The sequence below is a fragment of the Caretta caretta genome, chromosome 1, assembly GCF_965140235.1.
Source record: "Caretta caretta isolate rCarCar2 chromosome 1, rCarCar1.hap1, whole genome shotgun sequence".
Taxonomy (NCBI): domain Eukaryota; kingdom Metazoa; phylum Chordata; order Testudines; family Cheloniidae; genus Caretta; species Caretta caretta.
Genome location: NC_134206.1, coordinates 34,020,116 through 34,092,204, shown reverse-complemented (window position 1 = coordinate 34,092,204; position 72,089 = coordinate 34,020,116). Strand labels below are relative to the sequence as shown.

The window sequence follows — 72,089 nt, the reverse complement described above, 5'->3', positions numbered from 1 at the left end:
CATCTGCTTCCTGTTCGGTCTGGAACTGTTCCCTTGATGCTGGAGACATCAGTTCCTCATTGGATTGTGGACCTAGGCTTGGTCCCTCTGGAAGCGATATAGGGGATGGAGCTGTTTCTGTTGACTGTGAACCGCTCTCCGCTGGTGCACTATGTTGGGATTCAGGCTCCGGCTGAGCCTCTTGTGTAGGGTTATCGGCTGCTGCCAGTTCAGGTTCGGTGGGGCCCTCTGGTGTTGAGGTTGCAAGTACTGGATTCAGTGCTGACACGGGGTCTGGTGTTGGTTGTTCGGCTGGTTCCGGTTCTAGGACTGGTTCCGTCTGGGTCTCTGGGACTGGATCCACTACTGCTGTTGCCGACATTGGCCTGGGGTCCTGGTCCATCACCTCTGACTGGGTCCTGATAGAAGTTTCCGGAACAGAGCTATGCCTCACGGCTTGTTTAGCCTGGCTGCGGGTGATCATTCCCACCCTCTTGGCCTGCTTCACATGATTGGCCAAGTCTTCCCCCAACAGCATGGGGATGGGATAATCATCATAGACTGCAAAAGTCCACATTCCTGACCAGCCCTTGTACTGGACAGGCAACTTGGCTGTAGGCAAATTGAAAGAGTTGGACTTGAAGGGTTGAATCGTCACTTGGATCTCTGGGTTGATTAAATTGGGGTCCACTAAGGAAGCATGGATAGCTGACACTTGTGCTCCGGTGTCCCTCCACGTGGTGACCTTCTTCCCGCCCACACTCACAGTTTCCCTCCGCTCCAAGGGTATCTGGGAGGTATCTGGGCCTGTGGACCTCTGGTGTGATTCTGGTGCAATGAACTGTAATCTGTTGGTGTTCTTGGGGCAGTTGGCCTTTACATGCCCCAGCTCGTTACACTTAAAACATCGTCCAGCTGACGGGTCACTGGGGCGAGGAGGGTTGCTGGAGAACGGGGTGGTGGGACGATAAGGGGTCTGGAGGGTTCTTTGGGAGGTAGGTGGGGCTTTGGGCGGCCCCCGGTAATAGGGTGTGGTCTGGGGTGGTCCCTTCTGGTCTCCGCTCCAACTGCGACCAGTTTTCTTCTTCTCTGCCACCTCCACCCATCTGGCTCCAATCTCTCCTGCCTCAATTACAGTTTTGGGTTTCCCATGTAGGATGTATCTTTCTATTTCCTCAGGAACACCCTCTAAGAATTGTTCCATTTGCATTAGGAAGGGCAAATTTACTGGAGAGTCAACACTTGCTCCTGATATCCAGGCATCCCAATGTTTCACAATGTGGTAGGCATGTCGGGTAAATGACATGTCTGGTTTCCACCTTAGGGCTCTGAAACTCCGACGAGACTGCTCGGGTGTTATCCCCATTCTGACTCTCGCCTTGGATTTAAACAGTTCATACTTGTTCATGTGTTCTTTAGGCATTTCAGCTGCCACCTCAGCTAAGGGTCCACTGAGCTGCGGCCTCAGCTCTACCATGTATTGGTCAGTAGAGATGTTGTACCCAAGGCAGGCCCTTTCGAAGTTTTCTAAGAAGGCCTCAGTATCATCGCCTGCCTTGTAGGTGGGGAACTTTCTGGGATGGGAAGTGGTACTTGGAGAAGGATTACTAGGGTTTGTTGGGATATTCTGCTGAGCCTTTATCTTCTCCATCTCCTCCACATACTTCCTCTCTTTTTCCTTCTCCTCCAGTTCTTTGTCCCTTGCTTCCATAGCTCTCCTGTGAGCAGCCGCTTGGTGTTGTTCTGCTTCTCTCGCTGTCTCCCTTTCTTGTTCCTTCTTCAGCCGCATGAGTTCTATCTGTCTTTCATGTTCCCTTTGTCTTTCCTCAGCCTGAAATTTGGCTAATTCCAGCTGTAGTCGAGCTGAGGATTTGGTCATTCTAACCTCTCTGTTTTTAACTAACTTTACACCCGAGGTTTAGAAATAAACAAACAAAACTTGGCTGTAAAATTTTGCTGTGCTGCAATAGAATACCTATTCTCTGATAGTGATTGTCAGCCTACAGAAAAAGACAATTCCCTTGTCTCTGCTCTGGGCCCAAATTAAAGCAAAAAACCTCCAACTACTTGGAAACCTGCTTACCCAGCCCAAAGAAAAAGCAAATGGGTAGAACACACACCCCCTATTTACTTTTAGGAAGAAAAGAAAAAAAAAAACCTCTGGGTTGGAAGACTGTGAATTTCCCTGCAGGAGTTAAGTACCCTGCCTCCAGGCAAAGAAAACCTGCAATTCACAAGATAATCCCCTTTTGTCTCTGCTTGGCCACAAAGCAGAGAGAAACCAAGCTGCTTTCAGTTTCAAAGCTGCTTTCTGGACTTCCTAAAAATTCCTTTTTAAAATCTGTATTTCTAGTTCAAAAAATCTCAACTGGATCTCAAAATGATTTCAGGTTAATCCCACCACTATGCCACCATGTCAAGGTTCCTCCCCCACTCTGAACTCTAGGGTACAGATGTGGGGACCTGCATGAAAAAACCTCCTAAGCTTATCTTTACCAGCTTAGGTCAAAACTTCCCCAAGGTACAAAATATTCCCCCCCGTTGTCCTTGGACTGGCCGCTACCACCACCAAACTAATACTGGTTACTGGGTAAGAGCTGTTTGGACGCGTCTTTCCCCCCAAAATACTTCCCAAAACCTTGCACCCCACTTCCTGGACAAGGTTTGGTAAAAAGCCTCACCAATTTGCCTAGGTGACTACAGACCCAGACCCTTGGATCTTAAGAACAATGAACAATCCTCCCAACACTTGCACCCCCCCTTTCCTAGGAAATGTTGGATAAAAAGCCTCACCAATTTGCATAGGTGACCACAGACCCAAACCCTTGGATCTGAGAACAATGAAAAAGCATTCAGTTTTTTACAAGAAGACTTTTAATAAAAAATTGAAGTAAATAGAAATAAAGAAATCCCCCCTGTAAAATCAGGATGGTAGATATCTTACAGGGTAATTAGATTCAAAAACATAGAGAACCCCTCTAGGCAAAACCTTAAGTTACAAAAAAGATACACAGACAGAAATAGTTATTCTATTCAGCACAATTCTTTTCTCAGCCATTTAAAGAAATCATAATCTAACACATGCCTAGCTAGATTACTTACTAAAAGTTCTAAGATTCCATTCCTGGTCTATCCCTGGCAGAAACCAGCATACAGACAGACACAGACCCTTTGTTTCTCTCCCTCCTCCCAGCTTTTGAAAGTATCTTGTCTCCTCATTGGTCATTTTGGTCAGGTGCCAGCGAGGTTACCTTTAGCTTCTTAACCCTTTACAGGTGAGAGGAGCTTTCCCCTGGCCAGGAGGGATTTCAAAGGGGTTTACCCTTCCCTTTATATTTATGACACCACCCCGCCCTCAGCATTCCACATAGCATCAGGGGGCCGCATGCACCAACCACTCCACCTCAGGGGACAGTAAGGACAAGCACAGCTTCACATACACTGATTTGTGGAAGCCATGGTCAGTGCATGTGTAGCCTAAATGGACATGAATGTTCTTTCCCCTTCTAAAGTTCTGTTCCATAGATGTATTAAGTTGTTGCTGTTAACTTGCACAGAATTTCTGAAGTATTTTCATTACTCAGTAAAATTCTATCGTTTGGAAAATAAATCATCTTCATTAGATCCCCAAATATGTTGCAGAATGCCAAGTGGTAGTGAAAACACCTGCTTACCTGTTATTGTACAGTGTGACACAACTCATAGGATCAGTGACAAACAGAATAATAATCATAAAATATACAGCAAGCAATACAAAATTAATAGGTACACCAAACACCACACAATTCCTAACAGCCCTCAGACTGCAGGGCCAGGTAGAGCACAGTATATCACAATGCATAACTGTGGCTCACTGTAAAAGTGCTCTTTCAATGCCTCCCTGGTCCACATTGCTCCACCTTGAGCTTTTCTAATAGCCCTTAAATAATAACCCCAACCCTAAGCTGAGCTTTTATGAGCATGCGTTGAATGCCAGACATCCGACAAAGTTAAGGATTTCAATACCGGGGATCTTGTCTATTTGACCCTGAAAAACAGACTGAAGACAGCGCATATGGAACTGCTTAAGTCTCACAACCATATAGAAGCATTGTAAGCATGACTGCCCAATAGCCATTTAGTTTACTGCATATTTTGATGCCCCTATCGCTCCATAGGCAGTGTAATAGCATTTCAAAGAATTTGGAATCAGAGAATTTCACCCAATAACTCCTGCTGTAGAGAGTACTGTTTCTTTCTCCAGCAGTACTTGTTAGCAGTACTTAATATTAGTTATAATAATTTGAGATTCAATGTTGAAAGTGCATTGAATATTTTTTCAGTAAACACACTTACATATTGTACCTGGTAACATTGTAAAAATCAGGTCCTGTGAAGGCAACTAAGGCAGAAAAGTATAATTAGAGCCCAGCTTGAAAACGGTAAAGTAGTACTTGATGACACAACGTTTTAAAATTCAAAAGACAATGATATATACCCAGCTGTGACCACTAGAGGTCTCCTTGTACCTCAAAATATTAAAGTTTATGTAGCCTACTTCACCATACAGAGAAATCTGCATTAGACTGCAATATATATTAAGCAACAGTTTAATTCTCCCATTGCCCGGTGATGGCCTCAATGGTAAATTAAATAATTTTATCTTGCCACTAAGTTTTGAATGATTTTTTCTTTTTCATTATGCCCTAATCAGAAAACAAGCAAAGATGCAGAATAGGCATAGGTAGCTGCACCTATCTATCCCTATCTGGGTTTCTTTGGACAGTTTTTTCAACACAAGAACAAAACGAGTGAAATCTAAACATGTAAACATTTATGAAAGATGCACGTAACATTTTTAAAAGCATGGCAGTTACTTAGATGGTTAAGTCTCATTTTCAAAACTGACATGCCTAAATCCTCAAAGATATTTAGGCACCTAGCTCCCTCTGAAATAAAGGACTAGACCATCAAAGCTATGTAGGTGCCTAAAGATGCAGACAGGCGCCTACTGGGATTTTCAAAATCCATGGTAGTTAAGCACCTAGGCACTTCTGAAAACCCCACTAGGGGCTAGATGCACAAAGTACTCAGGCAACTACCTCCCTCTATAGATGCCTACATCCAACAACATTCAGATGCTATTAATATTCTCCAAGCTACCACTCAGCTGCCACCTAAATTTCCTAGGTTTCCACTGGTAGGCATGCACAAAGCCACCTAAATCCTGACCATACCCCACAGCTGACAAGCTGTTCAGGCCCCTAGCTTACTGAAGCCCCAGCAGGACTCTTAAACTAGACCTTTCCCCATCTACCTCATCTGTGGGGCAGGTTTTCTCACAGCACGCCACAGGATTGGGCTTCATCTCAAAAGACAGCTGGGTTGGTGGGGGTTTTTGCAAAGCCATGAAATTAAAAAATGGAATGTTTAGACTTAATCTCAAGAAAAATCCACCTGATAGGTAGGTAACTGGGTTGTGGATATTCTCCCAGAGGAAGTGGTAAAAAGCTTAGGACATTTAAACTAGACTTGAAAAAACTCTAGTTAGTGTACATTAGGCAATAATCCTGCATTGGCAGAGCAGTGGACTAGATGACTTATGGTAATAGGTCTTTCCATCTCTTATTTTTATTATCCTATGACTCCAAGGCTATTTCCTTATTGGTAGATATGTGAGTTGACTCTAGCAAAAAAATGCTGTATCAAAGTTTGATTTTCTAGATACACTTTTGAACAGACAAAGTGGCAAAAGGAAAGTGATTTTAGTGGGAGTTAAAGCCACTCTTCTCCCTGGAGGCAGCAGGAGTGGGCTCTGATTTGCAAATGTGCAGTCTCTATCCCAATCCAATATTTACTATTAGCACTTAACCAATTGACCTTCCCTTTATTACAATAAATGTATCTAATCTTTCTTTCTGCCCTTACAGCCAGTCATAATCTGGGATATAGCGAACAGCAGAACCACATTTTAGGACTAGTGTAGATCAGATCACTTCGCCTGTCATATTTCTGTATTAAATACCAGACAGTTGTAGGCACTCCACATTAAAAGAGTCCCTGCTTTGTATTTTATAACTGAGCATGAAGTAGGGTAGCCACACGTCCAGTTTTAGACCGGCTGGCATTTCCTGCCCCTAGGCACTGGGGCGATCAGGGAAGCTCCCCGTGCTGCTCCTGTCCCAGATCCGGCTACGCAGATGTGAGGGCGGTGCCTGTAGGCAGCGCACAGAGCTGCCTGGCCATGACTCCGCCTAGGGTCGCAGGGACATGCTGGCCACTTCTGGGAGAAGCGCGGAGCCAGGGCAGGCAGGAAGCCTGCCTTAGCGTCGCTGCGCTGCTGACTGGGAGCCGCCTCAGGTAAGCGTTGCCTGGCCGCAGCCGGCACCCCAACCCCCTGCCCTAGGTCGGAACCCCCTCCCACACCCTAACTCCCTCCCGGAGCCCGTGTCCCACACTCCCTCCTGTACCCCAACCCCCGCCCCAGCCCTGAGCCTGCTCCTGCACTCCAAACTCCTTGGCCCCAGCCTGAGCCCTCTCCCACACTCTAACCCCCTCATCTTTGGCCCCACCCCAGAGCCCACACCTTCAGCTGGAGCCCTCACCCTCACCCCAACCCTCTGCCCCATCCCAGTGAAAGTGAGGGAGGGTGGGGGAGAACGAGGAACGGAGGGAGGGGGGCTGGAGTGAGTGGGGACAGGGCCTCAGAGAAGGGGCAGGGCAAAGGTGTTTGGTTTTGTGCAATTAGAAAGTTGGCAACCCTAGCATGAAGCCACTTGATGTGCTGCCAGTTCCAGTGTCAACTCAGGTATGGCTGGAAATTTCAGAAAGATTGTGACACTGCCTAATAGCTGGCTTGCCTTTACATATTTAATTGGAGAAATATTCAGCTTCTGAATTCAATATAGCAGCAAATGACACTTCTGTATTTACAGATAATCAGGCAGAATGTCTGATTTACTGCTCTATTTTTGTTTTGTGCAGGAGGATTCATTGTTTATATTATTAGTGACCCCCCAATATTTATTGAACATCCAGTATAAAAAAAATACTATCAAAGCCATTTATCACCTTGACTACTTGAATTGTATATTGTCCCCCTACTCTTTGACCTATTATCTTTCTAGGCCCCGATCTTACAAATGTATCTGCACAACAACCTACCCATATACTATCAATTGCAGGATTGGCATCTGAGATTATAAACTCTTCATTGCAGGGAGTACACCTTACTTCATGTTTATACAGCTCCTAGCATACTGTGGTTGCTACTAGAATCTAATAATAAAAACATAGAAATAATATTTATTATTTGTGGAGTGCCAACTTTCTGCTTGACATGGAACAGCATATAGGTAACACACAGCACCTGAATTTGCTCTCAGTTACATCAGTGTAAAACCAGAACAACTCCATAGACTTACTCTAGATTTACATTGATGTAAATGAGATCAGAATTTGGTCCTTTGTTACTATCCAAAGATATTACCATCTAAGAGACTGATCCTGCAAACAGAACCGTACATATGGATTCCTGTGGAATTCATTGATGATCTCACATGGTAGGGCACAGTATTAATACTAGCCCACTAAGCAATCCTACAAACACATTTTAATATTTTTCAGTGTTATTCTTATGTCAAAATTTGGTGAATGGTTGTTCTCTAATGCAATCTTGAACTTGCTCAGAAAGTAAATATTCGAATGTGAGATGGAGGAGTACTCCAGAGAAGGGACAGAACAAAAAAAAGCTCTCACACAATACACACTAGAGCCAAAGTAAAATCTGCTTGCATCACCTAGTGCTGAAAATATAGGGCTCAATGTGATTCTTTCTTACTTGCATACCACCACAGAATCCTTTTCAGAGAAAAAAATAACTGTCCATTGTTGCTTTACCCTATGTTTCAGCTATTTCAAATTCAGATGCTTATAAAATGTGTTTATCACTGAAGATTTTATATATAGTGCATTCCAAACAAATGTGCCATCTTCATAACTAGTCATCATAAGATACAACACAAATATATTAAGGAAAACCTCCACATGACATTGTTCCTTTTGGGAATCCCTCACCTGACTAATAGGGTCTATTTGGTTGGTTGGTTAGTGAGAATGTCTTATTTACAATGAATAGGAATCAAGAGCTGTTGAAGTACGTGGCAATAAATTTGAAGTTCTAAAAAGAATGAGTCCACACTGATTATTATAAACTAAACCAATATGTATTTTAATTGGCTCAGATTGTTAATATGATTTTAATTTATTAATGTAAGTAATTTAATCAATCTTATATGCAACCTTAGCCAATAAGGAAAGTGAAGGCAATTTTACATTATGGAATTATTTTGCTAAATTCTGACCTGCATGGTGGAAGTCACAATGTGATATGAAAGATAAATAAAGCATGCTGCAATGAGAGAATGCTGAGACCATCATGTAACAGAGCTGCCTGCAAGTGCAAGAAAATGGAAGCCAAGGAGTGCTTCTACAAACATGGCAAAAAACCTTCAGTTCATTGATATGTGGAGTTTGAGAGCAATCATTTCATGTGGTCTTTGGTTTATATTGGCAAGATATGTAAGGGCATATTTCTGAACATAATTGATGACTTGTGATGTTGTAAGGGGTGAGTAGTGGCTGGTATTTGTAAAGACTTATAAAAAATCCAATAAACCAAACTGCATCTGTGCATGATTTCATCAGAACTTCTCCAGATGCCTTACTGAATTTTTACAAATTGCAAAACTAAGGATTTTCCATCATTCTGTAATATACTGAAGAAGGTGGTAAAATGGTTGTTTAGTTAGTTAGGGGGAAATCATCTTGGTAAGGAGATCCACAGGTAGAGCTGTCCATTGCCTGTGAGCTCTGCAGGGTGACCAGACAGCAAGTGTGAAAAATCAGGACAGAGGGTGGGGGGGTAATAGGAGCCTATATAAGAAAAAGCCTCAAATATCAGGACTGTCCCTATAAAATTGGGACATCTGGTCACCCTAGCTCTGCCAGTACAGTAAAACCCAGTTTATCCAGCTCTCTGTATTAACCAAACAACCAGTGCACTCAGGTTTCCAGACCCACTCTCCTGCACACGGTCAGTGTTCCACAATAGCTTGCTCTATGTCTGAGGATAGATTTAAATATATGTAATTGGCTCAAGGTCCCTTTTTCAGACCAAGTTTGTTTATTCTACCTCACCTGACTGTACACAAAACATAACTCTGACTGGGACTAACATTATCCCAACACATAGACCAGGGTTGCAGTCAGTGATGAGCTGCCAAAATCTTAACAACAAGTTCCCTCCTCACCCCACAAGGGGGTCGTGGCCCACCCCCGCCCCCTGGGACTCCTGCTCCATCCAACCCCCCGTGTTCCTTGATGCCCCCCCAGACCCTTGCCCATCCATCCCTCTCCCCTGTCCCCTGACTGCCCCCAGAACCGGGCAGGAGGGTCTTGTGGGTCACCGTAATGGGTGCCCACCCTGCCCCTAAGAGCCAGAGAGACCTGCTGGGGGGTGAGGTGGGGAGTCCTGGTGTTGCTTACCTGGGGTGGCTCCCAGGAAGCATCCAGCAGGTCCCTCTGGCTCCTAGGGGTGGGGGAGCGTAGCTAGGGGGGGAGCGGCCGCTCCCCCCACTGATCACATCAAAAGTGGTGCCTTAGGCACCAACTCCGTGGGTGCTCCAGGGCTGGAGTACCCATGGGGAAAATTTGGTAGGTGCAGAGCCCACACCAGCAGTTCTCTGTCCCGCCCCACGCCCGGCCCCAGCTCACCTCTGCTTCACCTCCGCCTCCTCCCCTGAACGCACCGCCCTGCTCTGCTTCTCTGCCCCCCCCCGCTTCCTGCGAATCAGCTGTTCACAAGGGAAGCCGGGGGGGGAGGGGGGCTGAAAAGCGAGCGGCGGCTTCTCCCTCAGGCCCAGGAAGGCAGAGGCGAGCTGGGGTGGGGAGCGGTTCCCCTGAGCCCCCCAGGTTACCTGCTGCGGCGCGTGCAGCCCTCCTCAGGCCTCCCTGCCCCAGCTCACCTCCGCTCCACTTCCCTGGGCCTGAGCGCGAAGCCACCACTTGCTTCTCAGCCCCCCCAGGCTTCCCGCATGAACAGCTGATTTGCGGGAAGCCGGGGTGTGTGTGTGTGTGTGTGTGTGTGTGTGTGTGTGTGGAGAAGCAGAGCGGAGTGGTGCGTTCAGGGGAGGAGACGGAGCGGAGGTGAACTGGGGCCAGGCGTGGGGCAGGGAGCTGCTGGTGGGTGCTCTGCACCCACCAAATTTTCCCCGTGGGTGCTCCAGCCCCAGAGCACCCACAGAGTCGGGACCTAAGGTGCCACTTTTGGCTGGTTGTTAAATTTCTAAAAGGGCTTCTAAATTTAACAACTGGTTCTAGTGAACCAGCTCCAGCTCACCACTGGCTGCAGTGGTAAAAACCCAAAATTTATTTAAATTTATTTGTCACTTATAAGGAAGGCTACATTTTAGTCATGGGTATTTTTAGTAAAAGTCACAGACAGGTCATGGGCAGTAAACAAAAATTCACAGCCCGTTACCAGTCCACGACTTTTACTATATACCCCTGACTAAAACCTGGGAAGAGGGCTTGGGGGACAGCCTGGGGTTGCTGCGGGTGCTCGGGTGCAGGGAGGGTTGGTGGGACTGGGGCAGGCTCCCTACCCAGTTCCTGAGCTTCATGTGCTGCCTCCTCTCTGCCCCAAGCCACAGTTCTGCAGCTCCCATTGGCTGGGAAACACGGGCTGGTGCAGCTAGGAGTTGAGGGAGGGGAGCCACCCCCTCCAGGTAAGTACCGCCCACACCCCAATCCCCAGCCCTGAGCCCCTCCACACCCAAACTCCTGATGCTGGGAGGCAGGGGGTCCATCAGCAGCTGGTGCACCTGGCCCGGGGGCTGCCCGAGCTGCTCAGGCAGCCCCATGGTCAGCCAAACCAGCCGCCAGAAGTCCTGGAGGTCATGGAAAGTCATGGAATCTGTGACTTCCATGACTGCTGTGACAAAGACGGAGCCTTACTTATAAGCCAAAGACCATGTAGCTCTTGTGCTAGACCTTCTAAGAATTCAAGAATACTGTTGTCAAGAAGTTAGGCTCAAAAGAACCAGAAGGGACTCTAGACTTCTATGGCATGCTGACAAGAATATGTCATATGTAATTAACACTGGGGGAATTCTGCTCTACTGCACATGTGCATAATTAATGAGCCGTGCATATTTTTAATTTTGTGTGCAGAGAAAATCTTCCGTGGAAACGTTGCTGCAGTTCTGCCTTTTTCCCACCAGAGGGTGCTGTGGCAATAGAACACAACAGCTCCCAGCCAGCAAGGGAAGAGAGAGAGCCTGCAGAGGGGCTCATCAGGGCTAGTTGGGGAGGACAGACAGGGCAGGGGCTGAATGGGAGTGGAGGCACAGGGCCCCAGGGGGGAGGGAGGTACAGGGCCACGTGAGGGTGGGGGAGGGGGTACAGAGCCACATGGGGACAGGGTGCAGGGCCATATGGGGGTGGAGGGACATGTGAACAGGGGGTGCAAGTGTAATGCTGACAGACCCTGGTTGTCGGCGGGCAGGATGGAACCTGGGACCTCTACCGCATGAGCTAAAAGCCAACTGGCTGTTAGCTAAGGCTGTAGAGCAAACTCATTAATCTCTCTCTCTCTCTCTAAGTGCTCTTGGTGCCACTAGATGGGACAGAACACCACACCCAGAAGGTGTGTGGGTTACACAAGGACACATGGGGGTGCAGGAACACATGTGAACAGGGGCAAATGTGCCTGACTGAATGGGAGAGGCTAGGGGTCAGCCAGGATCTGCATGCGGGAAGCTCCCTAACAATCCCTCCCGGCCCAGCAAAAAAACCTGTTCCATACTTTTCCCACCCATACCCAACAACCCTCCAAGTTCACACTCAGGCTCCTTCCCAGCAATTTACTTCCCTCTTTCTCATCTCCTCCATTACCCCTGACTCCCCCAAGCCTTTGCACTGCTTCTGAGGATTGCAGGAAATATGGTTCTATATTTTAGTTTAAATGAATTATTACTCAGAGTTCTGTATTAATATGCCTAGTAAGGAATCTATTTGTCAAAAAAAAAAAAAATCTGAATCTTTTTGGATATCTGTGTTGTTACAGACATACTTGCTAACAGGTATTTTGAAATAAATGACCAAAAATAATTGAAACTGGTGTGATTATATTGTGTTATTTTGACAAATAAAATATGCATACTTTTGCAGAATTTTAAAATATTGTGGCAGAATTTTTAATTTTTGGTGCAGAATTCCCCCAGGAGTATGTAATGTCTACTCTCAACATGCAAGCTGTTCAGTGCTACAGATTATCAATGACAGAGACAGCAGTTAGGCTCTAATTATGTATTTGGACCAGATGCATTGGGAACTCCAGAACCTCCAAAGCTTTTATTATTTTGGTGAAAACTTCCTGGATTCAATTGGCCAGTTGGTATCCTTTTACAATTTTCTGGCCCAAAAATCTCTGCCAAAGATTGATAATTTGGGAGTTGCTTGGAATAGAGATTTGGATACAAAACTCTCTCTGACCCAATGGAATACAATTGTATCTAATGTTAAAAAAGCAACTATAGACCTGAGATTACTGTTTATTCACTAAAAGATACTTTTTCAAATATAGTGGTCACCACATAGGTGAATGGTAATGGGTAAGGCCCTACCAAATTCACGGCCATGAAAAACACATCATGGACTGTGAAATCTAGTCTCCCCCATGAAATCTTGCTATTGTAGGGGAGACCACATTTCACAGAGCTGGGTGGCTGGAGAGGGGCGGCTGCTGGCTGTGAGCCAAGCTTTGAAGGCAGCACCACCACCAGCAGCAGTGCAGAAGTGAGGGTGGTCATTACTGGGGAGGGCACGGCAGGGCTGGCCTTACAGATGGGTGACTGTAGCATGTTGCTAACTCACCGGCATGGCACCTCCTGCTGATCATCCAGGAATTAGTTCTTCCCATCCCCAGAGCACCTCCTGCTGTCCGGTTTCTCCCTACCAGCACCTGCTTCCTCTTCTCCACCACCTCTGGGCCGTGTCCCTCCTGGACCCCGGTGCCCCTTACCGTGGGATGCTGCCCCACAGCAATGCCCCCACACTCTGGGTCTCCCCTCCAAGGGGAACTCCCTCCCCCTATGCTCACCTTGCCTCAGTGGCTACTGCCAGTTGTCATCTAGCCCCGTTTCTCTGGGGCAAACTGCAGTCTGTAATGGCCACTCATCATTGGCAAGGGGGTTGGACCTGCTGCCTTTCTAGCCCAGTTTAGCTTGCCATTTGGCCAATAGCCCTCCTGATGGTACTGAGTTTAGGCCAAATCTTGACATTTAATATTTACTCTGTTTGTACTCAGGTGAAATTCAAGTCAATGGACTTGCTTCTCCTCTCACACCAAGAAAAATCAGGAATCAATTAAAATCAGTTAAGTTACACTACTGTAAAACTGATGTGAGATCAGAATCAGGCCCATTGATTTCAATGGGAGCTTTGCCTCATAGAAGCTAAGTGAAGTCATCAGGATTGGGTCTATTATGTGTAAAGTGCTCAGCGTCACAGTGACACTCAGGCCGCTGAAAACTCTGTTAGCAGACAATCCAGTTAAGAGACAACAAAATAAATAGAAAAGACAACTAAAATATTAAAAAGACAAATAAAATGTCACCAGCTGAAGAAAGGAGATCCCAAGCAGGGACCTACAGTATTTAGCACTAAAACATCTTTGCAAAGGGAGAATTTTTTGATTTTTCTTAAAGAAGGATGAGCTGAGGGGAACATCATGGGCAGTATTTTTCTAACCCAAAGGGATGCCACAGTACAAGTTTTATCACCCCAGCACCTAAGGCAAGATTACGGGAACCACCAACAACAGAGGTTACAAAAAGTACTGCTTCTATTTTTTCATGTTATAATAAGAAGGTAAGATGGGAGACAACCAATCAAAAAAGAAACACGACTGTTAATCCATCTTTCATCTCAGACCTAGAGCTCACAGCACTGTAATACCCCCAAATCAGCCAGGACATGTCATTTATATAGGTCAGAGAACAGAAAGTTGTGGCAAAACAAAATGGAGTGTCTCAGTTGTTAGGTGATGATCCACACTGATAATAGGATGCCTGAGTAATTTATCCAGCTTTTTTTCAGATGCAAAGTATTTTATTACTATTTTATTTTTAAATAGTCTCTTTTCTTTCAGTGATTCATAACTGGATGTAACTGCTCATTATAACTGATTTCACTCAACAGTAATAATCACTGTATTTTACCTTTATCCCAAAAGATCTCAAAAACATATATTCCATTATAGAAAAGACTTATAGGACTAAGTAGAGATGGAATCAGGAGGGTTCTATAGAAATTCATTCAGTTTATATAGATATTACTCTAAAAACCTATGCAAAGTAGTAGAGAATGAAATCCTTTCTACAGGATTCTTTAACCAACTAATAGATTATAATACAGAATTAGATTCCTGCTATAGAATTCTAGAGGCTGGTTTAAAAATTCTATAGGGACAAAGTATACACACAGAGAACCTGTGAAACAGTCACTTCTAAGTGCAGGGCAGCAGCCAAGAGAACAATTTGAGATGAGCACACTGCACAATAAGGGCAGAGGGAGAAATTTTGTCCAAGGGCACTAAGGAAAATCCTTATTCTTATAAAAATTGCCATGGGAGATTTTAATATTCAGGTAGCATCCCAGTGTTCAAGTTCTTAACTAAAAGAAAAAAACCCTGTCTGGAACGCAACTAGTACATCTTGTAAAGATGAAGGGCTAAACTGGACCTAGCAGGATTTGAACCTGTTGCTCAGACAGTGTGGTATAGGTATTCCATACATAGGGTTCCCTCCTGCAAGCTTTTGAGCATGTTTACCCTAATCCCATTGTCTTCAATTGGCCTACTTGTATTCCTGATTGTCTTCCTGGATCAGGGCTAGAGTGCTCAAGAAACTTGCAGGATTGAGCTCCTGATCATACATTATTTATACAAAGCCATCCTCTTCCTGTGTGTTTTACATAGGAAGGAAGGTAAAAAGAGATTTTAAAAGATCTTGGGGAAAATATGCTGGCACTCCTACCTTTTGTTTCTAATTTCAGAGTTCAGTGTTATTATCTTTAATATTTTCTTGTACATATCCACACATTGCCTTCATTTTGATCAAAAGTTGCAAATATTTTTCAGGGGAAGCATGCTTTCCCATTTCCCTGGAATTTTAATCTGTTGTTTAGAGCTGTGTAACCTAAGAAGCATAAATACAAATTGGTTTTACTACAGGTACCAGTTGTGTAAGGGGTGTTTGTTTTAGAGGCAAGACTTGACCTGTAACAAAAAAACAAAAAAAGAACAATAACAAAAAGCAGCAGCAGCTCCAAAATGTGTTCCGTGGCACTATGCAACCCTTACGGGCAGCAACAAAACCACTGTTACTGTTATATTTCCTGTCATGTTGTTCTGCTATGCTAGGTCAGAGAGCATGTCACCTCTTAGCCAGCAGAGCCTTAGGCCTCCTGTTTCTTTTCCACACTCTAACAAGGAAGGGACTTCTTGTCTGTCCCAACAGCATTCATAATCTAAATGGCAATTTTTGTGGTTACCATTCCTGGCAAAAATCAGTGCTTTTGGGAATAAGCTGCCAGGGCCAACCCCAGATTAGTTTATTTTACAGCATTGGTGCTGTATGGAGCTGAAATTAGTAAGAACCAAGTGCTGCCATTTAAAAAAAAAAAAACCCTACTGAACCTGATTAGTTGTACAATTTTCTAGAATGATAAACAGGAAATAAAGAGTTAGAGGGCCTGATCTTGGCCTCCGTGCCAGCCCATTTCTGCCTTGTCAGCAATGCAAAGGAAATGAAAAGCTGCCCTAATGGAGTGGCTAGGGACTCCCCCCCATATGAAACATCCTGCACTCTGGAAATCCCAAGCCAGTGTAACAGCTCTTAGGCAGCTGTTGCAAGCAGGTGCTACTTAAAGGAGTCCTGAAACTGCTTTTTTGGGGGGAAAAGGGGTTTTAAAAACAATGGGTCAATGTTCCTAGTACAAATCTGGAGTAAATGTTCTGATATCACTAGTGTAATTGACAGCAGAATTTGGACCAATGCCTATAAAAGTGCTAGAATTGAGATAGGAAAAAGAATGTGAAGTGGGATTCTAGGGTTATCTTTCTTGTGTAGACATGGTTAAATGAAGGAGCCTGATCTCAAGAGGCACTAAGAGTGTTCCTCCTTCCCTTAATAACTTCAGTGCCAAATGATGGTGCTCACCCCCTCTTTGGAGGCAGCCTGCTCTTTGCAGGATCAGGCCCCACCAATGCATTTTGTGTTCTAGTATTGACCCCGAACTTCAGCCATAGTAGTAACTGTGATTTTGGAAAGGGGAGGGGCCAGGAAGGAGGAAGAACCTTCTAAGGGAATTTTGACAAATAGTACCATTAATTCAAATGTCTGGTAAAATGCATAGTCAGAAAATATCTCCAGTTGGGAATTCCACGTTCAGCTGAGTTTCCACACTCTCTCTAAACTCAGGCAGAACTCTGCCAGTGAATAGGTCACAGCTGATCAGACTCCATCTGCCTGGTTCCAGCTGAACTTCAAAATTATGTCATTGCTTTTACTTACACAGAAGAGTAAATAGTGACTCGTAACCACGAAGCTGAGGAAGAGGGAGAGCAGAGCTACACTGCCCTATGACAAGATTGTGGCAAGTTGCTGAACAGTGCATGGCTTTGTTATGCACCACTTTTAGAGGGGAAGTAAAGAAGAACATACAAAGACAACTTCAGGGGGAATTTATGCCAGATCACTGAGGGTTAGTACCTCATCTGTTACTCTTTAAAAGCCAGGACCTCAGTTTTATGTCTTATCTGAAAGATGGACACTTATAGCGTGAACCTCAGTTTATTGTGTATGACTACGTTAAGGAATGAGGGTTCACTTTTGTTACGTTATATGTTCACGTAGTAACCCGCCCCCATAGACCACCAGGGATTTTTGAACTGGGGACCTTTAGCATTGCAACACAGACAGATAGACAGACCTCTGCTGCTTGAGCTAAAGGACTGTATCCATTAACAGGGAGCAGTAGCTACCATTGTATGGATTAGCCAGAGTAGGGACATGACACACACACTGAGCTAGGTAGGGTGACCAACGGTTCCGATATTAGGGGCTTTGTCTTACACAGGCAACCTATTACTCTCCCAACCCAATTTTTTACACTTGCTATCTGGTCACCCTAGCTGTGGGTTACATTTCAGTTAAAGAGTTAGCTAGAACTGGAGCAAATGACATTCAGCATTAATTACACTGTTCAGAGCAAACAGCTCTTTCTGTTTTGCTTCTCTCCTTGTGAAGAGACTCAGTGCAACAAAAATAACACTATACTTACCAGACTGCAGAAATGCTGCTTTATTCAACTGCACCACAACCTGAGCTGGTGAGAAGGGAGACTACCATGAACAAACAGGAAGTAGGAAGGGGTGGAGCCTGCCAACATGCCTTAGTACTCTGGGTAGACTAGATTACCTCTTTACTACACCTTCCTTAACATACTGTTCCTATAACCAGGCTATTTCAATCTGGCAGACATTTATGTTTAACTCTGGATATTTCATCCTTGGTAAGCTTCTTCTATGCCAACTAAACTAATGTCAAAATCAAAGACATAGTCATTATGTGCATGTAACCCTTCTGCCTGTCAGAGTTGGCAGCAACAAGGGCCAGGTTCAGTATCTAGGGGTTCCATTCCAATAACACAATGCAAAACCGGCTCGAGCCCCCACCTAGTGACCTGGGACAAATATATACCACCACCGCTGGGCGCCTCCAAGAGGCAATATTTCCCCTCTCGCAAGCACATAGTCTGAGTGTAGCAAAAAGCCTTTTAATAACAGAGAGAAACAATGTGGCATTATGTTGGGGAAACACCACCAACAGGATTAATAACACAACCCATGAGCAAAAAACCCACCCCAAGCAAACTGGGGCGTGTCCTTTCCCTTTGGTTCTTGAGTCCAGCAACCCAAAATCACCCAAGTCCCACAAGTCCAATGACCCAAAAGTCTGTGTCCCTGGTCAGGGCAGCCCCAGAGTTCGAAAGTTTATCTGCAGAGTTTTACCTCCCAACCTGGGTGGAGATGGGGCGGGAGGGGGGTTAAGGGGCACCTTACATGGTCCAAAGCCGATGGCCCCACCTCTCCATAGGGCTCTGCTTTGCCAGCCACCCCATGAGCTGCTCTAGGAATCCGACAAACTGCTCCACCCTATATCTTCAGGCTCCCCCACTACCTAATACAACACTCAGTAATTTCATCTCTTAGTAAGTTTAGCTCTTTTGTGATTTCAGCTTGTAGTAGGGGAGCCTCAGTGCTGATCCACCATTAGCCCAAAGTGAATTCAGCTTAGCAGCCTGTAATTAGACTCCTAATAGAATCAAAATTAGCTCTGATATTCTACACTGAATAGAGGAGGAAGTACAATTAGCATATGAGGCCCTCACCAGGAGCCTATACCACCAAGTATTAATACCTATTCACAGTCTTTCTCAAATCACAGAGTTTTGGAACCCATGTCCCTTGCCTAGCGAGTGCTACTTAGTTGATGGCGAGTCCCTCCATCATAACAAAAGGCCAAGTACAGTTCCACTGTCCTCGATTCCCATAATCAGGGTAATAATTTATTCTTTCTGCCCCAATAACAGAGACTCTGCGGATCCCACAACAGCCAAAGTGACCATTTGGGCAGCTATGGCCTCATTCTACGCGGGGTGGGTGTGCCTATGCAAATGAGATCAGCCCCTGAAGTTCTTTTCCACACCTCACCACCAGATGTCAGGGTGGAGCTCATCCTGACTCTGCTTACACGAATGTTCAGAGGCACCATGGTTCAGAATGAGAGAGAACTAAGTTGGGACTCAGGATAGCTGGGTGCTAATCCTGCTTCTGCTACTGACCTACTCTGTGACCTTATACCAGTCATTTCCCTTCCACCTTTTGTGTAATTTTACTGTAACCTTTTTCAGGACAGTTTATGTACAGCACCTAGAACCTTGAGGCTTCTAGGTGGAGCAATAATATTTATTAATAGTAGTTTTAAGTATTCTGCATTAGTTATGTCAGATTGCACTAATTACTTCCAGCCAAATAACAACTAACATTTGATTAGCAGACTGGCTATGCTGATTTATATCCCATTTCCAGCTACAAACAGTAAAACAACAGCTAAAAAGTAAAGAAATACCACCTCGCCTTTCTGGAGAGAGCTGTGTTATTTAGAAGGCTACTACTGCTTTGGAGAGAGTGCAGCCTAGGGATGTTTATGAATATAAATACTAAATGGCATATGTCTGATGGCAATTGGATGAGGTATATTCGTTATGCTGGTAACCCTGAGAGAGCTGAATCTGACTTACGTTTTGCTTGAGATACAGTAATTGCTGGCTAGCAGTGGACTGGGCATGCTGGAGTGTTCATAAACATCCAATCAGAAATGGGGGAGAGCAGCTAATGGATAATTCAAGAGTTGCTGGTGCTGGATGACAAAAGTGGTGAGGAATGCTCCTCATGACTGAGTCTCGAAAGCCAGGTAGGAGGTATATTTATGAGTTGTGGTGTAGTAAAAAAAAAAAAAAAGGTCACTGTCTTATACATACAAGCACTTATGTATAAGGCAAATAGTTGAGGCGTGATGCAATTATGCTCAGCCCTTGCAGTGACCCTTCTACTCTCCCCTTCTAGTCTGCACGGCTGCTGTCCTTCCAGAGGCCTCTGTGGAGGATGCTCTCCCTGCCCTTGGCATAGCCTATGTTGTAAAACCTGTACAACCCACCTCTACTGGGAAGCAGTAAGTCTCCCAGCCACACTAACCACAGACTTTGGATCATATTAAATACTTGTTTGCTCTTTTTTAGGCAGAGTTTGTCTTTGCCTGGCCATGTCCACAGGAAATAATTAGATCTCAGCGCTTGATGTGTCCATTGGGAATATCAGTGCCCTTGGTTAGGGCCCCCCTCTCAATTCCCAGCTGTTTGTGGCGAGTGGCTTTGTCTGACTTTTTACTAGCCTGAGCAGCTTGAGGTCCAGGCTTCTCACAAAATTGCTGAGGCCCTGCTTTGCTTGCCTCATTGACTAACAGATGTTGTCCAGTGTACAGCATGTGCTAGTTCCTGTAACTTCTCATCATATTGAAAATTCCGCCTTCTTGAACCTTGGCTGTCCCTTTTCCCCACTTTTAGTTTTTAAAACATGTGGTGTAACAATAAGGAAAGGGAGTGAAGCCCAGGTGACATCCTTATGTTCTTTGGGCTCAATTGTTCTTCCATCAGTTACACTAGCTTTACACTAGTATAACATCTTTGGTAGCTTACACCCTAGCCTGGGCTTCAAAAGAGCTAGGTTCTAATCTTGGCTCTGCCACTGGCCTGCTGAATGACCTTGGGCAAATCCCACCCCCTCTGTGCCTCAGTTTCCCCATTTATAAAGTGGGGGTGAAATAAAGAAATTTTGAGCTACTGACAAAAAATCCCATATAAGTGCTATATGTTATTATTATAACTACCCATCTTCCCCATTTTCCTACCAAAACTGAAATTTAATTGCTCTATTTTAAAACTTGATTGAAATTTTCAATAACCAACCATTTTTGACACATACATTTTCATTCTGGAAGAGCCAGGTTCATCCAGCTTTATCAAGTGTTATTTTCATTCTAAGATATGCTGTATATACATTGCCTAATACTATCATATATTTGGTTTGACTGAATAGACCAGTCTCTGCTATGAGTGTCCCGAAATTATTCAGTCAATTCAGATGCCAGGTGCACAGCCTTATATTTGAGCCCAGAATCATACTCCATGTCACTTGAAATATAACAATCTGTTTGTAGTCCACAATGAATACACTTGCACACAGCTAGCTGTGAAAAGTAATGCAATAAGAGCTCATTAGCGTTTCATTGTTAAAAAGCTGGGAGAGTAAATGGCTAAACGGAATATTGCAGTAAGGTCCTCCAGAAGAAACAAAGTTTGCAATATTTTGCTTCTGTTATTGTGACAGAGGCAAGAATGAACCTCTCTAATGGGGAAGGGAGTGGGAAAGTCCCACAAAGTCCATTGAAATCATGGCAATGAGACTAATGTTTGAAGTTAAGAACGTTTCAGTGCTTTGCTGGATCAGGGCCCAGGAGACCTATACTACTGTCATGGGAGCCAATAGTAAAACCCCAAACAATTTCAATGCAAGCAAGATCTGGCCCTAAAAACTATATTATCCTACTATAAACAGGCAATAAAGGTTAGATTATGCTGCAAGATAATCAATTTCATGATTCCCTTGGGAAAACTCCTGTGTATAAATGAACAGGGAAATCATCTATTTGATTAGCTTTGGTGGTCAGCCTCTGAGGCAACACAAGTGATTGTTCATTCTCCATAATTTGAGATGTCCGCATACTGCAGTGCGACTTCACCAATCCACATACCCTGTAATTCACATGCTGCCGTCAGCAGCTGCTCATCACCTCTCAGCCAAGATTTACTAGCTGAGTGCACTGGCAATGTTTCATATTGCTAAGACTTTGTTACTTCTACACAATCTACCTCAGTGCATTTAGTAGGATACTATGAAGGGTCATAAATAATCAGGCATAAGTTACACTCATCAAATAAGATGATTAAGGTACATTTTGTGATGCAACATCGCCTATGTTTTTGTTCTTTTGCTTACTCAGGGATAGATGGTCACTTTGTAAAATGCCCAGAGGAAGAGGCAGTGGGTCGCGGAACTGCCCTAGGAGCAGTGTGAGACGCAGGTTGTGATTTGAGAATCACTATCTAACTCCCTGTCTTCTCCTCCCCTGCGCTCTGGGGAGGAAGTAAACTGCATTGCTCCTATACCAAGCGTACATCACCCGCCACAAGTGCATAGCTACACCATCTGATGCGTTGAAGCCAAGTCTTGACCCAGTCCTTGCCATACCCTCCCACCTGTCTGTTGGAGGGAAGTGGAAGTGAGGAAGAGCCTGTGTTCCCCCCTCATGCTGCAACCCACAGTACAGGTAGCTCAACTGATAGAGTACAACTGGTGGTGCTGTACACCCGCTCACTTCCTTGCACAAGTGCCTATGGGCAGTGAAGATCTAACCCCAGTGATTTGTAACTTCCCATCATCTGTAGCAAGTGCAAATTAGCCAGATTCTAATATAGCTACTGAAGTTCTCTGACAACATCTGCTCAGTGTGCGGCGGTAGTCAAAAAGCTAGGAGAATGTTAGGAACCGTTAGGAGAGGGATAGATAATAAAACAAAATATATCATAATGCCACTATATAAATACATGGTAGTCCCACAGTTTATATACTGCATGCAGTTCTGGTCACCTCGTCTCAAAAAAAGATATATTAGAATTGGAAAAGGTACAGAGAAGGGCAACAAAAGTGATTAGGGGCTATCTGAGGAGAGATTAAAAAGACTGGGACTGTTCAGCTTAGAAAAGAGATGACGAAGGGGGCTTATGATAGAGGCCTATACAGTCATGACTGGTGTGGAGAAAGTGAAGAGGGAAATGTTATTTATCCCCTCACAGAACACAAGAACTAGCGGTCACCTGATGAAATTAAAAGGCAGCAGGTTTAAAAAAACAAAAGGAAGTGCTTCTCCCCACAACACACAAGTCATCCTGGGGAACTCATTGCCAGGGAATGACAAAGTATAATGCATTCAGGAAAGAATAGGTAAATTCATGGAGGATAGGTCCATCAATGACTATTAGCCAAGACGGTCAGGGATGCAGCCCCAGGCTCCAGGTGTCCCTAAACCTCCAACTGCCAGAAGCATCTGGCACTGCCACTGTCAGGGACAAGATACGGAGCAAATGGACCATTAATATGATCTAACATGGCTGTTTTTATGTATGTGGCTGTGGTGTCCCAAAACAAGTAGTTTTTATTTAGTTTCACTTGAGATCTGTAAAGGATACGGTGAAAGTTCAACGGCTTCTACAAGCCAAGGAGAATGTGGGGAAAAGTTTTGTCAGTATGGTTCAATGAACAGGACTTTCTTAATCATTTCAATTGGTTCAGGATATTATTTCCAAGAATCAGTCATAGCTCTTCAGGCCAAGAAAGAGTCAGAGGGAAGGGAAAATTTACCCAAGCATTTAATAAAAAATAAAATACTAAACAACAATACAAATGTAGCCTGCTGTTGTCTTAGTTCCCAAAATGAACACTCACTACACTGATGGGAAAGCCAGAAAACCACTTCTCATGCTCATGTTGCCTCTATAATTATACGATGACAAGTCCAAAACACAGGACCAAGTTCATCCTTGGTGTAACTCTATAGCAACCAATGGAATTACACTAGCAATTAATTTGACCTAAAAATATTATGGTGTCTTTTGCTCAGTCCTTATGATCACAGCTTTTCATCTGTTTTGGGGAAAATAACTCTTCTATTCAAAGTGGATGATATGGTCCTGACCTGGTTCTGATGTAGTTCTCTGAACTTATTCAATGTCTCCTTTACAAATAAGTGCCAGACTCACTGAAGTATTCCAAAAAAATAATCTGTGTTGGCTTACAAATATGACAACAGACAGCTATATAGTGTTCTTATAAAATCTCCAATCATTTATCAGATGTTACAGATACAGACAGACTCCAATATGAAGTCCTCAATCCCAAATATCAGAAATGCAAACAGCGACTATAACTTTCCATATTTGTTTAATTTTGTTAACAAAGTAAAGGATAGCTTAAAAATCTGTTACCTATATCTAAAAGGGCAGACTACATTTCCATGTAATAATTATGAGTGAATTCCTCCTAGTACCACATCGTGGCCTATCCTGTGCATAAGGTGTTGTTTAAATATAAAACTTATTTTTCTTAAAGTTCGGTAAGGTACATAATAGGTATCTGTGTAATAAGTAGTGAACTGATCCTATGTTTTGGATCTTGCCCTAAATTTTGCCTGTAGAAAAACAACAGGATTGGACACTAAGTGTTTTAATTGCAAGTTGGCATTTTCCATCCATGACTAACTTAAAATAACAAAACAACATACATAATGAGATGAGGTATTGTGCAATGGTATGAAAAAACAGATCTCAGGCTTGTGCAAATGTTCATTCTATTTTATTGTCGGTATTAACTTTTGCCCTGGAGGCATAAAAATATGAGACTAGTAAGTATTTTAAAAATAAACATTGCAGCTTATCATCTGGTAATCAAATAGAAAATGATTTTTTTAAAATCTTTATTTCAGCTAGTGTTAAGTACTGTACATATAAAACTAACTGTAGTGTATTGGCATGAATGTCTTACTGTATTGGATTTCAGAGTTTATCATTTCTAGCATATGTTATTTATTGCCTTTGTAACAGAACTGTGGGTCATTGGCTGTGGGGAGTGAACCTGGTACCTCTGGATCTTGAGGCATGAGCCGCTATTGAATGAGTTAAAAGACTTCCACCTGTTACCTATAGGAAACACATTTATCAACTCCTGTATATCTCAGCTACAGCTCGAGGTGGACAGAGTGCCACACTGAGTGGGTGTGGTTTATATCTTTAGGATCTATCATGTTTACAGCTATTCAAGGCAGAAGTTGAAGCAAATAGATCTCAAGTTTTAAATATGTTCATACGTAGTGTGGGTTGATATGCAGTGGTAAACAGCTGCTGTGCCATCTCAAAGCTGGCCCTGTTGCATTGGTGAAGGAAATTATTCTTTTGTTGTTTATAATCTCTGAAGTTCTTTTGGGATCTTTTGGAATGAATTATGTTGTATGTGAGATATTGTTATTATTTCACATCTAGCATTTCATATTAACTTGTTTGCTAATAGGCAGCAAATATTTCCTCAATGAAGTACAAATTCTCCCTCTCCAGTGCAAAAATTAAATTTCAAGATAAGCAGCAGGTATTCCCTTGCGCACTTTTATTGGCCTAATTATTAGGTGCTGTCTGAGTTTGATGCCAGAATATGACTCATGTTTTGTTCATTAGGCTTCATCCATCATTTTTGTGACATTACAATACAAGAGGGTGAGTCCTGAGACAGCTAAGATTACAAATGCATTTACCTTTCCATACCCGCTATGAGCCACAGTCTCCTTCACCCACCCATTTTACCTCCTCACTGAGTTTAATTGCTTCATATTTCTAACCTACCGCCTACTCGCGACTAGTCCTTCTTTACTCAGGCTTTAGTTGTACAACACAGTAAAACTTGACACCATTACAGTCCTCACCAGCATGGAAAAGTTTTGGAGTTGCTTGGATAAGCATTTAACTTCCTTCTTTTTCCACTCACATTAATTACAAACCAGTTACATGTATGTAACTAAGGAAAATTAGTCCTCAGGAAGGCCCATACTTTTTTCTAAGGGAAACTCCCCTTTTAGTTTTAATGCACTCCTCCAACAGGAATCCCAGTTGCAGCATAAATAATTTGCTTCACTCTGGCCAGCCTTACAATTTGTGGGACCTTTAGCAATTGGAATTGGGGCAAAGGAAGAAGTGAAATTTCAGGAACAAACTATCAAGCCATGGATTGCTTCTCCATCTAGTTATATTGCTGGGAAAAAAATAACAGCTGCTTGCCTATCTTTGGTTAAGGCCAGTCATATCCTTAATAAGGTTCCAACACAAACTTACTTCTTTTACTTTACCACTCACTGTACAGAAGAGGATTTATGGCCAAACCTTGGCTCCTGACAGAAACCTAACAGCAGGAAAGGCCTCTCTGCTCTCCATTCACATTCATTTTGGAGACAGCCTAGAATGAGAGGAGGCAACTCCCATGGAAATCTATGGGCCAAATGCAGCAGTGACATAAATGTCACTGTAAATTGCATATAAATTGACCAGAAAATGGATGTAAAGTGTCAAAGTAGCATAACATACAGCAAAACAAGATAAGAATATGCTCTTTTCCTTTGACATGTGCATCCACTAAATTCACCCACATATTACACACTGAATGCCAAATTGATGCAACTGACCAATCTGAGAAAAGGCAACAGACTGATCAAATCAAACCAGTGCCGTGTAAATGACGCATTCAACATTTGAGACTGAGATCCAATCTTTGACTACTCTATGAAAACAAATGGAGGAGGGCCCAATTCTGCTCTCTGTTACATTAGTGTAAATCCAGCCTAACTCCATAGGCTTTAGATTCTTTCACTACAGATGGACTCTTTCTCAGACCCCTCCAACAGTACTCTTGTCTTTCTCACCCATTCCTGAGCATTCTATCATCCTCCCAAGCCCATGGTGCATGTGCCTCTCCACTGTTCTACCTCTGATTCGCTGCTTCATCTGGGACCAACTTGCTCATGGTGCCCAGATCCAAGGATACTGCCTTACTGTGCCCCTGAGAACAAGCTCCTTCCAGTATGAGGGGAAAACAGATGTTTGAAAAATGCATCTTTGTACATTTTTCAAAATATTGCCCTATTTAGTACTTTTCTCATGTAAAACATGGCTCTTCTCTACTTTTGCTCTGCTTTAGAGAATATTGTTTATAAACACTGTATTAAGTAATGATGCATATATGAGAAAAGTTTCTTGCAACCCCCTCCCCCATAAAAAAATAGTCTCATCAGAACTTCCCATGTAAGGGCTTGATGCTGCAAAGATTTATACACCTCAGAAATTTAACTCATGCGAGTGGCCATGTGACTCCAAAAGCTGAAGCTTTAAGAAAAACACTGAACATCACAAGACTTGCTATAAAATCACGAGAGTTGGCAACACTGATTGGAACACGACTACCATTGCATAGGTGTGAGATGCATAGAGGTGTAAGGGGATGCACAGAAGGCGTTAGGAGGAATGCCATCCCTTTCCTTAACGTGATGAGGAGATGTGGAAGAACACATTAATCCTTCATAAAAAGATGAGGAAAACTATGAAGCTATCCATTGTGGTTACTGTTCAACTTGCATAGCTGGTCAGTGCTTCGGCTGTGATTGGAAATTAGGTAACTATTAGATTAGACTGGAAGGGCTGGTAACTGTTCTGTTATTTATTTTATTTGCAGAGACCCCACAGCATGCCAGGTGCCTTATAGACATCTGTGAGACCAGGTCCCTGCCCTGAAGAATCGGAATGGACACATTACAAACAAAAGAGGGGATGGGTGAGTAAGGGCTAGGTGAAGAAACAGAAAAATTAAGCACCCGTGTTGTCAGTTCTACAATTTTTCAAATTTGTTAATGTTTTTCTTTTCAATAGGAGCCTGATCTTGTGATTTGCTGAGAATCCACCACCCCTTTCAGAGCAGACAGCGCCCTTGCAACTGGTAGTCAGACTCTAAGGGTATGTCTATGCTGCAATAAAAGTCCCGTGTCACAGAGTGGCTGGCTAACCTCAGCTGAGTATGGCTCACTGGGCAAAAAATGGCTGTATAGACATTTGGACTTGGGCTGGAGCCCAAGCTCTGAAGCCTTGCGAAGGGGAGGGTCTCAGAGCTTGGGCTCCAGCATGAGAACATAAGAGCAGCCATACTGGGTCAGACCAAAGGTCCATCTAGCCCGGTATCCTGTCTTTCGACAGGGGCCAAAGCCAGGTGCCCCAGAGGGAATGAACAGAACAGGTAATCATCAAGCGATCCATTCCCTGTCACCCATTCCCAGCTTCTGGCAAACAGAGGCTAGGGACACCATCCCTGCCTATCCTGGAAAATGTCAGAAACCCCACTGATTGAGAGGTGTAAAGCTTGTCAGGGAAAAGCACTTGAAATCAAATTGTGGGGAACAATCCTTCATTAATCGGGCATGTCTGGAGGTTGGTAAATCTCAGGAATTAAGAAAGTTTGACAGTGTGCCCACAAGAAGAGAGAATTCCCCAAGCACACACACTCATCCCTGAGAAGTGCATTGTCTCCAAGGCAAGAATCAGATTCTGTGTGTGAAAGGGACATATATGGCAAAGGAGAACAAGAATACACTGTATAAAGAATCTAGCTATAGGTGTTTAAAGCCACTACATTTCTTTTCATTTGTTGTCATAATTCAGGTGCATAACAACATTGCTGTTTCCAAGATGCTAAGACAATAATGGGCCAGAGTTTAATCAATTTATCCCAGTGTAAATTCAGTGTAGCTCCTTTGACTTCAATGGAGTTGTACTAGGGTGTAAGTGAGACAAGAATCAGGCTCAGCAGCTTTTTCACCAGTACCAATCATAAGGATTTTCACAAAATAACATACACACTTCAAAGTGAAAACAGGTTTCTCTAATAAACATTTTATTTTGTAATTGGAATCCAAATGACACATTAAGCTTTAATGCAAATTCATTTCATTTTCCTTCATGTGGGTCCATAGTTAGTCATTTTTCATTAGAAGAAATCTTAACTGCTTCTGGCAAGCTGTGCCCTCCTCCAAACCCAGATATTTGTGATGAACTCAGGCCATGTAGGAGTGATGAACTCAGGCCATGTAGGAGTAACCTACTTCACTGTGTGTTACGCATCCTCCCCAGTGTCCGTTCCAAAGAATATATGGATTGTTACAAATATCAGCTGTGGGAATTAGACATTTAGCTCAAGTTGTCGCAGCCCATGCTTCTAGTTCTGGAAGTCCCAGCAGTTCCTGGTAGTGATCAAGATGGTCATCACTACATTAGAATTTAACTACCTTCTCTACCTATCCCAGCCCCCGCAGTATACGACAATTCAGATTAACGGATAGAAGACTCTGGTTGCACTTTACCATACGTACCCAGTATTCAGAAACTTGAAACATTATAGGATATGTGGAAATATTGATGTAAGCAAGTCAAATATATTAACGAGAATAGAAGTGGTTAACTCTACAAACAACCAGCTGCTGTTGTTGGAAGACGTGGCCGATGCAATTAGTGACTGGTAAAGGAGAGCTGCAGCACAAAAGTTCATAGCAGCGTAACATACAGTAAAATGGATCATGTGCCTGAAGACTGGGAGATGAGGAAATGCTCTCCATATTTTTCCTAGCAGTGTTTGCCCATATATTGTCAAATATATATAGGTGTTTAAAAATATGTAGAATCAAGAATCAAGTCTAAAATGGTTGTCCCCTAGTTGCTTTCTTCACTTTCTGCAATGAAGTTTGACCCTTGTTTAACATGAAACCATTTTGCACGTCAACAGTTTGTTTTTGTGCTTTTGGGCTATTATTTATTACTAGCTGCAGAAATGGTGATTCACTGAAAAATATCAGCTTTGAAATGTTTGTGAAAGGTATGCAACACCTTCCTCTCTCTTTTTCCAGAGAACAGGACAAGGAAGTTCCGCACATTATTTGTCTTCCCATTCTTTAATAAACCACAAGTATTGTCTAAGTTTGAGACCAGAGCTTGACTCACAGTATTCAGGTGACTCACAGGGCCTTGTACTGAATTTTATCAGTTCATAAGAGATTAGATTTAGTTCACTTCAATCATAGAAAGCATAAAATTAATTGATCCTGTACAACTGTACACATAAGCTGCATGCAACACAAATGCTTGTTTTGGGTCTCACAGGCAGTTTGTTACTTTTATTGACTTGGTACTGACTTGTAGTCTGAATCCCCTAATGAAAGAATTAGAGAAGGGCCAACTTAAATACTAGATCCAAGTTACTACCAAAATGTTCAGCTTCTTACAAGTAGCATTTTGAAGATAGTATCAAATAGTCATTTCATCACCTGAAACTTTTTTCTCCCTTTCCATATTCCTGTTTCTAAGCATATTGATCACTACTGTGCATTGCATGTGGTTCAAGTGGAAGGAACCTATATGTTTTTTCTTTTCCGTATTGAGTCGCCATCATGGGGACATCTGGTTGGAACTAGGCAGTGGCAAGGAGAGCTCAGATAGTGATTTGATGTGGAAGACCAGTGCTAATAGACATTACTTTGTTAGACTTATTGGCTGGAGGATTGGACTGCAAAGAACATTTTGCCCTAATTTGTTTTAGAAATGTTATAAATAGGCTTGGAAGGATTAGATTTTTATCAGTAAATGTCAATAAACATCAATTTCACCACACACACAAACAGACGAAAAAATATTTCAATTGATAATAACTGAAATTTACAAATAGACAAAGTAAGAAAAAATGCTCCTTGATAACTTCTTAGAGTTTTATTTAAGGATATCTACCTTGTATATTTTGACCTGTGGTGTTGACAGTTTGTGTTTTAATGGTTATAAAGCTTTAACTTACTGAATCTGAACAACTACTGTCATTAAATAATTGTCTGCCCCCGCATAATTTTCCACAATTGTAAACATTTAAATCAATAAAAAATTTAAAAAAGGTTAACAGTTAATATTGATATTGTCCATCAAAATTATAAAACAATACAAATTCTGCCAAGCCTAGTTATGAACAGGGAATACAATTGCCAGCTGTTTGGGATTGCAAGTTTGCCAACGTATTCACTGAGCCAGTTCTTGTCACTGAGCTTTCAGCTAACTTTCTCTGAGGCCTTGATCAAGTCGTTTGGGCTCACATTTTCAAAAGTGCTCTGTAATTTTGGGTGTCTCAGTTTCGGGGCCTGATTTCAGGCCAGAGTTTTAAAGGTATTTATGGTGCCTAAAGATGCAAATAGGCTCCTGATGGTATTTACAAAAGCATCAGCACCTAAACTACTCAGTGATTTCAAATGGAGTTGGGGGTGTTAGCTTCTCTGAGACTCAGACCCTAACTGTGTAATGCTGGACAGCCATAAATTAATGCACCCAAAATAAAGGCCACTTTTGAAATTTTGGGCCTTAATCTCACTACCTCAGGTTTCCAAATTTTACGTTTTTCTCTATTATATGAATCATCACTTAATTAGCTGACTGGGCTGTCTGAAGATTATTTAATGCTTGTAAAGCCCTTTGAAGCTGTAAGACCCTTTATAAGTGCTAAGTACTAGCATTTTTTCCCACTGTTTTATTACTAACAACATTTCTAAGAAGGAAACAAACATTTCCATGTTGCTTACCGGGTGGCCACTGAACCATATATCCTATAAATTGAGTCATTGACAGTTTACTTTGTCACAAATGGTTTTTTTGGAGTCTCAGCTTTGAGCATGAAATTTAGCATTTCTTCCTGTTATTTATTCTTTTCCTGCCAGAGATAATGATGACACACTGTAGTTAGAATTGCCCAACAAGGTAAAACAATCCTTGTGTTTGGAAATTGCATGGAGAAAGCTGCATTCTTGGTGTTCAGTTCTTCCTTTCCTGCTCAGGTTATTCTTGTATTGTATACTTTACAATTTGAATAGAAATCTGTTTTTTTTTTAAAGTGGTGCTCTCTCTGTTAGTCGTCTAGTCTTCTAAGGCAACGTTTTCAAGTGTGTCTAAGTGACATGGGAACATAAGTCCCATTTTGAAAAGCAACTTAGGGCCAGAGTTTTAAAGGTATTTATAGTGCCTAAAGATGCAAATAGGCTCCTGATGGTATTTACAAAAGCATCGGAGCAAGTTATGTGACTAACTCCCATAGATTTCAATGTGAGTTAGGCACCTAACCTGCTCAGGTGCTTTTGTAAATCCTGCTGGGTGCCAGTCTGGATCTGTAGGCACCTAAACACATTTGAAAATCTGCCCCTTAGGCACTTAGGCACCTAAGTGTCATTGAAAGTCAATGAGACCTTGGTTCCTAAATACCTAAGTCACTTTTGAAAATGTGACTATTAAATGCTTTTGAAATCTTTGTCCCTAAAATTATGAATTTGCTACCATTTGGACAAGCGACTGGCCCACATCAACCCCCTGCCCCCCCGACCTTGAACACCTTCAAATATTGTGTGTGGGGGGGAATAGCATCTGAATTTACATCTAGATCCTAATTTCATGGCTGACCTCTATTTCTATAATGATCTCAATTGCAGATCCCCAGAAACTCTAGAGATTTGAAACTAGTATCCAGATCTAAATGTTGCAGTTTGGTTTCATCTCTATTACATACACTAGATCTCGTCAAACTATTTATTACAAATACCATTGTTTACAAATTTAGCCCCTTTTTTGGAGAGTGATGCTACAAACTATGTCAGGGGTCGACAACCTTTCAGAAGTGGTGTGCCGAGTCTTCATTTATTCACTCTAATTTAAGGTTTTGCGTGCCAGTAATACATGTTAACATTTTTAGAAGGTCTCTTTCTATGTGTATAATATATAAGTAAACTATTGTTGTATATAAAGTAAATAAGGCTTTTAAAATGTTTAAGAAGCTTCATTTAAAATTAAATTAAAATACAGAGCCCTCCGGACCCGTGGCCAGGACCCAGGCAGTGTGAGTGCCATTGAAAATCACTTGCGTGCTGCCTTTGGCACGTGTGCCATAGGTTGCCTTCCCCTGAACTACATCAAACTACTAAAGGAAACAAACTCTGACTGCACTGCAGCTATAAGTCTGTTCGACACTCCCCGTCACATCCCAGTCAAAAAAGGTGTGAGACATGGTTTCACCGAAACTCTTCACAGTCTGCCTCCAAATGGTAATGAGGCAGATGAACTGGAAGGGTAGAATCAGCATCGACAGAGAGCAGTTAAACCACCTCAGATTCGCGGACAATATTGTGCTGATTGCCAAAAACACTACCAAACTACAGAAAATGCTGCGAGAACTCGACCCAAAAAGCAGCAAAGTTGGACTGAAACTTAACTGCTCCAAAACAAAATGTATGTGGTCTGAAACCTTGCCAAAAGCCCAAATAATAGTAAATGGAGAACAAATAGAAGAAGTTGAGCAATACGCCTATTTGGGCCAAGAAATTAACATGTACCACGATCAGGAAGGTAAACTCTTGCAAAGAAAGAAAGCAGGTTCGTGCACATTCAGTTCCATCAAGGATGTCCTCCAATGAAAAATCAACAAGGCAACACGCGCCAACCTCTTCAACTCAACAGTACTGCCGGCAATGTTGTATGGCAGCGAAACCTGGGCATTGATGAAGATAGAGGAGCAACAACTGTCTGTCACAGAGAGTGTGATGGAAAGAAGAATTCTGGGGATTTAAATCCATGACCGAGTCCCCAAAGAAGTGATCAGACTACAGAGTGGAGTGCAGGATGTTGTTGTTGAAACCAGGTACAATAAAATGCGATGGACCGGACATATAGCTAGGCATACTGACAATTGATGGACTGCAACTGTTCCCAAGTGGTACTCACGGGAACCGAAATTACTACTCGGCTGACCTCCAAAGAGATGTGAAGATTTTATCATAAAAAGGCATGGCCACACATAGAGATGGAAGGGCAGGATAAGAGAAGAACGGAAGACATTTTGTAATTGATGGAATCTATATGAGGGCTGAAGGACCGATGGATCAAGGTGATCAAGCTGAATCATTTGCAAACCATGCTAGATATTCTTAAAAATGTTTCAGTGTGTCACAAAATAGTACAAATGAGTAATTTCAAACTGAGATCCACTGTTGCCAATAGAACTACTCATTGTGCATATGTTGAAGCACATGCCTAAGTCTTTCCTGTATTGAGGCCTATGTGTCTTTTAGAAGCTATTTATTGCCGTGTTTTACTGTTTGTGGCACAGGTCTGGTCACTTCAGTCATATGGTTTTGTTTCTCATCCCTGATTGGATGACTGGCATATTATAAATGGGGAAATAAAGAGCAGTGAATAATGGCTGACAAATAATGCACTTCCATTATGGATAATCATTTGTGCTGGAAGTCATGGAACTCTTGGAGTTCGTGAGCGTTTTGGTGGATCCTGGGAAGTAACAAATAACCTGATTCCAATTAAAGGTAGGAAACTGAACTAGATGCTTTTATCCACAAAAGAATGACCAAGTCCAGCTTTTTAAAGCTTTAATTATTTAATCTGCGCTGTCTGCCTTTTCTCCTGTACAGATCCCTGCGCCAACAATAAATCCTTTGTGTGCTCTGGACAGGGTGTGTCATTAAAATTAACAATCAGTGTCAGAGATGTTCAGTGGTCCTGTGTGAAATTGGTGTCCGTCCTCATCTAAATACACACCACAATGTAACTCTAAATGGTTTCCTGGGTCAGTCAACAGAGAGACCAAAGAAGATCTGTGAACTGGGACTTTAATATCTTTTTACCGTAGAGGTGGTCTCTCCGGTTTAGAATGAGGTACTCTGTGTGTGCTTACTATTGTCACTCACTGCTTGTGTTACACCACTTTTATAGAAAATAAGCTACCTTCCTTGAGACAGAGCCCTGAAGGAAAAAGAGAGATTACACTGTTTTTAACTTTTAAACCATAGGCTTTGACTGTTTGTAAAAGAATGTGATACAGACCATTTGTGTCCTTGAATTAGAGGGAGGATGTACCAGTATCATGTGGCTAGGAGATGAGTCAAATGCTCAATATTTTTCATTATAAAAGACTATTTCATGATAAAAAGGTGCTCAACACTATTCGGTAATCAGACATGATGAAGATGTCTGTTTCGTTGCCCTCCTATTCCGTTGCCTGGCACATTGTTTGCCATTGCCAATTCCTAGAATGGCAATATTAGAAACTGATGCCATCATGGATAGTGACCTAGACTCTGCAGAGGTATCTAGCTCATCTAACCCGCAAAGCTCCCTTTAATCCAGACGTGCAGAAAAGAAGCTTCGACTCCTTGGCATGTCGACTCCAGCATATGCAGTCACTCTTTGGCCAGGAGATAACTGGCTGGCTGGATTCAGAAACTTTAGATCTCATGAAACAACCAAGATGTGGTGTCCCTGATGTGGCAGAATACAACTTTTTCCCCAGGAAAATCAAATGGCCAACTTATAACTTGACATACAGCTAAAAGGAGTCTGCTATATTTTGCATTTCCCCCCTTGTAGTTCTCTGTTTTTGTTGGGCAATATTTTCCACTGATTTCTATAGCGCTTCAAGAAAAAAAGGGTCTCTTGCTCCCCTGCTGCTGCTGGTATTGCTAAAAAACAACGCTATATAATTTGTGTGCATATATTTACTATATAGCTATAATAATCCAGAAATATTTAAAGGTCTTTGTAGATAATCACCTCAGCATGAGGTTTCAGTGCAATGCTGTGGCAAAAAGGACTAATGTCATCCTGGGATATATAAAAAAGGAATATCAAGTAGAAGTAGGGAAGTGATCTTGCCTCTGTATACTACATTGGTAAGACCACCATTAGAATACTATATCCAGTTCTCCACACTTCAAGAGGGATGTGGAAATACTGGAGAGAGTTCAAAGGAGGGCCACAAAAATGGTCCAGGGACTGGAAAACAAGCCATAAAATGTGAGGCTTAAGGAGCTCAATCTATCCAGCTTATTGAAGAGAAGTCTGAGAAATGACTTAATCACTGTGTATAGGTACAAAGAAAAGGAGTACTTGTGGCACCTTAGAGACTAACCAATTTATTTGAGCATGAGCTTTCGTGAGCTACAGCTCACTTCATCGGATGCATACCGTGGAAACTGTTTCCACGGTATGCATCCGATGAAGTGAGCTGTAGCTCACGAAAGCTCATGCTCAAATAAATTGGTTAGTCTCTAAGGTGCCACAAGTACTCCTTTTCTTTTTGCAAATACAGACTAACATGGCTGTTACTCTGAAACCTGTGTATAGGTACATAACACATGGAAAGATATCTGAAGGTGGGAGGCTTTTCAGCCTTACAGAACAAGGCATAAGTGGGTGGAAATTGAAGTTCAACAAATTCAAAACTAGATCCAGAAGTCCTTTCTGGCATTTCAGATCATGACATCTGTGCTTAAAATCTCTCAGGTTATCCTTTTCTTGCGCCAGATCTTTCTTCTCTCTTTCTTCATAGTCATTCAGAGTGTCTAATGCCGCAAAATCAGGTTCAAAAAGTTTTTTACTTATCTGTAATGGAAATTCACTCCTGTTTGTTCACTACATGCAAGAGTCCCTTTGAAGCCCATTGGTCTCAGTTTACATTATGCATTAGTATTATTTATTGTATTATGGTAGCTCCAAAAGGTGGCCAAGTGAGTTCAGGGCCCCATTGTACTAGGTGCTGTACATACATATATTAAAATACAGTATTGTTATTATTGACCGAGTCCAAGCACAAAGACGTGTAATAAGTTTTGGTTAAGGTGATGAAGTTGGGCAAACTTTAGAGATGGGGGAATCATTTTTAGATGGTAAATATTGCCAGATTAATTCAATTTGGGCTTCTTTGGGTTGAAAATGTCAAAGTTGACTTTGTAGTATTCGGATTGCTAATATTGTCTTTGATACGTAGGTATTGTATTTACAGAGTAAAACTGACTTTAATTTTAAAAAGGTTGGGGGAGCTGAAAGACCACCCCATTAAGATTGTCAAAGAATTGCATGTGATGCACATTATTTGGCCTACTCACAGAGTAAGGTTCTACTTACTTTGAGCAAGGATAGCAGAATTGGACCTTCTGTTACTGGAAAGCAGTGTGGACTAATTTATTGCATAGACACGACACTTTTTCCTCCAGACAGGAGGAGAGGGAAATAGATGTATATAAGTGTCTAACTGGAACTGTTCACCACTTTTCATTCAGAAATTTTTTATTAATAGCTATTTTGCAGCAACAAAATTTTCACAGAAACTCTATTTTCCTTAAAATTTGAGGGGGGCGGGGGTGTTTGTTAACAAAACTAAAAGGTTTTGGTTTTCATCATTGTGATGCTGTTTATTTTTTGCAAATCTTCCCTCTCCCTACTCCCTGAATGTTTTTCTCCAAAAAGCTCTATTTCTAACATTTAACTATGTCTGAAATTTTAATAGTCTTGTTGTTAAACTATATCACAGCTGATTTTAATTAGTCAGTACTTACTTCATCAGCCTCGAACACGTTTAATAAATAATTTTGCTATGAAACGAAACAAAGAGACAGCAAAGGTTTTATTGTACTTGTAAACATTCCTTGCAGTGTGACCTTTATTCAGGACATTGCATTTTACACTTTAGGACAAGCATCCGAAAAATTGCGAGGCTGTGCATCTCACTCATTTCAAATAGTCTGCCATGAGTAGACAGAAAGGTTTTCTAACCCATGCATGTGCTAATGAACAAAATTGTGAATTACACTCCTGATCTGACCCAGGAAGAGGTGGATTAAGCAATCCAGGAGGCATTCAAAGTCTGGACTGATGTGACTCCTCTTAACTTCTTCAGACTCTCCTTCGGCACTACTGACATCATGATCTCTTTTGGAACAAAAGGTGACTGAGGGAAGTAGCTATTAGTGTTTTAAAATTCTATGGGCTACATTCTGTTTTGATTTACACCCTGCACCACTCCAGAGTGGTTTGACCTGGTTACATGCCAGGTTAGAACTTGGTTTCTTGCATTAATCTCATCAGCTGTTTTATGGGGCATTTAACATTCTGTTTGCTTTACAGAGCATGGTGACTTTTCCCCTTTTGATGGACCTTTCAGTCAACGGGCTCATGCTTTCCCACCCGGAGAAAACTTTGGAGGAGATATCCACTTTGATGACGATGAAACCTGGACTAATGATACCAGAATGTTAATAACTATTCAATATTACTATTTATAATACAATAACAACCAGAGGCTCCAGTCAGAACTGGGACCTCATTGTGCTATACGCTGTGTAAATACAGTCCTTGTCTCAAGAGCTTCTGATCTAGTAATAACATCTTACATTTTATAAAGCATTTTCTGTTTTAAAGCACTTTACAAACTCTGTGGGCCAAATCTTGCAACTTTCAATGACTTGGGCCCTGTATTGTGATGTGCTAATGGCTGCCTTTAATGTATCATGTGCTCTCAAGGAGTCAGTGGAGATAGAGGTTGATTAACATTTTGTGAGTCTGGGTCCTTTAATGGAAGTATTGGGTGCCTGGGTGTTGACATACTGAGCAACAATCTGGTCACCCCATCTCAAAAAAGATATATTGGAATTGGAAAAAGTTCAGAAAAGGGCAACAAAAATTATTAGGGGTATGGAATGGCTTCCATATGAGGAGAGATTAATAAGACTGGGACTTTTCAGCTTGGAAAAGAGACGACTAAGGGGGAATATGATAGAGGTCTATGAAATCATGACTGGTGAAGAGAAAGTAAATAAGGAAGTTTTATTTACTCCTTCTCATAACACAAGAACTAGGGCTCACCAAATGAAGTTAATAGGCAGCAGGTTTAAAACAAACAAAAGGAAGTATTTCTTCACACAATGCATAGTTAACCTGTGGAACTCTTTGCCAGAGGATGTTGTGAAGACCAAGACTATAACAGGGTCCAAAAAAGAACTAGATAAATTCATGGAGGAAAGGTCCATCAATGACAATTATCCAGGATGGGCAGGGATGGTGTCCCTAGCCTCTGTTTTCCAGATGCTGGGAATGAGCAACAGGGGATGGATCACTTGATTACCTGTACTGTTCATTCCCTCTGGGGCACCTGGCATTAGTCACTGTTGGAAGACTGGATACTGGGCTAGATGAAACTTTGATCTGACCCAGTGTGGCCATTCTTATGTTCTTATGTTCTGTTGGGTCTGTTAATTCAGTGTTCTGATGTGCACTGCACTGGTGCTGCCTGGTCTCCTGGAGAAATGGCGTAAGAAAGAAAGAAAGAAAGAAAGAAAGAAAGAAAGAAAAAGAGCAGCATAAATATCCCAATAAGGAGAAAGTGAGGAAGCTGCCAGGACCCCCTTTCAGGGAATCTTGGAGAGAGCCCATCTAGGAGCACAGAGGAGAGTGGAGGTCATTTATGTGCCAATTAAAGGGAGAGTTTTTGTTCATGGGTCCATTATGAAAAAGGGAGTGGTTCAGCATGGGTGTATGTGTGCTTTGATGGGAGGGTCTGGGACACACATCTAATTCAGTGAAAGCCAGTGACCCTGCCAGCCACTTTTGTAGTATAGACTGTAAACTGAATTGCTTTGGCTAATTCTGATTTGGCTTTGCTGTCTTGCAGCCTTTAACCTGTTTACAGTTGCTGCCCATGAGATTGGCCATGCTTTGGGACTAGACCACTCCAGCAATCCCAAAGCTCTAATGTACCCTCTTTACACCTACACTGGAACTAGGGACTTTGGTTTTCCTGAAGATGATGTGGAAGGCATCCAAGCTCTTTATGGTATTGTGCAAAAGTTAACTAGCATTTCTGAGGAACCTCATGTTGTTTTTGCAGTTTCTGTCATGTCTGCCTAACAACATTATTCCAAACTATTTCTCTTTGGCACTTTAACCTCCCCAACTAATCCTGCTTATAAGCAGATGGTCTTTATCACAGAAGTGGAACAGAAGCACTGTGCCTTCTGGGCAAGAGGTAATGGCTTAGTGAACAATGTTTGCAGGTCTAGAAGAAAGAACTGTGAATGCCAAAGCCCCAGAGAGATGTGATCCAAACTTCTCAGCAGATGCCATTACAGAGATACATGGGGAGAAAGTAATCTCTAAGGACATGTAAGTAATGTGACGAAATTCATTCATTTGCATTTCATTTCACAGCTATCCGCTTAGTTACTTTTAAGGCCACAAAACAGGAGATGGTGAGCACATCCTACTGAGGAACCATGTGGGGAACAAAGCTTTCCAAACTTTATCCCCAGAGTACTGCTATTTATTATTTCACCTATGTACCTATGGGCTTTTTGTGTTGAGTGTAAAAGAAGAGGGGGAAGGAAGAATGAAGAAAAAGTAAATTTTTATTGATAATGTTATTTACATATAGCAGAATCCATTAACTGCACCATCACTATTGTGTTGGTGTGCATGGTGCTTTATAGCATTAGATTAAGATGGCCCTGTGCAAAATGCGTGAATCATTATCTATTTATTTATTTGTATAATGGTAGCACCTGGAGGCCTTAATCAGACTGACCTATTCAGAATCAGCATTAGTTGAAATTTGACCTGCATTTGTAAATCAGAACCTTTTACTTTTCATGAATTGTTCACCAAAAACTAGGTGCCAAATTTGGCCCCAACTGGAGAGCTACTGATACACTAGGGCTGTTCGCAAAAAGAAAAGGAGTACTTGTGGCACCTTAGAGACTAACCAATTTATTTGAGCATGAGCTTTCGTGAGCTACAGCTCACTTCATCAGATGCATACCGTGGAAACTGTAGCAGACTTTATATATACACAGAGAATATGAAACAATACCTCCTCCCACCCCACTGTCCTGCTGGTAATAGCTTATCTAAAGTGATCATCAGGTGGGCCATTTCCAGCACAAATCCAGGTTTTCTCACCCTCCACCCCCCCACACAAATTCACTCTCCTGCTGGTGCTAGCCCATCCAAAGTGACAACTCTTTACATAATCAAGTCGGGCTATTTCCTGCATAAATCCAGGTTTTCTCACATCCCCCCCCACCCCCATACACACACAAACTCACTCTCCTGCTGGTAATAGCTCATCTAAACTGACCACTCTCCAAGTTTAAATCCAAGTTAAACCAGAACATCTGGGGGGGGGGTAGGAAAAAACAAGAGGAAACAGGCTACCTTGCATAATGACTTAGCCACTCCCAGTCTCTATTTAAGCCTAAATTAATAGTATCCAATTTGCAAATGAATTCCAATTCAGCAGTTTCTCGCTGGAGTCTGGATTTGAAGTTTTTTTGTTTTAAGATAGCGACCTTCATGTCTGTGATTGCGTGACCAGAGAGATTGAAGTGTTCTCCGACTGGTTTATGAATGTTATAATTCTTGACATCTGATTTGTGTCCATTTATTCTTTTACGTAGAGACTGTCCAGTTTGACCAATGTACATGGCAGAGGGGCATTGCTGGCACATGATGGCATATATCACATTGGTGGATGTGCAGGTGAACGAGCCTCTGATAGTGTGGCTGATGTTATTAGGCCCTGTGATGGTGTCCCCTGAATAGATATGTGGGCAATTGGCAACGGGCTTTGTTGCAAGGATAAGTTCCTGGGTTAGTGGTTCTGTTGTGTGGTATGTGGTTGTTGGTGAGTATTTGCTTCAGGTTGCGGGGCTGTCTGTAGGCAAGGACTGGCCTGTCTCCCAAGACTTGTGAGAGTGTTGGGTCATCCTTTAGGATAGGTTGTAGATCCTTAATAATGCGTTGGAGGGGTTTTAGTTGGGGGCTGAAGGTGACCGCTAGTGGCGTTCTGTTATTTTCTTTGTTAGGCCTGTCCTGTAGTAGGTAACTTCTGGGAACTCTTCTGGCTCTATCAATCTGTTTCTTTACTTCTGCAGGTGGGTATTGTAGTTGTAAGAAAGCTTGACAGAGATCTTGTAGGTGTTTGTCTCTGTCTGAAGGGTTGGAGCAAATGCGGTTGTATCGCAGAGCTTGGCTGTAGACGATGGATCATGTGGTGTGGTCAGGGTGAAAGCTGGAGGCATGCAGGTAGGAATAGCGGTCAGTAGGTTTCCGGTATAGGGTGGTGTTTATGTGGCCATTGTTTATTAGCACTGTAGTGTCCAGGAAGTGGATCTCTTGTGTGGACTGGACCAGGCTGAGGTTGGTGGTGGGATGGAAATTGTTGAAATCATGGTGGAATTCTGAGTTTGAACTTTGTTTACTAGGAGAAGTCACGTGAGGAAGGTCACAAGACATTCTCTCAGTGTGGCCACCATTCCTGCTTCTGGTTCAGGATGAACCAGCAAACCTAGTGTGAACATGCAAGAACTCATTGAACCTTGGCTCACAATGACATTCAAGCCTGGGAAAACTAGGTTCATTCATACCCAAACTTTATAAGCTTCAGAGCCAACAAACCCATTCAGACAAGTACATGAATGGTCACAAAATAGTCACAAAGCTCTCATGAACAGAACTTGGAAATGTTCTCACAGTGCTAGTTATTGTCATTCCATAGGACATTCCTTACTCTTAACCTATCCCTGGCGTCATCTTAGTAATTCCTAGTATCAAGCTCCTCTGCGTTCTCTGCATATGTCTTCCATTATCTTTTCCCTCTTTAATCTGAAGATCATTTACATAAATAAATGAATATCAGTATAAGTATATATTTTTGCTTTTTAAATTAGATTTTTCTGGCATCAAACCTCTCAGATGACAGGAGAAAATGCAATGGTTATTAATTCAGTTTGCCCAGATCTTCCAAACCAGATTGATGCAGCTTATGAACACCCGAGCAAGGATCTTGTGTTGATGTTTAGAGGTAAGTAACTTATCCATTGCCTTCAGACTAGAACTCTATTTTATTTTAGTTCTTATATTGCATTCATGTAACCATCCAAAGTGTAAATGTGGCCATTCAGAGCAGGGACTATCTCTGTGTTAAATATTTGTACAGTTCCTAGCACAGTGGTCCATGACTGAAGGTTAGGTGCTACATAAAAAACAACAAATAATAACCATATGAATGATTTGTCCAATGCTTGGGTATCTCCTTGGATGTGTATAGTCCTTCTTGACTTGGAAAATTAGCTATGTCATTTGTATACAAATGATCAATAACTGATTTTCAAGATGTGAAGGATTGAGCTTTTGAAAAAGTAAATAAAGATTCAACATAATTCCTCACTATTATAGAAAAATATCAAATGCTTATTTGTGTGCCACCTGTGATAAAGATCATCTCTGCAGGCTGAAAACATTCACTCTACAGGCAGCATTAGGAGTTTTCTTAAGTCCTCATTTGGGCAATAATTTACCAGTAATTAAAATCCTAAATGGTAAGTTTATTACTTTCTTGTAGTTTTTTCATTGAAAACTTAATGCATCAGATTTTCTGTGAGAATTTCTATTTCTTTCTTCCTAAAATGTTTGTGTGAAGAGATTTTTACAATGGAGTTGAAAGTTTTCTTTTAAAAATAGCAGCTGAACATACAAAATAACTGTGGTTGGCAAACAAAAACCAGGGCTTGAACCATTCTATTTTCTTTACGTAAATGCTTTAACAAAATATTGTTCTTGTTTCTCAGAATTCCTAAAAACAAACATTTACAGTCACCCTCACCTCAATGGCTACTTTTTTCCAGCTTTCTTTTTTTTTTTTTTTTTTTTGAAGGACAGCCTGTCGTCTTCAATCTGCACTGATGATAGCCTTAATTTTCAATGTTAGTGTGATTCAGGAGAATCTTTTGACGTTATCCTGAATTACTTGTGCATCTCACAGCTCCCACTGAAGTCAATGGCAGGTTTTGGCTCTGCAAGGAATGAAGGACAAGACACCAGGAATGTGGTTTAATTAGGCCACAACTTTATTAAGTTACACACCTGGGAACTACTCATAACTCATCCAGTGCAGGTTATCCTTCCTTCTGTCATCTGTACCACCTGGGGGAGGGCTGTCATCAGCTTCCTCCCCCTCCACATAATTAATCTGGTCCCACAACACCACTGGCACCCCAACACGCTCATACAAGGGGAGTGGGGAGGGAAGAGGTTTGTCTCCTTGCTGTAAGTGACATTATGAGGCCCAACCCCATCCCCCACCTTCTTTAGGAGGTGCCTTTTCCCAATCCACTTCCAATTCTGGTTTATCAGGGAATCAGGCTTACTACTGAACAAGCACCTGCACTGGGCGCCTGCTAAGTTGCAACAAATGAATTTTACAACCTTACCCTACCCATCATGTCTGTTCCTGTGCTGCTGATAGGAAGGTGTGAAAACCCACATTGCCTAGGCCAGTCTGAAAGTGTGAGAAAAATTCCTTCCCAGCCCTGAAAAGGTGACTAGCAGAATACCCATAGCAAAGCCCAAAGCTCCAGGCCTAAGGGACATGAGTGGGACAGGAACATTTCTTCTCAGCACAGAATGGCACCTGACGCAGTGGGAAGGGCCTATAAACTCTCCTGTTGTGTGTGTGGGAGCCAATGGGATTTCTATGCACCCTTCTGTCCAACCAATCAGGCACAGAATCTCCTTACTCCACCCCTCAAACCCACAAGTAGTGCTGAGTGCCCACAAAGAGAGGAGGAAAAAAGGAGGGTGCAATCCTTAAAAGGGCCAAGGGTTTTCTTTCTCCTGCTGGTCCAGACAAAGCCTTCTCTGAGACTACAGGAGCAATGGGTAGGGGTAGAGGAATTCTATTACCTTGAATAAACTGCTGTCCTAATTCAGACCACAATCCTGCAAACACTAAACACTGGCTTAAATTGAGACAAGTGCAAGCTCAGCTCTTTTAATACAAAGAATTTGCCAAAAGTAGACTGACAAGATCCCACAGGATTGTGTCCTTAATCTATTTTTGGCAACTCCTTCATATTAAAATAGGTGAGTTTATATTTTTACAAAGACCACTTGAATCCTTGGTACCATCTGAATGCATCCCATCAAGAGAAGTTCATGGCCATAGTGCCTGAGTTTGGTTTGAGAAAGGACAGAATCACGTGCCACCCTGGCAGGATTCTCTCAGTAGCTCAGATTATGCAATAGTGTGTGTGATATAAAAACTTAGATGGGATAGAAAAGTGTAGGGGTTGCTCTTGCTGCTCACCTCTGCTTTTTTGAAAATTCCCCTATTGATTTGGTATCACTAAATGTATAGTTTTCAGAGTAACAGCCGTGTTAGTCTGTATTCGCAAAAAGAACAGGAGGACTTGTGGCACCTTAGAGACTAACCAATTTATTTGAGCATAAGCTTTCGTGAGCTACAGCTCACTTCATCGGATGCATGTAGCTGTAGCTCACGAAAGCTTATGCTCAAATAAATTGGTTAGTCTCTAAGGTGCCACAAGTACTCCTTTTCTTTTTGTAAATGTATAGTGTTTTTCCTTCCATAAATACTTCATGCAGGAAAGAAATTTTGGGCTCGAAAAGGACATGTCATACTTTAGGGCTGTCCCAAGAAACTTTATGAACTTGGATTTCCAAGAACTCTTCAGAAGGTAGATGCTGCATTTCATGATACAAAGGCTGGAAAGACCAAGTTTTTTGCAGGAGACAAGTACTGGAGATATAATATTGGTGGGACATAAAGAAGTTGGGTAACCTGCTTGTGTTGTCAATTCAATCCAAATATTTGGGTTCACCAAGGTTAGTGCTGGCTCTATATTTAATATCTCTATTTTAGAGTTTGGGAGGTGTAGAATCCATAGACTTGGAGATCAAAGTCCTCAATTTATCCACAGAACAGATACAGGACAGGCATTAGATGTGCAAGCTTTTCCCTTCCTTCCCACTAATATGTCTCCACCCTGAGCTGTCTCAGCTTAAAATAACTATTGAATCACCATAAATTGGATAATCTGTTTCAATTTGTTTTTTCCTGTTCATTTTTATTACAGCTATGATGAACGTCATTCTATGGAAAATGGTTATCCAAAAGTAATAGCGAAAGATTTCCCAGGAACTGAAAATAAAATTGATGCAGCATACCGAGAAAATGGCAAATTTTCATGCTAGTAAAAATGCTTTGCCTTAATGGTTGGATGTGCCCATCGACTGACATACAGAAATTAGTGCATTAAAACATAACAAGATCTAATTATGCAAAAGAGGCCTGGTGCTACCAACATAGTGTTGAAATAGATTTTTGTATAATGTAAATATTAGAAGTCTTTAAAATAGAAATATAATGTGTTAGAAAGCTCAAAACCAATGTGGAAAATTAAGTTGTGTACTATTACTGCAGCCTCTGGCTTTTCCTTGTCCTTTTTTTTTTTTTAAATACTATAAACCAAACCAATTCCTTCCCATTTCAAAGAAGGGTGATCTGAGGTTGGCTGGACTACAAAGTGGCTGTTTTCCAATATTGTGATAGCCAGAGAGATCACTGGATATTTTGTAGCTACATTGTTCAAAGTAGCAAAGTGATAATATTTCTACCTTCTTAAAGAATAAGTAACATGATGGCTGAGATGATTCTTAAACTGATTTTCTTTTCTTGTAGGTTCCATCTATTTCTTCCATGGATCAAAGCAATTTGAATATAGCAATATTTGAATATATTCTGCCATAAGCGTGTTCTTCGTACTTTGAGTGCAAACTGCATAGTGTGCTGTTAACCCACATCTCAGTCTGTGGGCACGACAAGTGAGGCAGTCGAACATGTCAGACTACTAGTCCTATGGGTTCTAGTTCTTAATGACATAGTCTACATGTATGTACTGTGATTGCCATTAAAAAGTCAACAATTGCCAAGAGATACCACATAGTTAGCACAATACATTCACTGCTGAAGCAAAATAGGAACTATAGTAGCTCAGAATCTAGAAGGGGACAGGAATTTTTTGATGAACTGTTTTCCTGTTTAAAAAAAAAAGGTCAAATTGTCAAAACCAAAACTGTTTAAGGAAAAAAAGTCAGTTTTGATGAATTTCTCAATTCAAATTTGTTTTTCAAAAAGTTTCAAAATTGTTGAATCAGCCTGTTTTGACATTTTCAGAATGAAAAGTTCTGGTGTCCCAGCTCAAAACAACTTCTTGTGTTGAACTGTGAATTAATCATAGTAAAAAAAAGTAACTTGTACAAAAACAAAAAATGGCCAAAATAAAAATGAAACATTTTGAAATGATTGAAACAAAACATTTTGATTGATCCAAACTGAAATGTTTATGGTTTGTCAATGTGCAAAAATTTTGGAGATTGAATTTTTGTCCTGATTCGTGATGGGAACATTTTTTGAAATCTCAAATGTTTTCCAGGGACAGGAAAACCGTTTCCTAACCAGCTCTATTAGATACCACTGACAACTGTCTGCAAGTGAAATGAGGATGCAGTGGTTAGACCAGGACACTAGAACCCAAGTGTCCTTGGTTCTATTCCCAACTTTCCTTGGCTCTGGTGCTGCAACTGGATTCCCATAAGTGGGTGGAGCCCCATTAAAATGATACAGATGCAGCTGTTTGCCTGTATAATTTCAGTTGCAAGAGCACGGCCCTTATGTGTGACCTGGGGCAGGCTACTTAACTGCTCCATACTTACTTTTACTGAGCTGCAAAATAGGCCTTTTACTACTTTCCTATCTTACAGGGATGTTAAGAAGAAAAGTGTTACTGAATGTGGTGAGCTAGCCCTAAGTATTAGAGATGTTTCTTTTTTAAAGTTAACTTGCTATAGCAGAGGTTGACAAAGTGGCCTATTCACTTCTATTTGTTTTTCTAAAGTTCACTGTTTGCCAGCTTAGGGTCACATAAAAAAAACGAAGAAAAAATATGCCTTATAATGCTATTTTGGGCACTGAAGTTTTGTAATAAATCAAAACATGACACAGCTTCAATTATTTTCATTTGTTTAACTTGTTTTGAAACCATTTTCTTGGCATGGTCTTTGCTTTTGAATGATTAGCACTTCAGTGCTTGTTTGGGGTTAATCAATCCCACCATCTCTCTTCTCTATGTCTTTCTGGGGGAAAAAAAGATTCTTAGTGAAAACTCCTACCTCTCAGCTTCCTGGAAAATGACCATCAATTCCACTTACCTTACACATGACCCCAAAATATGAGAATTTCAGAAACTGTTGTTAGCATATTGGTTGTTAGCACACTGTTCAGCAATTTGGCAGACTTGCAACACTTGCAAAATCATAGAATCACAGAAGTGTAGGACTGGAAGGGACCTCAATAAGTCACCTAGTCCAGTCCCTTGCACTTAAGTAAAACTAGACCATTCCTGACAGGTGTTTGTCTAGGTAACAGTCTGTGCTGGTGTGTTTGTACTGGGTGAAATTTACCTGTGTGCAAAGGATCAGCACAAGGCTTATGGCCCACTCAATTCCCACCTTAAGCTTTATTTCACAGCCCTCTACACAGGATGTTTTTAACATTAATAGTGGTGTCATCTGTGATCAGCTGAACCTGTGTGGATAGCATTTTATACTTCACATTGTCAGGCCGCTTTGGTATCACTGCAAATAATTGCCAGTTGGAAACACCAACGCCTAACAGCATGCTTTACTGCTGTGTCAGGTTAAGGAACTGGACTGGGACTTAGGAGAGCTGGGTTCAATTCCCAGCTCTGTCATGGAATTTCTCTCTCATCTTAAGTCACATGATCTCTCTATGACTCACTTCCAGTTCCTCCAATCCCTTGTCTGCCTTTTCTATTTAGATAGTGTTTTCCCATTAGTGTCTAGCAAAAGAGGCCTGCACCTCTGTTGGGGCCTTGAGCAGTGAGGGTAATAGAAATAATGATAGTAATACATTCCGTGCCTGCATTCCTTGTATGTCCAAAATTCCCTAATGAAAACAACTGGGTGTGCGCAGAATGCAGGATTCAGCCCATGGCCTGCACGTAAGGTGGCTATTATAAATGATCTTTCATGAATCAACTTCTTTTTTAATGTTCTGAGAAATTTTTGCTTAGTGTTTGTGATAAAATAATTACATACTCAAACAACCTTTCAGCCTATCCCTTTTCTTTGGTGTGTCTTTCTACCCACAAGCAAAGTTTCTCTTAATTTGTGGATGTTGCCTTTAAATAGAAAAGGACCAACATTTATTATGCAGAATCTTCTGTTGGGTGGATAGTTTTTCTTATTTGTTTTAATATTTAAAGTTCAAAAAGATACCACCTTTCCTTCTATATTTAACTTTATACCTTTTAATACATGTCTGAATAAGGTAAGGTGTTTGCCTAGAAAAAAAATCATTCCCACTGTAATTTTTTTCTACAAATAAAATGTCTGTGCCTTTGGGCTGTGAGGCCTCAGGGCAATTATTGAAAAGGCCCCCAAAACAGAGTCTTTAGAAGAGTGCTTTCATTATGGACTTCAAGGTACTCAGGAGCCTGTAACTTTAAAACACTCATTAAATCATAGAAATTAGAGATGGAAGAGGACTTTTTGGCTATCTAGTCCATCCTCCTGCTAGTGCAGGGCAGTCCTTGACAGTACAGTTACTGGTGTTTTGACTAGTCTCACCTTAAATATCCGAAGTTCAGGGCTTCAAACCATTTCCTTGGGGGAATATTACTACAGTCTAACACTGTTCCCTTTTCTTAATTTTGTCCATTTGTCCCTAAATAATTACTCTCCCTCCTATGTTTATAACCTTCAAATGTTTGTAGGTGGTTATCCATCCTCACCTTTAAGCATCACTTAGCCAATCTATACTTATTGTAATAACTCTGTGATAGGGTGACCAGATGTCCTGATTTTATAGGGACAGTCCCAATATTCGGGGCTTTGTCTTATGCAGGTGCCTATTACCCCCCACCTCCTGTCCCGATTTTTTACCTTTGCTATCTCATCACCCTTCTCTATGACCACCTAGGAATTTGCCGGTGTCACTATGTTGCACACCATGGCCACTCAGAACTTCACTATGACAATGAGCATAGACATTGTAGCCTCCTATGCCAAAAGCACAGGCTTCTACCCAGTGCTTGATCTGTGCCACGGCTTGTGTGAGCTGAGCCCTGGCACCTCTAGGTTTGGCAGTTCATAGTCCCAGCACCTCTAGGCTTGCCATGTCAGTTAAGAAAGTAAAAAAATTGCTTGAGCCCCGGCAACTCTTTCATTACAAATTAAGCACTGCTCCTATCACCTGAGCAAGAAAAGAGTTGATATTAGCAGCATAGAGCCTAAGACACACAGTGGGCCAATTCTAATTCCAGCCTGTAGTGGGCAGTGGTGCACAAACACTCCAGCTGTTCTATTACATACTCCCTTAGTTAGAGGAAGCTAATTTCAGAGCATCTGGGATTCACAGGAGTTTAAATTATTTCTGGATACTAACACGTATCTTTGAGACTGCTTAGGACTCAGATTTGCTGCTGTTTCACACAGGAGTGATGCTCAGGACTTCACAACAACAGTTAGGGTTGAATTTAGTAAAAGGTTACTTTGGAAGGTTATTTTAAGCACTACAAGGCAGATACTCAGGTGGGGTTAATTGTCAGAGCTCTTCTGATGTCAGTGGAGTTATGCAGATAATACTAACTGAGCATCGGCCACTACCACTTAATCCAGTTAAAAGTAATACCACATATGTCAGTAATGCAATATTGAGATTGACTGACCCAGGGTGGGGGGTTTTTAGAGGGAAGGAGGTAGGAGATGTTTAAATCATTATTGCATCCATTATTAGAAAGATTGTATGCCAGAATTTACAATGTTATTACCTGTGATTTGCCTATTCATTGAGTTGCCAGCTATACGATATGTGGCCTGAATGTGAATGCAGCAATGACCTGAAATGCATCAGGGTAGGGTGAGGAGTAGGGGCTGGGCAGAGCACCAGAACTGAGCTGCCAGTAACAGCCAGGTGAGAAGGGGCAGAAGAGAGGGGATGAGCAAAGCAACAGAACTTAGCTACTCATTGCTGATGTTGATGCACGAGAGGAAAAGAAACTAGTGTAACTGTCACAACCCAGAGGGAGTTTGCAGATGCTGCAGTTAGAAAAATTATCTTTTTAGTGGCAAACTGAATGAGTTTGACAAGGAATGAATGCAACACAAGAATGTGAAACCCCACAATCCTATTATGTCAAAGTTCCTTCTTAGCGTAGAACTGTATTTTAAGAAGAGATAAGAATTTACTGTCCTACCACCACAGTATCTGAGTGCATGTGGAAGGATCTAAAGGTGGACTGGATAACACTCACCTGCTAACTGGGGCGTGTAACTAGAGATCCATGGAGTGGTGATGATGCTGGTATCCCTCACCTTGCCCTCACCTGTGGGTGATGGGAGGGGGAAGAAAGGGAGGGGAATTTGGCTCCTCTTGATTTCCCTATTTCCCTTCCCCCTCCCTCCCTGGGACAGGGTTTGGCTTTAACTGGGTCTGAGCTCTGAGCCTGTCCTACCTGTTCCCACTGCAACTGGATGACTGGGGTCAGGACAGACTGACCCACTGGCTCTCACTTCCAGAGGCAGGGAGAGGAAGCAGAGGTTGTTTCTGCCCACTGCTCGCTTGTAGCCATTTTAGCTTTGTTCCAGCATCAGCCTTTCACACCCTTATTTCTGGAGTTCTTGGGCTGCTGGGGACTATACTGAACACCAGATTTTATGGAGGGTCTGAAAGGGATTTTTTTTCCCATATGGGAAAATTGAGAAATGACTGTGGGATTTTTTCACCTTCCATCTGGCATCTTGGACATCCGGGTTAGGGATTTACATTACATTTGTCACAATGTTGGCAAACTCCAGTGCGGTTGGTGCGTTAAGAAAGGGTCAGATGTGAGGTCTCTGTAACCCAATGGGCTCAGAGCACAACACTGCATGATAAGAGGGTAAACCTTCATGGCTTACCTCTCCTAGCTCCAGCATGGAGGAGGGGAATAGGTTGGGACTCTGATTGCCTGTCAGGGCAGGCCTGGACATGTAGAAGGGGAATTGCACTCAGACCCTCCTAAGGTTTGTAGAACCCAGGGCCCAGCTAAATTCCACATTAGAACAGCCCTGCTGGGTAGTCCAGGGAGGTGTTTCTCATTGGCTAATAGTTTAGAAAAACAGAGGCCTCCACATTAAACCATACTCTGGTATATGTGTTTCATCGCTTCAGTACCAACATCAGCATATTAGAAAGGGAAAATCCTGCATCTGTAGGCGAATGGACAAGATGATTTAATAGGGGTTTTCCATCTCTAATTTCTATGACTATATTTAGCACTGGCTCAAACTTGCAGTTAAATTAGAAACTTGGCCAAATAATCCAGTGCAAAATTCCACTCACTTTCATCTATTTTTGCGATTTGTCATCACTTGATAAAACATTATTTGTCATTTGGGCAACTGGCTGAAATTTTACTCATTTAGCTTCACTGGCTCCTGTTTCATCAATAGGCTGAATTATGCTGAGACGTGTTGCGTTGTATAAAGCTGGGTGAGGTCTCTGATGAAAGATCAGATTAAATGAAAGTGGTGGGTAAATTTCAACACTGACAGAACCTTGATCTGACTTACAGGCCAGTAGGAATGTAATGTGATGTGGACAGAATCAGTGATGGTAGCCAGTCTGTATTTTCCAAAGTGCAGAATGAGCTTAGATTGAGTTGACTTTATAGAGAGAAGGAGTAGCCTCAAATTCAAAAATACTGTAGCATTCACTGCTGCCATATTACCAGTTTCACTACATCTTGTGCTGTGTAAATTATCACAATCACATGCTTCTATCATGCTTTGTACACAAACAGAATCTACCTATCTAGACTTTTACACAGCCCACATGACAGTAGTAACTGTGTGCCTAATGGACCTATGGTGGTATCCCATTTAAATTATATTATTGTTTTTAAGGGAAGTCAGATTCCATGAACTGGCCATTTTACAGGCTCATATTTGCCTTTGATCAAATACTTCTCAAAGGCCAGCATTTTCAAAAGTGAATACTGATTTTCAGTTGCTGTGTTTTCAGGTACATCTCAGCTCGGTAGCCAAAACCTGAGTCATCCAAATCCATTTCTGAAAATGTGTCTGTAACTGATTCTGATCTGTACTGAGACCCACTACGATCACGATTCCAGCAGCAAAATTGTTGTTAGAGTTTTAGACTAAAAATGAAAACAAACAAACAAACCCAAAAACAGGAACATGTTAGTAATATAATATACTCCACATTGTTGTTGTCTTATGAATCAAGATGGTAAGTTTGCAAAACAATTGATGTGCTAATGAATTACTATAGACATTAAAATTATGCAATTATTTTACTTTAAGACAATCCATCTGTTCACAGAGCTTGTCATATAGTGTCGCTTTGTCTGATAAAATAAAAGGAAAGTAATTATCCTATCAAAGACGAAAAAGTAGGTCAGTGTAAGTTATTGCAAAATAAAGAAATAATGCTGAGTTGCTTCTACACAAAAATTCCCACAGCATCTGTAAATATGCTGAGAGCATGTTTATATAAAGATATAGTTTCTAAGCCCTTAGTGGGACCACAGATGCCCAAACCAGGACTTCTTGGAATGAAGAAATAAACCAGCTGTGTAAGCATCTTTACTTTGCAATGACAAGGATGTTCTAATTTGTCCACAAGAGATGACTCACCAGTTTAGGTCTATAAAAGTAAAGGTATTTACACTCTAAAAAATCAGAGTTTCAGAACCCAAGAATTCAGCATGATGCATCCAAGCCTTGCAGCTGCCTTCCTTTTCTTGCTGGGCTTGTCATGCTGTTTGACACTGCCTATTCCCCATGAAGACAGCGATGAATTCACAACGGAAGACCTTCAGTTTGCAGAGGTACAGTATAAAATCAATCTTCACATATTAAGGTCGGCTGTTTGATTTCCTTTGTTCTTTGGAAACTGGAAATAATATTTTTTTCCCCTAGCGCTATCTAAAGACACATTACAACCTACGTTCCAATCCTGCTGGCATAAGGAAGAAGAATGCCAACTCAGTGGCAGCCAAACTTCGAGAAATGCAGTCTTTTTTTGGGCTGGAGGTGACTGGCATATTAGATGAAGAAACATATGAGCTGATGCAACAGCCAAGATGTGGTGTCCCCGATGTGGGGGAATACAACTTTTTCCCTAGAAAACTAAAGTGGTCAAAAAATAATTTAACATACAGGTAAAATTATAACATTTAGTGTTATTGTTTCTTATTTTCAAGTTATCCTGCTATATAGGTGTTCAACAGCCATTATGTCGTATATTAGGTTGACAAGCTCAGCAAGAACAAAGGGTAGTCCAGACTTTGTAAAAATCTCATGTTGCAGTTTTAAAATCTATATGGCCCTGATCCAAAGCTCATGGAACTCAATGTGAGTCTTACCATTAACTTTAGTGGGCTTTGGATCAGGCCCTATCTAAATTTCTTTAATGAACTCAGTTATCAGTCAGCCTGGCTAGCTCAGTTGGTAAAGTATGAGACTCTTAATCTCACTGTTGTGGGTTCAAGCCCCATGTTGGGCATTTGATTGTGCTGGGGGAGGGATAGCTCAGTGGTTTGAGCATTGGCCTGCTAAACCCAGGGTTGTGAGCTCAATCCTTGAGGGGGCTGTTTAGGGATCTGGGGTAAAAATGGGGGATTGGTCATGCTTTGAGCAGGGGATTGGACTAGATGGCTTTCCGAGGTCCCTTCCAATCCTGATATTCTGTGGTCACAATATGATACAATGGTGCCATTAAAAATAGCCCTCTCTCTTTCTTATCAATATTTGCAGGAAACCAAAGAGTGATAAGAAAGAGAGAGGGCTATTTTCCCTATGTATTAAATATGGAAATAAGTGGTATCTCTGATAATGCTATGTAGCAAACTGTTAACAAACATTGTTTTGTAATGGTGACCGTTGTATCTCTTCAATGTCTCCTTGATCATGTATTGTCTCTCCAGAATGGTCAGGTGCATGAGATATTTCATATCTCTTCAAAATATTTTTAGTAAAATATACTGAATAAAGTCCCATATTATCTATACAAAATATCTTAATAAAGAACAAACTTTTTGTTTTCTGGGGTTTTTCTAGTGCGTATAATAATGGCAAAAAAACCCCCAAAAACAAAAAACACACCCCAAATCCCAAACTGTTAGGTCATTATCTTTCTGAATGGAAATGTACATTTTTATTTCTGGAGTACTGTACATTAGTAATCCAATTCTTTCTTCTGAGGTAAGTGCACTTTAGGGATAGCTTTTGAGAAATGACTGTCTCCCAGTCAAAAGTAGGTTTTCATGGAGGTACATTGCAAAATTCCTTGGACCTGCAGAAAAGTTAATTGAAGATATTTTATCTGATTGATAGAATTGTGAATTACACTAGAGATCTGACACGTGCTGAAGTGGATAGAGCATTCAAAAAAGCATTCAAGGTTTGGTCTGAAGTGACACCACTGAACTTTACTAGAATTCGCAGTGGCACTGCTGATATCATGATTTCCTTTGGAACTAAAGGTAACAGAGAAAGTTTACTTTTTGGCAGTTTAATTATATTTTCACCTGTTTAAAGATGAGATGTAAATGCTGTCGGTATTTTAAATATTGCTTTGTAGAACATGGTGACTTTTATCCCTTTGATGGACCTTCTGGATTACTGGCTCATGCTTTTCCTCCTGGACCAAATTATGGAGGAGATGCCCATTTTGACGATGATGAAACCTGGTCAACTGATTCCAGAGGTAACCTGTTCAAAAGATCATTTTAACTAGAGCTGGGTGCACTATTTGTTTCAAATAATATTGGCTATGAATTTTGTCCTTTTTGGATAGCAAATCATTCACAATCTCATCCTGATTTCATAAAATGTATTTGCTATTCAGAATATTTGCCAGATACTTTGGATGGATAATTTTCACCCTATATGTTGTTTGTAAACAGTTTGCTTTGACTGTTCTGTAGTTGTTTTTTATTATTCATGTTGCGTGATTGGTTACTGAAGTCACAGGGAGCTGTTTTTAATCCCAGATTGTAGATAGGAGTATGGTACACGTCTTGCATGAATTATGGACAAAACAATTATTTGTGTTAAAATTTGAAATTTGCAACTCTCTTCTAGAATACCTGTCAGTTGTCTGAATACACCAGAATAATGAATCACATGATCCATGAACCCAGAGAAACAAGGCAGTTTGCGTTTTTTACTATTCAAATATCTCATTGTTTCACTTGCAATTTGAGGGTGTCCAGCTTGGATCTCAGACAGATGGTGTTACCCCGCAGTAGAGCCAGTGGGAGTTGTAGATACTTACCATATCTGAAAATCAGGCCACTTTTATGAAGTTTGAAAATATTTGCCCTTGTCTGCACAAGGAGCCATTTTTGAAAAATGGATCCAATTGTCACTAAGTTTTTTTCAACTGCGGACACTGTTTTTCAGCACTGTGTCATCTAGCTTTGCTGGGAGCAGATTTATTTGATCCAATGCTGGAAATAGCACTGATGGTCAATGGACTACCTACACTAGGGATGGAATCCTGGCAAAACTTCCATTAACTTCATTGGACCAGGATTTCACCCTACAATTTCCAACATTGCTAAGATGATTGAGTTGAACTGGGGTTGGTGATAGTGGGAAATTTTTCAAATACAATTTAGTGTAAGAAAAAACTTAAAGGGCTCAGGCTATTAGGCCCTTACTCAAACAAAATTCCCATTGTCTTGAATGAAGACAACAGGATTGGACTGTGTATCTCAGCATCCCCATCTGTAAAATGGAGTTAATAATATTTAGGGTTAATTATTTCATGTATGTTCACTTCTTAGACGATGTAGAGATCTATATAATTGTTTTGTATCATCAGTGCAAAAAAGACATTGTGAAAGAGGATCAGGCAATAAACTGCATTCAGATACATGTGTATATTGTTTTAACAAGTATTTTTGCGTTTGCTTTGCTTTCTTATAGGATACAACTTGTTTCTTGTGGCTGCCCATGAGTTTGGTCACTCTTTGGGACTTGAGCACTCCAGAGACTCGGGAGCTCTGATGTTCCCTATTTATACCTACACTGGCAACACTGGGTTCTTGCTTCCTGACGATGATGTGCAAGGGATCCAAGCTCTCTATGGTTTGTCTTCCTTTTGCCATTTTATCCATGTATCTTGGAATGTACATGTTGCACTGCAATTTACCTTAGGGTGAGCAATCTGCTGTTGTTGTTCCTATTGCTCAATTGCACTACCATGGTAAATTAAGATAGAAACCCTGGATCCTGGGAACCAGGCCTCAGGGTCAGAAGATATCCACATTTAACACTCAGGTAGAAACTGCAGCAAGCAGTGTCAAGTGCACAGGTGATTGCTGCTGGCTGGTTACCTGCTTTAGTGGACTTAAGGTCCCTGAGCTGTCTCCCATGGGAGGATGATCAAAGACTATGAAGTAGGAGAAACAGAAATGTCCATAGGGGAGACCTTGGGAGGAAGCAATCTTCTCAGAGGCCCTAAAGACATGATGTCAATGGCATCCATTTAGTTTTAGCCGCAAATATCTTTGCAATGTAACTAAACCCCAAAACATAGGGACATGATTTGCCAGAGGAAGAATAAGAAGGGAAAGTGAATATCATTAGTCCAGACAGTTTGTCCTTGATGGTTGTATTCATTCTGGCACTGGTGGACTCTTCAGTGTCCCATTTAGTACATAGTTATCTTACATGGAAGAAGAACAAATGCAGTCAAAGCTAAGTTATAATTTATGGTTACAGGTGCAGGAGACAGAGATCCCAACCCCGAACACCCCAAAACTCCAGAGAAATGTGATGAAAATTTGTCACTTGATGCAATAACAGAACTTCGAGGAGAAATGATGATCTTCAAGGACAGGTTGCAATGTGTGGTTTACCTATATGCTTCTTTTGCTGTACAGGGCCCAGCCAACTCACTACTAGAACTACACTTGGTACAACTGAGAAAAGAAACTGGCCCCAAAAACCTTTTTAATTTCCATTACTTTATCATTTGTTTCTGAAAATATAATTGATTAGATCTTTTTCTATCTTCCAAAAAATCTGCTATCTTTCTCCCTTAGAAGTTAATCTCTTTTTCTAAGCACAACTAAAATAGGTTGTAAAATCAACAGAACTAACTGTAAGGGCCATACAGCATTTCACATTTAAGCAGCCTTTATAACATAAATATGGGCTTGACTCCCTGTCACACTGGTGACAATCAAGAATTCCTGGAAGTCAATGCAGTTAAATTCATGTGAAACTGGTGTTACTTGGGCTCAGTCTCCACATGATCAAGCAGACATACTTACTGGTTCATGGGATTGCACTGGATTTTTCTCTAAAATTCAGAGATTATTTAATTTTCTGGGCAAAATTGCACGGCACGCAGCAATCTTACGTGGTGCACTGCCAAGTTAATCTGTAGTTTCTCTTCTTAAGGAAAAAAGGTTGGACAAAATAAAATCAAGACATCGGTTTGTTCTCTTCTGTGAAAGTGTTCACGTTATGAATGAGCTAGGTAGTCTGAACCATCATGGCTCGGAGAGGAAGTGGAGGTCTATAAGATTCTTCTTGAATTAAAATGTGTTCCGCATTGTAGAAAAGACTGAGAACCCAAAATTAGTTAATATTTGTGAAACACTGTGAAAATGATACCATAAAGAAGATGATAAAAAGCCCATTTTCTCTTTCTGACTTAGGTTCTTCTGGCGCCTACATCCTCAGATGGTTGACGCAGAACTGGTGTTAATTAAGTCATTTTGGCCAGAACTTCCAAACAAGATTGATGCTGCCTATGAAAACCCCATGAAAGATCATGTGTTCATATTTAGGGGTAAGCCTTTTGCAAATGGCAGAAAAGTGGAAGTATCTTAATCAGTCTCATTGAATAAAACTATTTAGGGTTAAATCTACAGTCCTCACTCAGACAAACTTCCATTGGTTTCACCCCAGGCAACACTACAAGATCTTCAATGGGCTAGAGAGTACAGAATTTAGACTAGAAGGTTAGGTCCTCATCTGGTGTAATAGCTTCATTTTACACCAGGTGAGGATCTGGCCCCATATAATCTAAGTCACATAAAACTAATAATGTCAAATAATAACAATGTAATAATTATTGCTGGGTTTTACTCTTCTAATACCTTTCCATTGATGCTCATAAAAGATTAACATTTTGTCATCATTATTTACAGGCAGGAAATTCTGGGCTCTGAATGGCTATGACATAGTTGAAGGGTACCCTAAAAAAATATATGAATTGGGATTCCCCAGAGAGATGAAAACAATAGATGGGGCTGTCCACATTAAAGACACTGGCAAGACTCTCTTTTTTACTGGAGACAAGTACTGGAGGTAAGTTAAAGATTTATGAGTTCTTATTTTCAATTCTGCCAAGCTTAACTGTGTACAAAAGAGCCAATTTTTTGTTTCAGCGTAGACACTTATGGCCTCATAGATCATATGTTTTCTTTCGTTTCAAAGTTTTATAGGGATAGCAGCTCTTTAGAATGTACCATAAAGATTTAAGTAACAAAATTATATAAACACTTAAGATTAAATTATGACATTCAGCACAACCCTGAGAAGAGGGTCGTAAGAATTTATCCCCAGGAGAAACTGTAACTCAGATATACCTCTTAGACACAATTCCTTCCCTGCTTCCCTCTTCCTGGATATGTGTGGCACAGGGTTGTAAGTTACTGCTGCCCTAAACAGGCAGCCAATATGACCCACTTTGTTCTAGTTTTCTTGTGCTGGCCAATGAGTTGGGTTTAGAGCCAATGTTCCATCCATCCCCTGACAATTTCTGCCTACCTGCTCCAGTGACAGACATGCAGCACCATCACCCTTATATACCTACGTACAATCCATGTAGAATCTAGCCTTTCAATTCTGTAGTTTATTAACCAACCTTTAAAAATTTACCTTTATTGTTCTTGTACCAGCTGAGGTTGTGTTTCTGGTATAAGGAGGCCTGGAGAATTGAATTTATACTCACCATTTCATTTGGCATAGACAATCTAGCGACTTCCAGCCACTTACAACTTGGGTATCTTTGAACAAGGTACCTAAAGGTGATAGGACTTTTGTCAGATTGCAAGCCATGCAGGTTCATTGAATTTGTATTTTTTCCATGTTTAACATAGCTATGATGAAGAAAACCAAGTTATGGAAAAAGGCTACCCCAAACTGATAGAGGAAGAATTCCCAGGAATTGGCAATAGAGTGGATGCAGTCTACCAAAAAAATGGTATTTCTTCCCTTTCATTATTATCATTAAAGTGGTCCAAATTCAGAATTCCCAGCATTTACAAATTTCCCTCCGTCCCAAAGCAAAACAAAAAGTTGAAATTTTCCTGTGAAATGAAATTTCTGAAAAAAATTCATTTTGGAAATTTTGAAACAACCTTATCCCATTCAGTTTAAAAATATTTCATTTTGATCTTATAGAAATGTTAAATTTCAAGTAACATAATCTATGAAAATCAAAGCAATAAAGTTGAAACAAAGAATATTGATCTTATAGAAAGGAAATGTTTAAATGATTTTGTCAAAATTTTCAGTGCAATCAATGTTCTCGTGATATTCATTCAACATTTTCTGATAGAAAAGTGTTCCATTTGAAAAGTTTCAGCCAGCTCTAATCACCATGTGTTATTTCCTGATATTTTAAATTGTTTCCTTCCTTTTTGATAAGAACACTTGTCGTTGTACAGTGCTTTATATATATTCAAAAGAGTGAGTTTGGTGGGCAGGTTTTAGGATTTTGTAGGAGGGAAACTCAGAAACGAAGAAAAGGAGTACTTGTGGCACCTTAGAGACTAACAAATTTATTTGAGCATAAGCTGTAGCCACAAGTCCTCCTTTTCTTTTTGCGAATACAGACTAACAAGGCTGCTACTCTGAAACCTGTCAGAAAGGAAGGTGAAGTATCTTTTCCAGAACCACCCAACAGGTCTCTGGTAAAATCTGGGTCAGAACTCAGCGTCAGAACTCTACACAATGTGTCCATGTCTCTGAGACCAGACTATATCGTCTTTAAATAGCATTTGCAAATCAGAGAATTAAATAAATAAGTAACCACATGATTTTCACAGGCATGTGCTATGTACAAGAGAAGAACCAAGTTTCTGAGCATCCCAAATATTGACTGTTGGCACTAATTTAAGAGCCAGAATGAGGCTAATTTGAAAATTTAGCTCAGAGTTTCAAATAGCAAATCATTTTGCTGAATAGACTTAGTCTGAAGACCCAGGATTTCTTTTTATTTGAGTAATACTTTTAACAAATGGCATTAATTTCTGCTTGCAATTCCTTTTAACAAGTCTTTTTCCCCATAGGTTACATCTACTTTTTCAACGGACCACTGCAGTTTCAATATAGCATCTGGAGTAAAAGAATTGTTCGTGTCTTGAAAACTAACTCCATGTTCTGGTGCTAATCGCTTTCTATTTGGGTACCATGCTGCAGGCTGTAGAACAGCCTATAGCAAATGGAAATATTATTGTGGGAATAGGGATTTATAGAGAATGATTCTGTGAACAAACTCTGTTTATCTACCACCAAAGCTATACTGTATATATGGGAACTATATAGCTTATGTCAGTCTGGAACTGAATTAATTTAATAGGCGGAGAGAAGAAAATGATTAGCATTTCAAGGGACATTAGACCATTTAAAATCAATGCAGAACTAACCCAGATCCCCCTGCAAGATGCTGAATGCATCCTGTGAGATCGCAAGTACAAACAATTCCAATAATTTGAGGGTGCTGAGCATCTTGCAAGAGGTTCTTGGTACCTCTTAGGAACAGAGCAATGGTGACTGCTGTTTAAGTAATTAGGGCTAATCCTGCAGTCTGTACCTTAGTAAAAAATCCATTAGATCATTTGGGGATTTCATGCATGTAAAGAATGGGTCAGGACAGCAGGACTGACACCAGGAGTGTGGAGACACCAGCTTAAGATATTGGAGCTATAGAATGTGGAAATGTTTTCATACTGGCATGTCCCCATGGAAACCACTGACCATGGCATCTTTACAAGAAACCAGAGTGAGGATGGTGAAACAGCAATGTGCCTAAACTAGGCTCAGAGGAAACCATTAGCCTGAATACACTGTATAAACCAGGAAGAGATGGGAAACACCAAGAGTTATGAGATACTCAGGGAAGGCGGCTGCAATCTAGCACTAATATAGATCAATTGAGAGCACACCAGGCCTGATCCACCCTTGCTGTAAACTGATGCAGCTCCACGGATGTTCACTGGAGTTATGCTGACTTACAACAGTTAGAATCTGTCAATCCACTTCAAAATAATGTTAAAATTATGCCGTTTGGTGTTTTAAGTCAAAGTTTTTCACCCATTTGATATTTATTTCAGTTGTTCCAGTGCTTTATGAGTCCACTGTTTTTTCAGTCAACTCAAACAATGCATGACTATGATTACTTTTCAACTTTAAAAGGTATTAAATAAACTGAATGAATTAAAGTGAATTTTGAGTCTTATTCATTAATATGGACTAGTGCATGCCAAAAAGGCAAAAGAGAACTACAGTAGAACCTCGGTGTTATGAACACCGGTTATGAACTGACCAGTCAAACACACACTTCATTTGGAACTGGAAGTACACAATCAGGCAGCAGAAAAGAGAAAAAAAAAAGAAGAAAAAAAAAGGCAAATACGATACAGTATTCTGTTAAACATAAACTACTAAAAATTCAAGGGAAAGCAGCATTCTTCATAATAAAGTTTAAAATCTGTATTAAGTTGTAAACTTTTGACAGAACAACCATAACGTTTTGTTCGGAGTTATGAATATTTCAGAGTTACAAACAACTTCCATTCCTGACGTGTTTGTAACTCTGAGGTTCTACTATACAGGGTATTTACAAAAGAAATCCAGTAACAGAACTTGGGGTTTTTAATAATAACTTTTTTTACCCATAATTCGATTTTTCAGGAGAATTCTGTTTTCCCATCAAAATTTATTAAAATAGTTTGCTTTATTCTGCAAAAAAGTATTTAGTGTTGGCCCCAAAATAAGTAGAACAAGAACCAAGTATAAATTACATGACTGCACAGAATATAAGAAATGACAATTACTAGTAAATTACCTGAAGTGAATATAATTGCCTTCTAGCTTGAATGATGAATAAAGAACAAATAACTGATACCAACACTTTACCTTGAATGGTCCCTTGAAATATGTGTTAACTACTTATGCTAAACAATGTGTTCCACCTTGTATTTAGCTGTGACACTCTGGTTACCTTTCCCAGACCTGAAGAAGAGCTCTCAGTATGCTTGAAAGCTTGTCTCTCTCACCAGTAGAAGTTGGTCCAATAGAAGATATTAGCTCACCCACCTTGTCTCTCTAATATCCCGGGACCAACACAGCTACAACAACACTGCATATAATTTAAAACTCTAGTTATTTTGCCTCTTGTTTAACTGCACTGTTCTTCCTTTAACTGATCCCTTTTCCCCTTATACCATCTGCCTTTCCTCTTTCTAGCTACAGTCCCTTTTTGTTACTCTCCCTACTATTTCTATTTTTCCTGTCCCTCCTGACCTGGACTTTCTCCCCTTCAGCCTCTCCAACGCCACAACTCAGCCGCCAGGGTACCTATCCACTGGCCTCTTTCTGTGTCCCTTCTTTTCTGGTGCCAGTTGCAGGCTCGCTTGCTTCTGGCCTCTTTCTCTCCCAGCACTGTGCAGCTTCTCTCCAGACTCCACCAGCCATTTCCACCACTGGCTTTTGGCCTGCTCACAGCAGCACTTTGGGGGGAGAGGAGAAGCTGCTGCTGATATTTTTTTCTTTTCCTCTTTCCCCCCAAAACCATCTCAAACTCAGCCCGCTTCAACTACATCAGAGTCCTTGGAGTTCTCCAGACCCCTTGCTCCCAGAGCGGATGTTTCAGGCTCTCTACCTTTTTTAAACACCGCTCCCCCCACACGCATACACATTCTAAACACCATAAGGCTACTGAGTAGCCAAATTATGCTGCTTCCTTCCTTTGCTCTCCTGACCCAACAGCCTCCAGAACAGGTGGGGCATTACAGAAGTGGGAGAGTCTTCTTCTCAAGACTGAATGTCTTTCTGGAAGACACAGTTTAGTCAGACACAAGGTATTGGGCTCAATTTAGAGGTAACTGGGTGAAATTCTATGGCCTGTGTTGTACAGGAAGTCACATTAGATGATGCAATGGTCTTTTCTAGCTTTAAAATCTATGAATCTATGAAGAGCAGGCCCTTTTTCCACACACTGGGCCCAATCTTACCAGAATTAAATATGAAAAGAAATGCTTGGGAAAAGAACAAAGTCAAATGCTTAAAGAAAGCACAAGAAAAGATCTGATCGAAGCATGCTAGATGCCAAAAACAAACAAAAAACTCACTTCAAAAACTCAGTTCCCCCCCCATAAAGCTGAAATATCGGTAAACCCACTTAGAAAAAGGATATCTAGTTAAATACTCACAGTAAAGAGCAAACAATTAAGGACAACTCTGTCCCCCTCCCAAGGTCCATAAAAATCACAAATGGGCGTTCATGACTTGAGAGGATCAGAGACAACCATTGCCCCACGTCAACAGCAACCACAGAGTTGTTAGGATAATGAGACGAAAGACTGGCCTAGTGACCTAGCAGCATGCTCTTTACTGCCATGTAGAAGACCTGTGCAGGACATATAGGCATATAGTCACGGAGACACTGAGCTTTATGTTAATGGCATTAATAAGTAGCTTTGATGCAGCTTGACTTTGAGCCTTGATAGACTGAAGCAACCTTTCACCCAGCATCCCAGATGCAGTGACAGTTCTGCAAATTCTTATATTATTAAAGAGGCCTTGTCCATCTTGAGGAAGTGTAAGAAGGAAACGTGTGAATGGGTAAGGAAGTACTTTTGTACATTTGTAAGTTAAAGGACAAAGGGACATGAGTTGTGGCCAGGAAGATGACAGGCCCCACTAGTCAAGATGCCACTGAAAAGTCTCAGCTGTTCACCTAACACAAAGGGTTGAGATCATCTTGCTGGAGTCATCACCTCCTATTAGTCCCTTAATGTTCCTTATCTGGGAAAAACACTGACTACTGGACATGATTTAGAAACAGGTCCCTAAAAGGAGAACCCCAAAAGTGGCCAAGAGCTAGAGGACAACACCTAATGAGACTGGACAATGCAGCTGTTTAGAAGTGTGAGCAACAAGGGTGATGTCATGGAGGGAGTCTGCTGTAGACCACCAGACCAGGGGGATGAGGTGGACAAGGCTTTCTTCCGGCAACTCACGGAAGTTACTAGATCTCAGACCCTGGTTCTCATGGGAGACTTCAATCAGCCTGATATCTGCTGGGAGAGCAATACAGTGGTGCACAGACAATCCAGGAAGTTTTTGAAAACTGTAGGGGACAATTTCCTGGTGCAAGTGCTTGAGAAACCAACTAGGGGCAGAGCTCTTTTTGACCTGCTGCTCACAAACTGGGAAGAATTATTAGGGGAAGCAAAAGTGGATGGGAACCTGGAAGGCAGTGACCATGAGATGGTTGAGTTCAGGATCCTGACACAAGGAAGAAAGGAGAGCAGCAGAATACGGACCCTGGACTTCAGAAAAGCAGACTTTGACTCCCTCAGGGAACTGATGGGCAGGATCTCCTGGGAGAATAACATGAGGGGGAAAGGTTTCAGAGTAACAGCCGTGTTAGTCTGTATTCGCAAAAAGAAAAGGAGTTCTTGTGGCACCTTAGAGACTAACCAATTTATTTGAGCATGAGCTTTCGTGAGCTACAGCTCACTTCATCGGATGCATACCGTGGAAACTGCAGCAGACTTTATATACACACAGAGATCATAAAACAATACCTCCTCCCATCCCAGTGTCCTGCTGGTAATAGCTTATCTAAAGTGATCATCAAGTTGGGCCATTTCCAGCACAAACCCAGGTTTTCTCACCCTCCACCCCCCCACACACAAACTCACTCTCCTGCTGGTAATAGCCCATCCAAAGTGACAACTCTCTACACAATGCGCATGATAATCAAGGTGGGCCATTTCCTGCACAAATCCAGGTTCTCTCACCCCCCCCAAAAAACACACACACAAACTCACTATCCTGCTGGTAATAGCTCATCCAAAGTGACCACTCTCCCTACAATGTGCATGATAATCAAGGTGGGCCATTTCCAGCACAAATCCAGGTTTTCTCACCCCCCCGCCCCCATACACACATCCTTGCTGATCTTAAACACAAAAAAGAAGCTTACAAGAAGTGGAAGATTGGACAAATGACCAGGGAAGAGTATAAAAATATTCCTCGGGGATGCAGGAGTGAAATCAGGAAGGCCAAATCACACTGGGCTTGCAGCTAACAAGAGATGTTAAGAGTAACAAGAAGGGTTTCTTCAGGTATGTTAGCAACAAGAAGAAAGACAAGGAAAGTGTGGGCCCCTTACTGAATGAGGGAGGCAACCTAGTGACAGAGGATGTGGAAAAAGCTAATGTACTCAGTGCTTTTTTTGCCTCTGTCTTCACAAACAAGGTCAGCTCCCAGACTACTGCACTGGGCAGCACAGCATGGGAAGGAGGTGACCAGCCCTCTGTGGAGAAAGAAGTGGTTCAGGACTATTTAGAAAAGCTGGACGAGCACAAGTCCATGGGGCCAGATGCACTGCATCCGAGAGTGCTAAAGGAGTTGGCGGATGTGATTGCAGAGCCATTGGCCATTATCTTTGAAAACTCATGGCAATAGGAGGAAGTCCCGGACGACTGGAAAAAGGCTAATGTAGTGCCCATCTTTAAAAAAGGGAAGAAGGAGGATCCTGGGAACTACAGGCCAGTCAGCCTCACCTCAGTCCTTGGAAAAATCATGGAGCAGGTCCTCAAGGGATCAATTCTGAAGCACTTAGAGGAGAGGAAAGTGATCAGGGTCAGCATGGATTCACCAAGGGCAATTCATGCCCGACTAACCTAATTGCCTTCTATGATGAGATAACTGGCTCTGTGGATGAGGGGAAAGCAGTGTTGTTCCTTGACTTTAGCAAAGCTTTTGGCACGGTCTCCCACAGTATTCTTGCCAGCAAGTTAAAGAAGTATGGGCTGGATGAATGGACTATAAGGTGGATAGAAAGCTGGCCAGATTGTCGGGCTCAATGGGTAGTGATCAATAGCTCCATGTCTAGTTGGCAGCCAGTATCAAGCGAAGTGCCCTAAGTGTCGGTCCTGGGGCCGGTTTTGTTCAATATCTTCATAAATGATCTGGAGGATGGTGTGGACTGCACCCTCAGCAAGTTTCCGATGACACTAAACTGGGAGGAGAGGTAGATACGCTGGAGGGTAGGGATAGGATACAGAGGGCCCTAGACAAATTGGAGGATTGGGCCAAAAGAAATCTGATGAGGTTCAACAAGGACAAGTGCAGAGTCCTGCACTTAGGACGGAAGAATCCCATGCACCGCTACAGACTAGGGACCGAATGGCTCAGCAGCAGTTCTGCAGAAAAGGACCTATGCGTTACAGTGGACGAGAAGCTGGATATGAGTCAACAGTGTGCCCTTGTTGCCAAGAAGGCCAATGGCATTTTGGGATGTATAAGTAGGGGCATTGCCAGCAGATCGAGGGACGTGATCGTCCCCCTCTATTCGACATTGGTGAGGCCTCATGTGGAGTACTGTGTCCAGTTTTGGGCCCCACACTACAAGAAGGATGTGGAAAAATTGGAAAATGTCCAGCGGAGGGCAACAAAAATGATTAGGGGACTGGAACACATGACTTATGAGGATTGGCTGAGGGAACTGGGATTGTTTAGTCTGCAGAAGAGAAGAATGAGGGGGGACTTGATAGCTGCTTTCAACTACCTGAAAGGGGGTTCCAAAGAGGATGGATCTCGACTGTTCTCAGTGGTAGCAGATGACAAAGAGTAATGGTCTCAAGTTGCAGTGTGGGAGATTTAGGTTGGATATTAGGAAAAACTTTTTCACTAGGAGGGTGGTGAAACACTGGAATGTGTTACCTAGGGAGGTGGTGGAATCTCCTTAGGTCCCTTCCAACCCAGATATTCTATGATTCTATGATTCAGAAACAGGACCCTAAAAGGAGAACGCCCAAAATGGTCAAGAGTCAGAATGACAACACCTAATGAAACTGGACAATGCAGCTGGGATGAGAGGCTTATGACCCAATGGTTTGATCAGAAGAACACAGGGGAGGTCTTGTGGGATGATTATCCCTGGTCTTTTTACAGGAAATGGCAGAACTTCCTGGACAGACAGACAGACATACAGGCAGGATAATTTGTTTTTAAGAACTGGTTTCTGAGATCATTTGCTAGATCAGTTCCCTTGGTAAACATACCCTCTTATGTATACTGTAACCACAGAACTAACCTAACTTCCTCTGTCTCTGATGACTGTGTGTGAACAAACTGTATATGTGTCTAATCAGGATATAAGCACACAGCATCTGTGGTGTGAGAATTAATTTATCATATTTAGTAATACCTTCTGTTGAGACTGCTAATAAGGGCCTTCTCCTGAGCCAGTTAAAAATGAATGGCAAAACCCGCATCTGGCTTCACTGGTCCAGTGTCACCAGACCACCAGAACTGGAGCAGCTCAGGAGTTTTCCCTGTTTTGTGGGAAAATGCTGATTCATCAATCCTGAAATATTTCGCAGAAACAAGTTGGGTTTGATGAACATTAATTGACTCACAGGCCAGGTTCTGGTCTCGGGCCAGGGACTTCACGTCTTCTAGAGTATGTGACTTGGGGCAGCCCTACCTTGCTGGGGGGATCCTTGGGCTCTCTGGCTCCTAAAGACTGGTTGACAGTAGTGAAACTGAAAAGAATCATGTCCATTTCAGGCAGCAGCTGCTGGTGTCCTGAGGAACATAATTCATTTTGGAAGCACTGTGTGTCAGTGATTCCCAAATGGATTTTTTTTTTAAATTTCCTATTCCCGGGAAATTTCAAATTGTCAAAATTTCCTGAGCAGAGGAAATTCTGAGTTTTTGCCAGGTCTCACAAGAAAAGCAGCCCCTAAAGTCATAATGTTCCTGTCACAGAGCTGGGGCCAGTACTCACCGACTCCAGTAGTCAAAGATCAGCCCATGTCAGTTATTGTAGACTGTATCTGTGATAGTATAAACAAGGTCTGCATCCTCCAATGAACATGGAATGCATTTCAACCCTATATATTTGAATTTTCTTTGACCTCTAAGGGTTCATCTGCCCAGGGCTAAAAGACCCATGGCTGGCCCAGGTCAGATGGCTCAGGCTTGTGGGGCTTGGGCTGCAGGGCTACAAATCGCTGTGTAGACAGGGTTGGTTTTATGTCACCCCTCCCCCAACTCAGTATAGGGGATGAGATGAGGAAGGCTTAATAGGGGCAGGACAGCGGAAGTAAGGGAGGCCTTAGACAATGGCTACAGAGGGATATCAGGTCAGCTGACTCAAGCTCTTGGGGCTCAATTCCGGGGCTGAAAAATTGTGTAGACATTTGAGCTCAGGCTGGAGCCCGAGCTCTGGGACCATATGAGGGTGGAGGGTCCCGGAGCTCAGGCTCCAGCCTGAGCCCAAACGTCTACACAGTGATTTATAGACCTGCAGCCTGAGCCCCCACAAGGGAATGATATATAACACACATACAGAGTGAATAATGATGGCCTGCAAATGTCATGGTCATGTTATGATTATTTAAAAAAACATTTGAGTCCGGTTTTGCTGGGAGTTGATTAGATTGACAGAAAAACAAAGGAAGGGAGAGGGACCTTAAGGGAAGGGCATGAGGGGTGAAAGGTAAGGTGGAAGAGGGAGAGGAGGAAGGAGGGGGGTATGAAAGGCAGGAGGAGTGACTAACTAGATGTTTAAGTGCCCTGAGCTCTCTATAATTTGTCATACTGGGTAGTACAACAAAATAGTCCCAAAACTTGATGTCAGCGCTGACTTGGTGAATGAGTTCTTTTGCAAAAGCATGGGATGACAGCGCACCTTTTACAAAGAAAATAGCAATCAGGCTAGTCTCAGAGAATTTTTTATTTTAAATGGAGATTGTCCAGCTCAGTACGCCTGCTTATTCTTTCAGACCTCTCAGTATATTGAGTTATTATAACCCCCTAATCACATCACCTGAACAACAGTATAAACTCAACACCATCCTTGTGCTGTGATGAGATGATATAATCAGAATAGTTGTGGAGGTTTCCAAGGAGGCAACTTGTCATTAAGAACTGATTTCTAAAATCATTAACGAGAACACTTCCCTTGGCAAAGCAGCTCTTTGTATACATGCCACAATTGCAGAACTAGCCTCTCTTCCTCTGTTTCTGATGACTGTGTGCCAACAAACTGTGTGTCTGTCTCATCCGGAAACAAGAACGAAGCAGATGCGGTCTGAGTATTAATTTACCATATTTCGTAACACCATGTGTCGAGACTGACAATAAGAGCCCACTCCTGCGCCTATTAAAATCAAGGGCAAAACACTGATTGGCTTCAGCAGTCCACGATCCAGCACCAACATTTTTCCCCCCAATCTATAATTTTATTATATTTTTCCTACAATGTTGTCAATGTCCCAGAACAGGACAAGTAAAGCTGGGAGTTGCCTTACCAAGTGTGTGTGTGTGGGGGGTCAATGGTTCAATCAGGGTGGATGGGTACCATTCCCAACAGTTGACAAGAAGGTGTGAATGTCAACAGAGTAAAAATTACTTTTTGTAGTGCTAACGAGGCCAATTTCATATTTATGCCTTCCCATTGTAATTTTCACTCCATACATCCTAAGAAGTGGGTTTTAGCCCGCGAAAGCTTATGCTCTAATAAATTTGTTAGTCTTTAAGATGCCACAAGACACCTTGTTGTTTTTGCTGAAACAGACAAACACGGCTACGCCTCTAAAATTGTTATTCATCACCTTATTTCTTCTAGGTGTTTGCAAATTGATTGCTTAATTATTTGCTCCATTATCTTTCCAGCTACAGAAGTTAAGCTGACTGGTAATGCAGACAATGATAGAATCATAGAATCATAGAATATCAGGGTTGGAAGGGACCCCAGAAGGTCATCTAGTCCAACCCCCTGCTCGAAGCAGGACCAATTCCCAGTTAAATCATCCCAACCAGGGCTTTGTCAAGCCTGACCTTAAAAATCTCTAAGGAAGGAGATTCTACCACCTCCCTAGGCAACGCATTCCAGTCTTTCACCACCCTCATAGTGAAAAAGTTTTTCCTAATATCCAATCTAAACCTCCCCCACTGCAACTTGAGACCATTACTCCTCGTTCTGTCATCTGCTACCATTGAGAACAGTCTAGAGCCATCCTCTTTGGAACCCCCTTTCAGGTAGTTGAAAGCAGCTATCAAATCCCCCCTCATTCTTCTCTTCTGCAGACTAAACAATCCCAGCTCCCTCAGCCTCTCCTCATAACTCATGTGTTCCAGACCCCTAATCATTTTTGTTGCCCTTCGCTGGACTCTCTCCAATTTATCCACATCCTTCTTGTAGTGTGGAGCCCAAAACTGGACACAGTACTCCACATGAGGCCTCACCAATGTCAAATAGAGGGAAACGATCACGTCCCTCGATCTGCTCGCTATGCCCCTACTTATACATCCCAAAATGCCATTGGCCTTCTTGGCAACAAGGGCACACTGCTGACTCATATCCAGCTTCTCGTCCACTGTCACCCCTAGGTCCTTTTCCGCAGAACTGCTGCCTAGCCATTCGGTCCCTAGTCTGTAGCTGTGCATTGGGTTCTTCCGTCCTAAGTGCAGGACCCTGCACTTATCCTTATTGAACCTCATCAGATTTCTTTTGGCCCAATCCTCCAATTTGTCTAGGTCCTTCTGTATCCTATCCCTCCCCTCCAGCGTATCTACCACTCCTCCCAGTTTAGTATCATCCGCAAATTTGCTGAGAGTGCAATCCACACCATCCTGCAGATCATTTATGAAGATATTGAACAAAACCGGCCCCAGAACCGACCCCTGGGGCACTCCACTTGACACCGGCTGCCAACTAGACATGGAGCCATTGATCACTACCCGTTGAGCCCGACAATCTAGCCAGCTTTCTACCCACCTTATAGTGCATTCATCCAGCCCATACTTCTTTAACTTGCTGGCAAGAATACTGTGGGAGACGGTGCCAAAAGCTTTGCTAAAGTCAAGAAACAATACATCCACTGCTTTCCCTTCATCCACAGAACCAGTAATCTCATCATAAAAGGCGATTAGATTAGTCAGGCATGACCTTCCATTGGTGAATCCATGCTGGCTGTTTCTGATCACTTTCCTCTCATGCAAGTGCTTCAGGATTGATTCTTAGAGGACCTGCTCCATGATTTTTCCAGGGACTGAGGTGAGGCTGACTGGCCTGTAGTTCCCAGGATCCTCCTTCTTCCCTTTTTTAAAGATGGGCACTACATTAGCCTTTTTCCAGTCATCCGGGACTTCCCCCGTTTGCCACGAGTTTTCAAAGATAATGGCCAATGGCTCTGCAATCACAGCCGCCAATTCCTTCAGCACTCTCGGATGCAACTCGTCCGGCCCCATGGACTTGTGCACGTCCAGCTTTTCTAAATAGTCCCTAACCACCTCTATCTCCACAGAGGGCTGGCCATCTCTTCCCCATTTTGTGATGCCCAGCGCAGCAGTCTGGGAGCTGACCTTGTTAGTGAAGACAGAGGCAAAAAAAGCATTGAGTACATTAGCTTTTTCCACATCCTCTGTCACTAGGTTGCCTCTCTCATTCAGTAAGGGGCCCACATTTTCCTTGGCTTTCTTCTTGTTGCCAACATTTTTTCTGATTTTCAATTTTCCTGATATCTGCTGGGAGAGCAATACAGCAGTGCATAGACAATCCAGGAAGTTTTTGGAAAGCGTAGGGGACGATTTCCTGGCGCAAGTGCTAGAGGAGCCAACTAGGAGGGGCGCTTTTCTTGACCTGCTGCTCACAAACCGGGTAGAATTAGTGGGGG

At 41.8% G+C, this 72,089-nt stretch overlaps 1 protein-coding gene, 1 non-coding gene and 1 pseudogene across 2 annotated transcripts; all 3 read left to right on the top strand.

Annotated features, from left to right (window-relative positions):
* The first annotated feature begins 34,556 nt into the window (after positions 1-34,556).
* LOC125634028 (collagenase 3-like) lies at positions 34,557-45,976 on the top strand (annotated as a pseudogene).
* A 6,846-nt stretch (positions 45,977-52,822) lies between these two features.
* On the top strand, positions 52,823-61,725 carry LOC125633976 (collagenase 3-like). The gene is made up of 10 exons (XM_048844052.2): positions 52,823-52,964; positions 53,056-53,297; positions 54,472-54,620; positions 54,719-54,844; positions 56,071-56,232; positions 56,869-56,986; positions 57,813-57,946; positions 58,308-58,467; positions 59,262-59,365; positions 60,456-61,725. Exons 1-10 carry the CDS (start codon positions 52,842-52,844, stop codon positions 60,554-60,556), a joined length of 1,419 nt encoding a protein of 472 aa, XP_048700009.2. The 5' UTR covers positions 52,823-52,841; the 3' UTR covers positions 60,557-61,725.
* Positions 53,569-53,641, top strand: TRNAK-CUU (transfer RNA lysine (anticodon CUU)). The gene has a single exon. It is a non-coding gene; the product is annotated as a tRNA-Lys (tRNA).
* Positions 61,726-72,089: the final 10,364 nt, after the last annotated feature.

What these genes read in the sequence shown, in the direction of transcription:
- LOC125633976 (XM_048844052.2), top strand. Translation starts at nt 52,842, where the DNA reads ATGATGCATCCAAGCCTTGCAGCTGCCTTCCTTTTCTTGCTGGGCTTG. An exon ending in AAAAATAATTTAACATACAG is followed by an intron (nt 53,298 to 54,471) that starts GTAAAATTATAA and finishes TCTGATTGATAG; the next exon opens with AATTGTGAATTACACTAGAG. An exon ending in GATTTCCTTTGGAACTAAAG is followed by an intron (nt 54,621 to 54,718) that starts GTAACAGAGAAA and finishes ATTGCTTTGTAG; the next exon opens with AACATGGTGACTTTTATCCC.